General features: G+C 38.5%; 5 protein-coding genes and 1 pseudogene across 5 annotated transcripts; 3 read left to right on the plus strand and 3 right to left on the minus strand.

Moving 5' to 3' along the window:
- The first annotated feature begins 5248 nt into the window (after positions 1-5248).
- Positions 5249-6187, plus strand: LOC100486033 (olfactory receptor 6B1-like). The gene has a single exon (XM_018090970.1). The coding sequence runs from the start codon at positions 5249-5251 to the stop codon at positions 6185-6187; it is 939 nt and encodes a 312-aa protein (XP_017946459.1).
- A 9735-nt stretch (positions 6188-15922) lies between these two features.
- LOC101731579 lies at positions 15923-17324 on the minus strand (annotated as a pseudogene).
- Positions 17325-22496: 5172 nt separating this feature from the next.
- Positions 22497-27224, minus strand: LOC100485882 (olfactory receptor 10C1-like). Its single transcript, XM_002934300.3, has 3 exons — positions 27177-27224; positions 25144-25240; positions 22497-23461 (listed from the first exon to the last, which is right to left on the minus strand). The coding sequence occupies exons 1-3, from the start codon at positions 27222-27224 to the stop codon at positions 22497-22499; spliced, it is 1110 nt and encodes a 369-aa protein (XP_002934346.3).
- Positions 27225-37996: 10772 nt separating this feature from the next.
- LOC100485726 (olfactory receptor 6F1) lies at positions 37997-38999 on the minus strand. Its single transcript, XM_002934299.2, has one exon. It carries the CDS (start codon positions 38997-38999, stop codon positions 38022-38024), a length of 978 nt encoding a protein of 325 aa, XP_002934345.2. The 3' UTR covers positions 37997-38021.
- Positions 39000-54916: 15917 nt separating this feature from the next.
- LOC100485573 (olfactory receptor 5V1-like) lies at positions 54917-55906 on the plus strand. The gene has a single exon (XM_002934298.2). The coding sequence runs from the start codon at positions 54917-54919 to the stop codon at positions 55904-55906; it is 990 nt and encodes a 329-aa protein (XP_002934344.2).
- A 14802-nt stretch (positions 55907-70708) lies between these two features.
- LOC100485431 (olfactory receptor 1019-like) lies at positions 70709-71653 on the plus strand. The gene has a single exon (XM_031906159.1). The coding sequence runs from the start codon at positions 70709-70711 to the stop codon at positions 71651-71653; it is 945 nt and encodes a 314-aa protein (XP_031762019.1).
- Positions 71654-72089: the final 436 nt, after the last annotated feature.

Genomic DNA, 72089 nt, shown 5'->3' on the forward strand with positions numbered 1-72089 from the left:
GAACACAGTCAAGAATTTAAATATAGATTGATGTAATGTTAATGTAACATGACCCACTCGTCTTTCACCAAGGCATTACAGATTTTATTAAACAGTTCAAATTTCACTACAATTGTTAACACTTTCTTAACTGTCAGGAGCACCTTTACTTTGTCTTGATCACTGGACACTGTCTATCTGTTTGCTGCCTTCCCTGTCCATTGCCCTGAGCATTGGACTCTGCTTATCTCAGCACCTCCTTCCCTGACCCATAGTCCATTCACTGGGCCAGTAATTTGTGGTTCAATCCATCACCAGTCCTCATGTTTTTTATTTTTTTTTATCTATTCTAATTACTTAGAAATTACTTGCAATACAGGTATGGCATCTGTTATCCACAAACTCATCCAGGAAGCTTCAAATTACCAAAAGACCATCACTCAAAGAGTCCATATTAATATTAAAATAGTTCAAACTTTATACAGTGGCTTGCAAAAGTATTCAGCACCCTTGAACTTTTCCACATTTTGTCACATTATAGCCACAAACATAAATCAATTTTATTGGAATTCCACGTGAAAGACCAATACAAAGGGGTGTACACGTGAGAAGTGGAACGAAAATCATACATGATTCCAAACATTTTTTACAAATAAATAACTGCAAAGTGGGGTGTGCGTAATTATTCAGCCCCCTGAGTCAATACTTTGTAGAACCACCTTTTGCTGCAATTACAGCTGCCAGGCTTTTAGGGTATGTCTCTACCAGCTTTGCACATCTACAGACTGAAATCCTTGCCCATTCTTCTTTGCAAAACAGCTCCAGCTCAGTCAGATAAGATGGACAGCGTTTGTGAACAGCAGTTTTCAGATCTTGCCACAGATTCTCGATTGGATTTTAATCTTGACTTTGACTGGGCCATTCTAACACATGGATATGTTTTGTGTTAAACCATTCCATTGTTGCCCTGGCTTTATATTTAGGGTCGTTGTCCTGCTGGAAGGTGAACCTCCGCCCCAGTCTCAAGTCTTTTGCAGACTCCAAGAGGTTTTCTTCCAAGATTGCCCTGTATTTGGCTCCATCCATCTTCCCATCAACTCTGACCAGCTTCCCTGTCCCTGCTGAAGAGAAGCACCCCCAGAGCATGATGCTGCCACCACCATATTTGACAGTGGGAATGGTGTGTTCAGTGTGATGTGCAGTGGTAGTTTTCCGCCACACATAGCGTTTTGCATTTTGGCCAAAAAGTTCCATTTTGGTCTCATCTGACCAGAGCACCTTCTCCCACATGTTTGCTGTGTCCCCCACATGGCTTGTGGCAAACTGCAAACGGGACTTCTTATGGTTTTCTGTTAACAATGGCTTTCTTCTTGCCACTCTTCCATAAATGCCAACTTTGTGCAGTGCACGACTAATAGTTGTCCTATGGACAGATTCCCCCACCTGAGCTGTAGATCTCTGCAGCTCGTCCAGAGTCACCATGGGCCTCTTGGCTGCATTTCTGATCAGCGCTCTCCTTGTTTGGCCTGTGAGTTTAGGTGGACGGCCTTGTCTTGGTAGGTTTACAGTTGTGCCATACTCCTTCCATTTTTGAATGATCGCTTGAACAGTGCTCCGTGGGATGTTCAAGGCTTTGGAAATCTTTTTTAGTCTAAGCCTGCTTTAAATTTCTCAATAACTGTTCTTTGGACTTCATGGTGTTGTTGCTCCCAATATTCTCTTAGACAACCATCACAGAGCAGCTGTATTTGTACTGACATTAGATTACACACAGGTGCACTCTATTTAGTCATTAGCACTCATCAGGCAATGTCTATGGGCAACTGACTGCACTCAGACCAAAGGGGGCTGAATAATTACGCACACCCCACTTTGCAGTTATTTATTTGTAAAAAAATTTTTGGAATCATGCTGAATACTTTTGCAAGCCACTGTATATATATTTCCTTTTTATTTGTAATAATAAAACAGTAGCTTGTACTTGATCCAAACTAAGATATAATTTATCCTTAATTAAATGTGTTAAATTAATGTTTAAATGATTTTTCAGTAGACTTAAGGTTCCAAATTACAGAAAGACCCCTCATCCAGAAAACCCCAGGTCCGAGCATTCTGAATAATAGGTCCCATACCTGTACCTTGATACAAATACTTTGCGTGGCATAGGCTAGATAGTATACTACAGTTTCATATATTATAATTATGGTATAACATTTGCTTCTGTAACAATGTACATATGTAAATATTTTGTTTTTTTATGCTTCTTATAATATATATCTTGAATATACTAACATAAAATGGGGCAACAAAAAAAAACGGAAAGTGCATGTTACTTGTATGTGATGATGTAAATGGAAACATTTGGAATATTTCATTTATAGAGTAGCTTCCCATTGCAGAATACATGCATTTATTCTGTAAATAAATGTTTTGTGACATTTATATAGACATTTATATAAATGACACTACTGCTAATATTGTTATAACTGTTAATAACGGGGAGAGTCAGAACATTAGTAGATACAATTTAACATTTGGTACAATTTAACATTTTACCCACAAGGCAATATTCCATCTCAAAATTATGACTTAACTGCATCATGATTCATAGTTTCTGCCACTTTCTGCGGGTTCAGAGATTTGTACTGGCTAGTAAATTGCATATAAATGGGTGCAAATTGCATTGGAAAATGATGGGGCAGCATGTAGGCATGGGTGTACACTTATACATAATTCAGTTCCACTGGCACAGCAACAAGTGCAAATTTCCCCACAGTCATCTGCGTGATAATATTATTCATTAAAGTAGCATGTGTCATAAGGCACTCCTTGCACTTTTGTGTAGCTGCTTTTGGTGCCACACACTCTTTCCTTCCTTCTGTTACAAATCAGGTCTCAGTATAAGATAATTTTAACCATTTGGTCCCTTTTTCAGTTTTTCGTCCTTCTTATGATAACACTTCGGTTTTGTGATTATATTTATTCTGGCTTATTGTGATCTAACTTTCAGTTTCATGGTGGGCAGTGGGTGCTGGTTTCACTGAATAGATAAGGCAGTTGCTGGTCAGATTGTGTAGTGGGTCCAAGCAAGTAGAAATAAAGGTTGTGGGGCTGGGTGCTGGATCAAATTTCAGCAATTGGACCTGCAAAGGACTTAAGGCGCAGCCACATTCCAGTTCTCTAGGCAAAGAGGGGGCAAATCTAACTAAATTTGAGTTTGATAATCTCCCCAGTAGGCTAATAGCGCAAGATGTTTGGTTGCCACTGGAATGTTTACCAATGTCAAGAATCATGTGTGTGTTGTCTAGAAAAGTAAAATATGCACATTTGAGGCTAAATTGAAATCCTTAGGACTAATTAATGTACCATGTAATACACATCTTGGTGCAATTAGGAGCTTTCACTTTCTCAGTGACATGTGCTGCTTTATCTCCAGAGACAATTTCTGCACACCATGCACTAAACAAGCATGCTAAATAAGCATCACAGTATAAATTCCCCGGCTGTATGTATCTGATCTCTCACAGCTGTACAGCTCAGGTACCAGAGAGAAGCAATACCTTCTAAGTCACACATGCAATATAAACCTTTCCTGTGCCTATATAAACTGATGTGGCCAGAAAAGGCAAAGGAAGATCATCTGAAAGGAAACAAGATACCTGACAATGTTAGAGAACATTTCTCAGTAATTATCAGCTTTGTCAGTTTCTGAACTATATTGATGAATGACACAGAAATGAATTCATAGAGCTTAGAGCCCAAGAGTAATCATTCTGCTTGAAGGATCGTAGAGATAAACGTGACAAATAGTTTGAATTATTATTATATTAGTATTATGATAAATCTTTATTATAGGCAGAGGTTTTCTGAAACCATGTTAGTCTGGGGATTTCTTAATATGACAGATTTTTGTTAGCAGTTTGCCCAGCTTTTGTTTAAATATAAAAGGTTGCACTCAATGGACATGTGTCTTTTTTCCATCTTAGTAACTATGTATGCTTGTGATTTCATCACCTTTATAACATTTAATGCGGGTATGGAAACTGTTGTCTGGCAGTTTTGGGAATTGCGTTTTGGATAAGGGATCTTTCATAACTGCTGTGCATCAAGCTTTTAGCCATCACCATGGATTAATGCAGCTTAATTCAAATCATGTAGGAGGTGCTGTCTAATTATCACAGAATATAAGTAATCATCCAAAATTAAAGAATTAATTTTTTTGCATTCGTGAAAAATGGTATTTCCATGCATCAGAGTTTTCAGGATAACAGGGTTGCAGGCAATAAATTCCCTACCTGTGTTGTTGTTTTATTCTTCTTCAATTTTTGCTAAATGCTTTACAAATGATTTTTGGCATAAAAATTGAATATAATATGCAGTACTGCAGAATAAGACATTTTAATGTTTGGAATGTTAAAAGGGCCCTCATTGTGTTTGACTGTTCTCCTGTTAATACAGGTTTAGATACATTCTGTTATCCAGAATGCTCGGGACCGGGGTTTTATGGATAAGGGGTCATTTCCTTAATTTGGATCTCCATACCTTGTCTACTGAAAAATCATTTAAACATTAAATAAACCCTGCAGGATTGTTTTGCCACCAATAAAGATTAACTATATCTTAGTTATGATCAAATACAAAGTATTATTTTAATATTACTAATTCAGAGATTTCTACATAACAGGTTTCTGGATAACAAATTTCATACACATATAAATATTAGGTGCTTTGTGTAAATACTGCAGTACACTTTCAGACTGACTAGTATCTAAAAAAAATGTCTATAGCTAGTTATAAATAAAGTTCAGTCACTGCATCCATTGCATAGGGGAAATCCAGTTTTGGCTATGTTATGTTCTGATGCAATGAAAGCAAAACACAACACTAATTACTGCCATGATGAACAGAAGGTAGTGATCTAGAGTTGCTCACTCTGTGACATACTAAGCAGCACTTGGATTGCTGTACTATACATTACACACTGGAAGCTATAACAAATGACTGAAGGCTGTTTATTAAGACTTTTGCCATTATTACAATCTATATCAGTACAGAAAGCATATGCTGGAGCAGGTGCATTTAGTGCAAAATTATAAATTATACAGTAAATGTAAAAATATCATTTCTTAAATGTATGTTTTAAATTATTGGTCTTACTTGCATTAAGAGACATGTGCTCCTATGCTATGACCAGCTCTGGCTCTAGCTAAACGTTCTGTGCCCCCATTTGCTTAACTGTTATTTTTCTTTCCCAGATTCTGAAGGCTGCATGGAGGATGGCAATGAAACCACAGTTACAGAATTTTTCCTGCGTGGCTTTCCAACTCGTCTGGAAATACAGATTCTTCTGTTTATTGTTTTCCTTATTGCGTATGTCATCACTGTTTCAGAAAACATAATGATTATTACGGTCATACAGCTACATTCCAAACTACATAAACCCATGTTTTTTTTCCTCAGTAACATGTCATTTCTGGAGATCTGTTATATATCAGTTACACTTCCCAATCTGTTGGTAAGTACACTTTCCAAGAATAAGAGCATCTCTTTCTCTGGGTGCATGGCGCAGCTCTACTTCTTCATCTCCTTAATGTGCACAGAGTGTGTTCTTCTGGCGGTTATGGCATTTGATCGGTACGTTGCCGTTTGCCATCCGCTGCATTATGTTACCATCATAAGCAATAAACTCTGCATACAGCTAGCTGCAGCTTCTTGGATAGCTGGATTTACTGTTAGTGTCATCAAAGTTTATTTTATATCCAGATTGTCATTTTGTGGCCCTAACATCATCAATCACTTTTTCTGTGACATTTCCCCTGTGCTTAATCTGGCTTGTGAGGACATGTCTTTGGCAGAGTTTGTGGATTTTGTGTTGGCCTTGGTCATTCTTCTCACACCGCTGTTTGTTACTGTTGCCTCTTACCTCTGTATTATTTTTACTATCTTGAAAATACCAACTAACACAGGAAGGCAAAAAGCTTTTTCAACCTGTGCCTCCCATCTTACTGTGGTCACAATATTCTTCTCTACAACTGTCTTTATGTATGCACGTCCCAAAAAGGCAAAATCTTTGGATTATTTCAAGCTGCTGTCCTTGTTGTATGCGGTGTTCACTCCAATGATGAACCCTTTCATTTATTGCTTCAGGAACAAAGAGATATGGGGCACCCTAAAGAAATATTTCTGCTACAAAATCACTCCTCCTTAAATAAAAATACATTTGGGTATTTTCAAAAGAATTTTTATAACTGCTACGTGTTTCCATATACTGAAAGACTTTGTACACTTGAACTTATATCAAAATGATAAACCCTATCTCCTTGGACTGGTTGGGTGTTTTGAGATCATGTTTCACACTTGCCTATAATTTCAGTGCTTTTACTTTGAGTAAGATGGATAAAATAGTTTATACTATTATTCTCTTGTTACATTGTTATTAAAATCAGAATATATTTTACTTTAAATCAGCCAAAATTTGATGTGATTTGCATACTCGTGCATATATATTGACTTAAAGTTTTTACATTTTATTACTTGAGCAGCAGGAGGGTTAAGTGCTTTCTCACAGCTCAAGGGTCCTTATATATTTTGATCTGAGCATTTTATATACTCTTTATACACTCTCCAAAAACATACAACTGCAATCAGTTTGGAATTTCAGCAGCTATCTGGTTGCTAGGGAAGTAAATAAGAGACTAGAATTAGAAAAAATAAGTTATAACAGTAACAATTAAACTGTAGCCTCACAGAGCAATAGTTTGGCTGCTGGGGTCAGAGACCTGGGAAGAGTCAGAACAGGGAGGCAATAACTATAAAAATTAAGACCAATTGAAAAGGAACTTGGCTTTAGAAAAGCCCATGACATAACATAACCTAAAGGTGAACAACCCTTTTAAAGGACATGTAAACCCTACAAAAAAATGTAATCAGTGAACAGGTTTTTTGAATTCTTTAAACACCTGCCACTCTGGTTGTTAAAAGGTTAATAGTAAGATTGCAGGATACCCCTAATTACATAGGATTCCTTTTCTAACTCACTCACCCCCTCTCTTAGGAATTTTCTTTGGCTGTTGGCTACTGGGCATGCTCAGTTCTTCTCAGCTCAGGTTACCGAACACACCCTCCTGTCATAGCAATCAATGAAAAGTTGGCACTGCTGGTTTCAATAGAAACTCTGCTCTAGCTGTGCGCTTTGCTTTCTCCTAACCTCCTCTCCTGAGCCTAGCATAACTATTGCAGTGCGCAATCCAAGCAAAATGTTTTATCAAAGTAAGTTCTGTCTGTGTTAACCTGCATTCTTCATTGCATGAACAGGGCAGACATGCTGTGTGCAGAAGTAAATGTCATGATGATGTCAGAAAGAAAGAAACCGCCGGGTAGAAGCTGCTATTTGTTTTAGAAAACCTTGATGGTGCTGGCAAAAGAAGGGAATATACCCAATACATGGTAAATGGTAGGTAAAAGTAGGGTTTTACAATTATATCTAAAAATTGCTCTTGGAAAATAAAAATAAATAGTACCAAACGATTCCACCTGCAGGGTGTCCTTTTATTGTATGTAATGATAGACCAAACTCAAAATTGGATTTAACCTCTGTATAGTGTCACAAAAATGTACAAATCAAGCCAAATTAAAAAGGCATTCTTTATTGTACCACTGCCAGCATTTAAGTAGTTAAAAAATACCCATAACACATAAAAACTTAAGCAGCACTATAGAAAAGGAGGGGCCCCCCACATGTATAAATGATTCTCTACAGATGACACATAGGGGCTGATTTACTAAGACACGAATTCGAATCCGAATTTGAAAAATTCCGATTGGAAAACGAACATTTTGCGACTTTTTCGTATTTTTTGCGATTTTTTTCGGCGCGACTTTTTCGTTACCAATACGATTTGCGCGAAAAAACACGAGTTTTTCGTTACCAGTACGATTTGCGCGAAAAAACACGAGTTTTTCGTAGCCATTCCGAAAGTTGCGCAAAATCTGGCGATTTTTTCGTAGCGTTAAAACTTGCGCAAAAAGTCGCGCCTTTTTCGTAGCGTTAAAACTTAAAAGGCGCGATGTTTCGCGCAAGTTTTAACTCTACGAAAAAATCGCGACTTTTCGCGCAAGTTTTAACGCTACGAAAAAATCGCCAGATTTTGCTCAACTTTCGGAATGGCTACGAAAAACTCGCGTTTTTTTGCGCAAATCGTATTGGTAACGAAAAACTCGCGATAATTTCCGAAAAAACACTGATCATTACGAAAAAAACGCAATCGGACGCATTCGGCCCGTTCGTGGGTAAGTAAATGTGCCCCATACTGTATAGCTAGCACAATCAATAGCATAACTAACATATAATGGTATATATTCAATACTGTGCTGGGATTCCCCCACTTTCATAAGAACTTGTTATGCCATGAGGATTATAAAATTCTCAATTGTGAATCCATCCATCCCTAGGAATTGTTATATCATAGAGACAATCACATTTGGAGAATTCTCATTTTCAAGTTAATCGATCAAGCATAATTGTAAAATCTCTATATATGCTTAAAATGAATGATGGCAATATTCCCAATAGCAACACATAGGGGCTGATTTACTAACCCACGACTTTTTCATAACCATTACGACTTGCGCGAATTGTCGCGACTTTTTCGTAGCCATTACGATTTGCTCGTATCTTGTCACGACTTTTTCGTATTGAGCGCTCGTAAACTGCGGGCAAAACTTTCAGACTTAGCATGATTTTGGAAACCTCCCATAGGACTCAATGGCACTCTGCAGCTCCAACCTGGCCCAAGGAAAGTCACCATACTGAAGCTTGAATGAATCCGAAACTTTCGTACTCGGCGCGAAGGCTACGAAAAAGTCGCGACAATTCGCGCAAGTCGTAACGCTACGAAAAAGTCGCAACATTTTGCGAAACAGTCGTAACGGCTACGAAAAAATCACAAAATACCGATCATTACGAAAAAAACACATTCGGACGCCTTCGGACCGTTCGTGGATTAGTAAATCAGCCCCATATTGTAAAGAGCGATGCACAACATTAGTTATTATTCGTTTATTTTTTTCACCCTGGACCTTAAACTCAATCCATGGGCCCAAAAAGCAGAATTAAATTCAATACATTACATAGTCAAGTCAAAAAAATTCACTGCGCAGTTGTATAATACTTAATGTTCCTATTGTGAGGATCCATTAGAACAAAGTGTGCTACCATCTGTTCCCACCTGCAAGGTTATAGACTTGTTTAGTACAGGTAGTTAAAGTCTGCCCTGTCGCTGGGAAGACTTGGGCAACACTGGGCAAATTTGTTGTGGACAGTAACACGTCAATCAGTTAAATTGTTGCATTTTTTGTTCTATGTGCAGGTAAGTAAAAAAAAAGTTGGCAAGAGCAATAGCACCTTGTGACTATTACCCTAGAATTGTGGGGTACACGCTGCACTGTGTACTGCACTTTGTACTGTGTACTGCACTGTGCGTAAAAACGTGGCAGAATTGCACTTTGCACACTTTACAATGTGCTCATTTTGGGTTGAAAATGAGCCCTAGAGACGTTTTAGTATTTGCTTCAGTATAAATAAGAATAAGATAATTCATTTTGATATTATTTTATTTTGTAAAAATTTTGTAATGGTTTTATTATATAGATTTATTTGTTGAAGTAATCCCTTTGTGAGATACTTCTCCTAAAGATTATTCATCCTTGGCTATCATGGTTTTAGCTTGGCTACACAACAAAAAATATTACTTCCATGTCTCTCGGCAATAAAGGCTGGCATTCATGGTCTCCGGATCAAGATTAAGGAGAAGATACTTAGCGGAAAGAGCTCCAAGGTCTATGGGCAATTTAAACATTAGCAGGATGCTAGAGATAAGATGTGTACACCATTAGTTATGGCATCCAACTACTTAGAATGTGCTATTTTATTGTTGCTATAGTACTAGCAGTATACCAATTGTTGCTGTTAAAGGGACTGTTCACCTTTGAGTTCACTATTAGTATGATGTAAAGAGTGACAACTTGCAATTGCTCTTCATTTTTTATTGTTTGTGTTTTTTTAATCATCTCATTATTTGTCCAGCAGCTCTCCAGTTTGGAATTTCAGCAGCTATCTGATTGCTAGGGTCCAAATTACCTTAGCAACCAGGTAATGGTTTCATACAAATGTAAAACAGTTTGTTACCATCAAACCACAGCCTGTACATTTTCTTTTTCCTTAAAGAGAAAGATAATGGCAATTAAACCGTTCTGTACAATTCTTGTATAAATTAAAACACCACTTTTTTTTGGTCAAAGCAATCCAGTAAAAACAAAGACTTTGCCTTTTTAATAATCATGTTCTTTTTTTATATGTATACCCTTTTATTATTTCCCTTTACTTTTAAAAGGTTTCCCTACAGCTAAAGGGTGGGAATTACCAGCATCATCTCTAATGTTTTCCTGTTGACTGATCCTGCTATTGACAAGGGTTACAGAGATATGCTGATTTCCATCCTGACCTGAATTCCAAAAATTCTCAGGCTGGTGCAAAATGGACCAAAGGTAAAAATGCAGCTTTACAGTACATTACATCTTGCATTTGCTTGGTGTTGTTCTAAAAAGCATGTACATCCTTAAAGAAACCAACAACATCAGCTATATGCATTTTGTGCCACCAGGGGAAACTTATTCATAGGCTAATTACTGACAGATACTGTTTCAATGAATGCTGGCCAATCACATTGTAAATACAAACTTCCAATCAGAAGCTTACAATGAGATGGCCATTCAACATATCAGAAACCTTCGGCATGCTTTTTGTGCCCAATTCACCTCTCTTAAACCAGACCTAAGCTCACTAAATATAGAACACATCCTGCACACGCCTGAAGCCCCTAAATTAGTATCACATATCTACTTTTCTCTACCAAGCCCAAACCATTTGAAATGGCTAAAGTCTGATGGCTTTTTGACATCCCTCAACTGACCTCTGAGGACTGGGAGGAAGCTACCAATGTTTTAACCATTTAAAGGACAAGGAAAGGCAAAGTGTTAGGCACCCCCAAGTGACTTTAATCGCTTACCTCGTACCCCGGGCTGGTGCCCCTGTTAGGAGAAAACAGCACCAGCACAGGGTATCTGTAGCGATGCGCTTCCTCCTTCCTGCTTGCGCTGCTGCTGTTTGTCCGGGACAGGCGCATGCGCAGTAGAGTGAAACGCCGACTTCTCTGTTCAAAGTTCGGCTTTTCACTCTACTGCGCATGCGTGCGCAGCGCTACAGGAAGGAGGAAGCGCCACAGGTACCCCGGGCTGGTGCTGTTCTCTCCTAACAGGGGCACCAGCCCGGGGTAAAAGTTATGCTATTGAAGTCACTTGGGGGTGCCTAACATTTTGGCACCCCCAAGTGACTTTGACTTTCCTTCTCCTTTAATATCGACTAGAGACCGTCTTGTACTATACAAGATTATGCACCAATTATATATTACGCCAAATAAATTATACAAAATGGGAAGGAATCCAGATCCCTCCTGTCCCAGATGCAATGTCTCACCAGCTAATTTGTATCATTTGATATGGTCCTGCCCTGATATAGTTATATATTGGCAGAGAATTCTCAAGGTACTTGCTGATAATCTGGACTTCCCTTACATTGTCTCCCCATCCATATGCCTTCTGGGAGTCCTAGAAGACATTATACCAAATAACTACTCCAGAAACAGATACCGAACTCTGCTTTTTTATGCCAGGAAATATATCGCTATGCACTGGATGGGAGCCTCCCCATCATCTGTCAAAGCATAAAAACATTTGGTAAACCAGGCAATCCCTTTAATTAAACTTACTTCAGAAATGAGAGAAACACAAACTAAATTCGACCAGATCTGGACCCAGTGGATTGAGGCAGGACTGGACTGACCCTACAGAACATGGATGTACAGCAAGGGGCTGATTTACTTACCCACGAACGGGTCGAATGGAGTCCGATTGCGTTTTTTTCGTAATGATCGGTATTTTGCGATTTTTTCGTATGTTTTGCGATTTTTTCGGATTCTTTACGAATTTTTCGTTACCAATACGATTTTTGCGTAAAAACGCGAGTTTTCCTATCCATTACGAAAGTTGCGTAAAAAGTTGCGCATTTTTCGTAGCGTTAAAACTTACGCGAAAAGTTGGTAACGAAAAATTCGTACAGAATCCGAAAAAATCGCAAAACATACGAAAAAGTCGCAAAATGTTCGTTTTCAAGTCGGAACTTTTCCAATTCGGGTCGGATTCGTGGGTTAGTAAATCAGCCCCCTAGTGTAATCTACCTGCTCTTTACAGAGACTAACCTAAATATCTGGCTGGGTAGCTAATAGGTGATGTGAAAAAGTACTCTGAAATATGTTTGGCAAACCTGTCTTTTCGTTGTTTAATAGAATACACCTTTAAAAAAAAAAAAACATATCAGAAACCACAATTGTTTTTTGTTATTTCAAACTGTTGGGCTTTTGTTTTTACTGATATTAAGGGATGTTCTTTCTAATCCTTTCTTTTAGTTGGCGACTAGTAGATTTTTAGATTTGCCAAATATTGGGAAGTGAATTACATATCTAGAATTATAATGCATATATTGTTTACATGTCTTTTTAATAACTATGGTTGTGAAGGTTTATGTTATTATTATACAATTATACGGAATGGCCATCTCCCATAGACTCCATTATAAGCAAATAATTCTAATTTTTAAAAATGATTTCTCTGTAATTATAAAACTGTACCTTGTACTTGATCCTAACTAAGATATAATTAATCCTTATTGGAGGCATTATTGGAACAACCTATAGGATTTATTCAATATTTAAATGATTTTTAGCAGACTTAAGTTATGGAGATCCATATTACAGAAAGATCCCTTATCTGGAAAACCCCAGGTCCCGAGCATTCTGGATAACAGGTCCCATACCTGTACTTGGTTTGAATATGACATTGAGATAATTTATTACTGATTCAGTTCTCCTAGTCACACATCTACAGCTTGTGTTCAATATGTTGTTTAAAATAGGGTCAGTTGGCAAAATAACTAAATTATTGTGAAATTCCTATCTTCATTAAATGTGTGTTCATTTCATATGTGAATTTCAGATTAAGTGAGTTGTAATTTGTATGTAATGAATTCTTAATTTGGTCAGTGTGTTCTGAATATATAAGTAATAGATCATCCTGACCTGGAAATCAAACTAGGAGGTGTTGGAATGGGAGGTTCAAGTCAATATAACAGAGGCAAACAGACATTTCTATGGGGAATTACATCCCTTCTATTAAAATCTTTTATTGTAAGTTATACAGTACAATCAATGCGTAGTGTGCACCACATTTTGGGGGCCCCCATCTCCTTCCTTTAGGTACAGATACTAAACTGAACATCCATCAGACTTTAAATCCCATTCTCAATGAGCATGAAAAACACTGTGCATTTGTTAAACCTTATAATGACCAATTCAAATATTTCATTTGATTAAATACATCACCTTTAACAATGTACTTGAACTAGATCATGACAAAGTTGTGAATGCCTTGAAGGGAGAAAAAATTAGTCCATTTGAACAAGTGTAAGTCCTTTAAACAAAATCTGTTTGAAACAATGTTAGTCTATTTAAAACATGCGAGTCTGTTTAAAAAAATTGTAACTAAATCTGAAAAAGCAAATCATTTAAAAACTACAAACATTTAAAGTGATAGAATGGCACTCATGTGATAAAGGAGAACTTTCAACCATTTACCTACCATAAATACAATTATATACAGTATAGCAAAGTATATAACACACAATTAAAAACCCATTTAGAGAAAGCAACATACAGAAATGCATCATTTGACCCTTCTGGCCACCTTGTCTCCAATTTTTTAAATCCTGCTGTTAAATGATCTATGTTAGTTGGTGGCAGGGCCGTTAGTGGATTGTGAATTCATGACTTGCTTTAGAAACATCATGAGCCAAGATGACACTAATGTAGAGTGACCAGATCACTTGAAAATTCAGGGACACATCTAAAAAATCCAGCTAGCAGGGCTGAACTAATTACCGTTGATATTAAATGCAATGAGTGCCCTGCAACATGTATTTATTAGACATATTATTTAGTATCCATGAATTTTCAAGTGATTTGTAAAGACTTCAATCATTTGTCAAAATGGATTCTAATTCTGCATTCATATTGATACATGACACATACTTTGGAATGGACACAATTTAGCATCAGCAAATTCAGTGAATGCTGTCTGACATTTATCAAAAATCTGAAATGGTAAAGCATGTGCGGGAAAAGTCGCAGAAAAGTCAGGAAAACTTTTTCGACTGTCGATTTGACAGTCTCCTGCCTTTAAAATTTAGGCTTGTGCACTGTCAGTTACCTGAGCTTAGGGATCAACTCACAATATACTGTGGGGCACATTTACTAATCCACAAACGTCCGAAAAGCGTCCGGATGCCTTTTTTTCGTAATGATCGGTATTTTGCGATTTTTTCGTAAATTGACGCAATTTTTTTGTAGCCGTCGCGCCGAGAACGAAAGTTTCGGATTCATTCAAGCTTCAGTATCGTGACTTTCCTTGGGCCAGGTTGGAGCTGCAGAGTGCCATTGAGCCCTATGGGAGACTTTCCTTGGGCCAGGTTGGAGCTGCAGAGTGCCATTGAGCCCTATGGGAGACTTCCCTTGGGCCGGGTTGGAGCTGCAGAGTGCCATTGAGCCCTATGGGAGACTTTCCTTGGGCCAGGTTGGAGCTGCAGAATGCCATTGAGCCCTATGAGAGGCTTCCAAAATCATGCAAAGTCTGAAAGTTTTGCCCGCCGTTTATGAGCGCTCAATACGAAAAAGTCGTGACAATATACGAGCAAATCGTAACGGCTACGAAAAAATCACAACAATTCGCGCAAGTCGTAACGGCTACGAAAAAGTCGCAACAATTTAAAATGTTTGTTTCCAATCCGAATTTTTCCCATTCGGATTCGTGGATAATAAATCAGCCCCTGTGTATATAGAATATAAATACACAATATAAGGCTGATTAGTAATTAATTCAGATTCCCATTACATAGCAGCTCACAAACAAGTGCAATTAGCATTAGATTTTAATAATCAGCTTCTATTGCAGACAAACCTCATTGTTTGCTTGATAATTTGAGACAACCCTTCAACAGCTGCCCAAAGCTCACTAAGCATGTGCAGTGTCAGTAACAAAATCCAAGATGGGAAGCTTCCAAGATGGGGAAGATGGGGAGCTCTGCATCATTACTGCTATTGTAATGCTGACCCTTTATGCTGGTGCAATAAGTTCAGCATTTCTAGCCATATTTTTAGGGTTTAATTCTCCTATAATTCTCCTATAAACACATGTGTTACTGTCTAAATAATAGATTTGGCATGATTGTAAATTTAGATCCAGGTAATGAGAGTTCTTTTTTCTTTTGCTGGTTCCTGACAATCAATGAAGATTTTTTTATGAAGATTTTTTTGTTAGAATTAATATTTAGCTTCATTTCACAGATGAATCCCTTCATTTTGTCCATGTAGATATTTTGCCATGGTTCCATCTTGCTGGTTTCTGACAATCAATGAAGATTTTTTTATGAAGATTTTTTTGTTAGAATTAATATTTAGCTTCATTTCACAGATGAATCCCTTCTTTTTGTCCATGTAGATATTTTGCCATGGTTCCATCTTGCAATCAGCCTAAAATCACTGGTCATATGCAAGACTTCTGGTAAAGGGTTATTTATGGTTTCCCATAATAAAACAGATGTTGTGCTCAGGGGTTATTTTTGTTGGAATGGACCATCTTCATAGTGCCACTTCTAGATCAGGGATCCCCAACCCTTTTTACCCATGAGCACATTCAAATGTAAAAAGAGTTGGGGAGCAACACAAGCATAAAAAGTTCCTGGGGTACCAAATAATTTTTGAGACATTAATGATCCATTTCAACCAAAAGTCTTCCTCAAGACCTCTTTTACCTCTCTGTTTCTCAGACAGTATATGACCGGGTTTAACATAGGCGTAAAAATAGAATAAAAAATTGACACTAGTTTATTTTTATCAAAGGTATTGATCCTTTTTGAACATTGTAGTTGTATAAAAAACAGCAACTACAGTGATATGTGAGACACAGGTAGAGAAAGCTTTTTGCTTTCCCAGGTTGCTGGGAATTTTTAGGATTGCCTGTAGAATGAACAAATAACTCACTATTATCATAATTAATGGCACTGTGCTGACCATAATAGCCAGAATGAAATCCACAAGTTCTGGAAGTGACATATCTTTGCAAGCCAGGTTCAGAAGTGGGGAAATATCACAGAAGAAATGATTGATGAAATCACCGCAGAATGTCAGCCTCGAGATAAATCCTACCTTTAGCATTGCAATGGAAAAACCACATGCCCAACACCCAATAACAATATATAAACAGAGAGAGTTATTCATTATAACTGGGTAGCGAAGAGGAATGCATATGGCAACATAACGGTCAAACGCCATGCCTGCCAACAGCATACATTCGGTGCAGGCCAAAGATATGAAAACATATAACTGAGTTATGCAAGCTACAAAGGAAATCTGTTTGTTTTGTGCTACTAAGATGCTCAGAAGTTTGGGCATGGTTACTGTAACATACAGTGGGCCCGATTCACTAAAGTCCGAAATAAGGAGTGCTATTTATAGCATGCGTTAAAAATCTTATCACTTCTTATTTTTCGCTCGATTCACTTAAAGGACACTTGTCATAATTAAGAAGCGATGTTCTTGGCGTTATTTATCTTGCGACAACATATTTTCAAGCAATATATTACGCAGCGCACAACATATTACGCAGCGTGCGATATTTTACGCAGAGCGCAATATATTACCCACGTAACCATTACTTTCTGAAGACTACCGTTCTGAAAATTTTGCGCTCTGCGTAAAATACCGCGTGCTGCGTAATATGTTGTGCGCTGCGTAATATATTGCTTGAAAATATGTCGTCGCAAGATAAATAACGCCAAGAACATCGCTTCTTAATTATGACAAGTGTCCTTTTAGTGAATCGAGCGAAAAATAAGAAGTGATAAGATTTTTAACGCATGCTATAAATAGCACTCCTTATTTCGGACTTTAGTGAATGTCTTTAGTGAATATCTCTAAGAAAGATAAGCTGCTCAAGAGATAATACATTGGCTTGTGGAGCTTGGGGTGATATTTGACAATTCCAATTATTATTATATTTTCTGTAACTGTTAATACATAAATTAATAGAAATACAAGAAACAGAACATGTTGCAGCTGGGGATGTGAAGAAAATCCAGCCAGAATGAATCCGGTTGCATTGTGAACATCTATTATTTTCATGGTGTGGATCTGAAAAACAACAGAATAAACAACCACAATGTAATACATTCTTTAATTTATTCATATGATTTTTATCATAATAACAAATATATTAAAAGTACCAGAAGAAACAAACATGGTTTAAAACTTTAAAAGGTTATTGTGAATATTAACAAATACAATTCTTATGGTCTACCCTGCATACTTAGAGGCCTATTTATTAACATTCTCATTGTTAGATTTTTGAAACCATGAATAAACTCATTTTCTCTAAAACCACGGATGCCAAGTGACTTAATAAAACAGCCATTTAAGGAAAGCAGGAATGAAAGAAATCCAGAAAAAACACATATGAAAACTCCAAAAGCTCCGAAACCATGAAGCAAAGAAAAATTAACCAATGGAAAAAGCACAGCTGCCACTGACTTCTACTTGACCTTAACAGCTGTTAGATGGCGTATTTTTACTGTTGGATTTGTCGCAGTTTTGAAGCATAATAAATGGCAATAAAAATTGCATTTTTTCCTCAAACAATATCGTATTTTTGACAAATTATGAGACAAACCCCGCAATATTTAGTAAATGGGCCCTTTAGTATCACTATATCATTAACAAAATTAATTACCTGATTTTTTCAACCTACCCAGTCATATGTGTAGTTATATGTGATGGTCTTGGATGTTCCACAATGTCTTTTTAGTATATACAATATATGGATGATAGTTGCCCCAACAGGAAAGTATTTATAAAGAGCTGCTTTATACATAACTGCAGTAGTTGCAGCACTATATTTGTCATGCTGAAACAATGGCTGATGTTTTTTACCTTGAGTATAGCAATTGTATGACATAGCAAAGCGCACACTCAGATGAGGAATTCCCAAGAGTTATACACAGCACCATGCACAGCCCAACACCTTTTGTATTGTTCCCAGGAATAACCAGGGGAATTATTGCCCTAAAGGGTTTTCTTTTTAAGGAACTTGAGTTGTGATATACTTGGATGTAAAAAAAAAACGTTATTATCAATTTCATTCAAAAAAAATGAAATGTGAGTATATTGTGGGAAGTTTTTACAAAGAAAAATTTGTAAAAATTCTAAACCAATAAAGAGGTAAATATTATACTGGTTACCTTTTTTCACTACGAAAAAATGCCCATTGACTTTAAAGGAGAAGGAAAATCGCGAAAAAGTCGAGACGGCGACTAAAAAAAATTGCAAAAATACGAAAAAGTCGCAAAATGTTCGTTTCCAATCCGATTTTTTCTGATTCGGATTCGTGGATTAGTAAATGTGCCCCTAAGTATAATAATAACCATAAAGACAACTTTCCTGTTTGCTTTACAAAGGTTAGCTTCCTGTGTAATCTTAAAATTACAATATTTTTTCCTTTTAAGTAATAGTAACAAAAATCATGGGGGCCCCGTACAGCAAAAAAAAACACGCATTGGTGGCCAGGGGCCCTAATGGTCTAATGTTGTCCATTAAAAAGGAAACATATTTCTAATATACATATATGTATATGTAAGTCCATACAGTCCTATTTTTATTTAAGAAACAAAAGCAATATGTTTCTTACAGTTCTTCCCTTCACCCCACTAGCTCTGATTATTGTCTGAGCAAATCTTTAGATGGCACTGGCTGCAATACTTTGAAACCACCATTGCAGGAAAGCAGCTTGCAGGGTTGTCTCTGACCGAGGTTAGCTTTAGTGAGAAGCAAAGGCATGAAACAACCCTGTGTACTGCTTCCCCCCCACCAAAGTACTTGGACCAGTGCTTATTGTTTGATTGAAGTCCAGCCAGTATACGCCTAGGGATTTGTGTAAACGCTAATCATATTTTTTTTTTACAAGATGGAATGGATTTTTTAAATAAAGTTGTATTCGAAATAGTTTTCTTTTTAATGGAGAACCTTGGACCATTAGGGCTCTCGTTTTATTTTTTTTTAAATATACTTCCCCTTTAAATAATGTGCTACATATCTCTCAGAGCAGGCAGTAAGACAGGGCCTAGCTGTGTATTGGGCCTCCTGATTCTCCCTAACCTTCACGTTTAAATAAATGTTATATCAGCTGGAAGCACTGACTGGTTACCTGATCTTGCTCAGTTAAAGTTTTATGAACAAACAGAACTTACTTCAGATCCTCTTTCATTCTAGGCCTTTTAGCTTAAAGGGGTAACGTCACCTTAAGAAATAATTCCAGGTGCCATTTTGTGGACACTGTTATTAGTGTCAGGCCTTAGGACAGACAATAATGAGAGGCTGTGCTCCACATCCTGATGCTGCCTTCTATATTTTTTTCTGCTGCACATGCGTACAGCTCAGTAGCAAGCTTTCCAGAGACTGGAAACAGGATGGTTGCACAGAGCACACTTTAATATGCCAGTGCATTGATCAGCCAAGAGTAGAGTCAGTCTTATAATCACTAGGGGGAGCCACACCTCAGTGATTAAGCCTTTGCTTGTCCTTTAAAGGAACAGTAACACCAAAAAATCAAAGTGTATAAAAGGAACTACAGTATAATGTACTGTTGCCCTGCACTGGTGCAACTGGTGTATTTGCTTTAGAAACATTACTATAGTTTAGTAAATGAAGCTGCTGTGTAGCCATGGGGGCAACCATTTAAAAGAGAAAAGGCACAGGTTACATAGCAGATAACAGATAAGATCTGTACAATACAATGGTGTTTTATCTGTTATCTGCTATGTAACCTGTGCCTTTTCTCCTTTTTCCAGCTTGAATGGCTGTCCCCATGGCTACACAGCAGCTTTTTATATAAACTATAGAAGTGTTTCTGAAGCAAATGTGCAAATTTTACCAGTGCAGGGCAACAGTGCATTGTATGATGATTACTTAAAAACATTTTTATTTTTTGGTGTTACTGTTCCTTTAAAGTATCTGAAACTTGAGCTCCATCTATAAACTAACATTATTCATGCCATGATAGAATATGAATAGGTACGACATACTCTACATATTCACAACAAACGCAGTACCCATAAGTATGCAATCACACATAAGTATGCAATTGAATCAAATGAAATAATCAAAAAAAACCCAGAGAAAGCAGGAATATACTCAAATCAAACAAATAGTAACCAGTATAAACACCTCAGATTACATTATATTAGAAGTCCATAATGTAATTCGTCCAATGCCCCTGAATTCCCCCAGCCCATGTGTGATGTGTGCTTATGGAATGTGCGAATACCCAGGTACTGTGTTTGTTGTGAATATACTGTATATTAAGCAGGACACATTTAATGTGCATCTATATATTTAAAGTCCTATCCCCTGTTTGTACATTTTTAATGGGATTTGTTTACTGGGTCTGCAATTTTTTAGACTTGTTCCTTTATATGAGGCGTTTATCCCCCTATGGGGTTCTTTTTGCATTTTTGGTGTCTTTTAGTCTTGCCTACTTGGGCTGTAATAGTTTAGTAGTCCTTTAAACTGTTGAGGGGTGGTAATTCCACTAATTTGGTGTCTTAAAATGCAATTAACCTATATTTCATGAATTATCAATTCCGTGGTTGTTAAAGCTCATTGCTGCCAATGAACTCGTAACACTCGTACACTCAAAGTAGAAAAACAAATTCTGACAAACTATAACATTCATCGATAATTGTGTAATTTGTTTAAAAAGATGCCAACATAAAAAAATAATTTCTTATCTTAATATTCTATATCATGAGTTTTCTAGGTCATGTTAATGTTAATCATTTTTTATTCAAACCTTTCCTTCCTCATCCGAGGGGACAGCCTATCAGTCACTAGTAAGCAGGACAGTCAGCAGATGCTGAATTTCAAGGGGTTCACGATCAAAGAAAGATTGTGTATTTTAACTGCTATTTGAGTTTTTTAGCTGTATTTTGAAATATCAGGATTGTTTTGTTTGAATTTTCAAAATCAATTCTAAAAGAGACTCACTGATAATTAATCAATCATAGAATGTGATTTCACTGTGTTCCAGTTGTTTTCTCACATTAAGACATCAAGTTATTGAGTTTTGAGTACAAATTTTTCAAATGAAAAAAAAAACCTTCTATAATGAAGAAAAAAAAAAACTGAATTTTGATAAATCTGCCCCTTACTGTAGAACTTATTACTGTAATTCTGGGTTTGATCTTTTCCAAGTCATCCAAGCCACTCTTAAAGGTATTAAAGGAGAAGTAAAGGTAAAAACTAAGAAAGCTTTATCAAAAAGGTCTATGTAAATACAGCCATAAGCACTCGCAGACGTGCTGCACTCAGGTATGGTAAAGTTTTCTGCAGAATAAATATAGTCTAATCTATTGGCAGTAAAATGCCAAAATGCCTTTCCTTCTCCTTTAATTAAATCTGCCATCATGACATCACCCTGACATCACTGCCCTCACTGTGAAGAGGGCCTCTTGTACTTTGTTCTTTGAAGTACCTTTAAATATTAAGAGTTTGTGTACTGGCTATGTACTCATAAATGAAGTCAGTGGAGAATATAAATTGAAAATTAAGGTAAAAAATATAGCTTAAAAATCATGGATCTGTTCAGTTATTATTATTAACATGTATTTATAAAACACCAATGTATTCACAGTGTTGTACAATAAGTGGGTTTATTAATTGAGATACATAATTACATATAAATCAACCAATACTTGATACAAGAGGTAAGGAAGGCCCTGCCCAAAAGAGCTTACAATCTATAAGGAGAAGGAATTGAGACATAAGGTGTGGTTTAAAGGAGAAGGAAAGTCATAGATTTGCCACATTAGTGCTACCTAGAACGCTATATTTATTGTATTGAGCAGAAAGCTTTACTATACCTGAGTAATGACCCCTAGAAGCTCCATCCAATAGCAGCTGCCGATTTAGCTTGGTCTTGGTAGCTTCCTGCTGCAGTTATAGCCGATGGAAGCTCAGATCACACATTCCTAAAGGTGGGGGAATGAGTTCTTATGGATTCTTATGGAAGGGGGGAGCAGGAGAAGGGAGAGGTAGAGAGGAGAGAATTGAGCAGACTCATGCCCCAAACCTGAAGGAGCCCTAAAAGAGAGGAAGTATGATACTGAAGAACATGTTCACAAAAAAGGAGACAAGAAATCATGTGTTTCTTTTGATAGAGAACTGTGCTTATGGTTGTATTTACATAGACCTTTCTGATAAAGCTTACTTAGTTTTTACCTTTCCTTCTCTTTAAAACACGAGCACTTAACATTTTCCCTTTTTTATTAGTCTCTTTAGTGCAGTTTTAAATTCTGTGTTTCTAAAACTGTATATTAAGGGGTTAAGCATGGGAATAAGCACTATGTACAGCAAAGACCACATTTTGGAACTTTTATGGGATCCATTAGTTCTCAAATAAGTTATAGTGGCAGTTCCATAAAACAAGCAGACTGATATAAGGTGAGAGCCACATGTAGAAAAGGCTTTGTTACGTCCATGTGCCGTTGGTATTCTAAACACAGTAGCGACAATATGTATGTATGACACTAAAATAAGAAGAAATGGCAACTGTATAACAAATGAGCTATAGATTAAGATAGTTATCATATTGGCAGATTTATCAGCACAAGCCAATCTCACTACAGGCAGTATGTCGCAGAAGAAATGGTCAATGATATTGGAGTCACAGAAGGGCAAGCTGAAGACAAATGAAATTTGACCCAAGGATAAAAGCATTCCAGCCAACCATGATCCAAGTGAAAGCTTAAGACATTTAGGCTTAGTGATAATAATCATATAATGAAGAGGATTGCATATAGCTACATAACGATCATATGCCATGACTGCAAGAATGAAGCATTCAGTTGTGCCAAGAAAGCAGAAAAAATAGAGCTGAGTAGCACATCCCAGTAATGAAATATCTTTGTCTTTATGCAGAAAGTCTCTAAGCATCCGAGGAACCGTTACTGAAATATAGGAGATCTCTGTGAGAGACAGACTCCTCAAGAAAATATACATGGGGGAGTGAAGTCGAGATTCAAATGTCACAGTCAGTATTATCACTGTGTTACCAACTACTGTGCAAACATAAATTAGCAAGAAAATTGCAAAGAGAAATGGTTGAGGATCAGATGAAAGTCCAAGGAGAGTAAATGTTGTAATTTCTGTGCCATTTCTTTTAGCAGCAAGCATTATGTTAAATATCTCGGTAAATGTAAAAATGGCTATAACTATAACAAGAAATGAGACTTATTAAGATTTATATACAGTTAATTCAAAATTCTTCCAGATTTCAAAGAACTGGAAACATTTTTCTTGTTGCATAATCCTAATTCCATGCATAACTTGATTTGGATTAAGTGAGTCAAAGATATTATCTGCTAAAGAGTAAGGTGTAAACTAAGGATATAAAGCATTCATCTGAAGTTTGTTTCAATGAAACATTTTTTGTTAATAGTCAAAATCTGCAAACTAAAACCAACGGTAATCCTACATCATTTCTAAACAAGAGCCTAAATGTCCAGTCGTGGTCACGTCAAAAAAAGTCGCAGCCACTTTGTGGGCGCACCGAAAAAGCCACGGTCACGTCAAAAAAAGTGTATTGCGTCAATAAAATTGGGCTGTAGCTGCATTTCGCTAATTTCCCTCCCTTTTGAGAATTTTTCAGCAGTTTTGAGACATTTTCAGTGAAGCAAAACAGGACAGATTTGCTCATCACTAGCTGTGAAGTAAAATGTTTCTTTGAAGTGGTTGTTACATATGTGTATATTTTCTTTAATAAGTTTAAAGCATAATTGGTCTAACACTGCTTTACAAAGTATACTTGGGATTTGTTTTTGGTGATTCTCAGGTATTCAAAAACAAACATTAATTCCACATCCAAATGTACAGAATAGTGCTGTTAGGAAAAACCGAGCCTTCTTTTATTGCAAAACTTGTGGTAGTGGGTCTCTGTAGACTGACATCTCTGGGATTTGGCAAGAATTAGATTTATATTTAGGGGCCCATTTACTTACTCACGAACGGGCCGAATGCGTCCGATTGCGTTTTTTTCGTAATGATCGGTATTTTGCGATTTTTCCGGAAAATTATCGCGACTTTTTCGTTACCAATACGATTTTTGCGGAAAAACGCGAGTTTTAAGTTTTAACGCTACGAAAAAAGCGCAACTTTTCGCGCAAGTTTTAACGCTACGAAAAAATCGCAACTTTCGGAATGGCTACGAAAAACTCACGTTTTTTCACGCAAATCGTATTGGTAACGAAAAAGTCGCGATAATTTCCGAAAAGTCGTAAAGGCGCCGAAAAAATCGCAAAAAATACGAAAAAGTCGCAAAATGTTCGTTTTCCAATCGGAATTTTTCCAATTTGGTCGGAATTCGTGTCTTAGTAAATCAGCCCCTTAGTGTACACAAACACTGTTTGCTGTTATACATATATTTAATATTTGTCCTTTAACTGAAAGGGCTTGGCATGGGGGAGTGAAGTTGATTGGCTTGTGCTGATACATCTGCCAGTATGATAACTATCTTAATCTATAGCTCATTTGTTATACAGTTGCCATTTCTTTTACTTTGCATTTTGCAAAATGCGACTCCCACACATCTTTTTTGATGCACATGACTTTTTTTATGCGACCACAACATTTTTATGCCACCATGACTTATTTAAAGCAATTGCGACTTTTTCCTCACTTTTATCAAGCATTTAATACCAGATATAATAAGGTTTAACAATGTATGCTCCTATTTGTATCTGCAGAACAGATAATGAAAAAGAAATAAAGACAAGAAAGATGAGAGTAAAGAAGAAATGGATTCATCTGATGACAGTGAATAAAGATTTGACAAGGGAGATTAAGCATCATTAGATGATGAGTGAGGGGAGGAAGGGGACATTTTTCAGTTTTTTACTGTTAAACAGAATAAGGCCCGGTACATTAAAGAAATAATTTATGATATCAAGGAAAACTTTCTCCTTCTTAGAATTTTTCTTATAAAATACCATAAGCTAAAGATAAACAAATTGAATCAAAGAACAAGATTCAATAAGATGAGAAATAAATATTATCTATTAAGAATATAAAGAAAATTGGATCTTTTTATAAAGGGGAATCATTTAATAAGGAGGAAGAGAATAGGCAGACGTTATTAGATCAGTTAATAGAGTAATTATCTAATGAGTCAAGGTGGCCATACACGGTGCATTCTGATTTTTTTGTCGAGGTGGACAAATGAGCAGATCATCTCACGGCATTGGCTAAACAATCAAATAAAAAGGGCAGGTATATGGGCCATTGGACTAAGGACTGCATCAACTAGCTGATTCAGATCAGATGGAGAATCAAACCTGCCCGATCTGGTCAATTTTAGGCCATGTATCTGTTGGGTTGGCCCATAAGGGGTGCCTATACATGGGCAGGGAAGCTGACGAATTGGTCTAAAGAATCTAAACTTGCAGCTGAAGTCTGCCCATGTATGGCCACCTTAAGAGGCATCATTAGATGATGAGGGAGGGGAAGGATGGGAAAATGCAGAATTTTGCTGTGAATCCATGCCTGGTGAAAAAAATGCAAAAAAAAATCCCTATAGTTTCAACATGGTATAGGAAACAGGTCCAGACTCACCACTAAACAGTTTTAAAGTATGAAATTGTCACTTGTGTGATTCCCCAGGTGACCAATAAGAAGGGCAACATTCTAGAGGGTTGATTCACTAAAGCACGCTAAAAAGAGGTCTATTTATAGCATGCGTTAAAAATTTAATCGCGTCTTAACGCACGATTCACTAAAAGGATACTTGCGTTAATTTAGATGCGATGCTGTTTGCGTTATTTAAGTCGTGAAGACTATTTTTGTGCGGTATTTGATGCAACGCGCACTAATCAATGCAGCACGCTACTTGTCGCGCGCGCTAATTAACGCATGTGCGCTACTTTTCACGCACACGCAATATTAGCCATACACAGCATTACATTCGTAAAACTACTTTTTTGGAAAACGACTATTTCCCTGCAAACTGGAGGCTACATCACTCTAGGGCCAACACAGACTTGAATAAATTCCACTGCAAAGTCCATATTGTGTTGCCAAAAGGTCATTAACTGTACTTTTCTATAATTACCGCCTGCCCCAAGTAGGTGTTAATTTTTGCATAGAGTAATGCAATATTTAGCACGTCTATGTGTTTGTGAATCATGCGTTAGTATTATTTCTGCGCGCTAATTAATGCAATGCGGTAAAATTAACGCATGCGGTTGCGCGCTAATTAACGCACGCAGTATGCGACTTAACGCATGTGATAATACTTTAGTGAATCGCGCATTTGTTTCGCGCCAATTTTAATGGAAAAAAAGCATGCGATAACGCTTATCGCACATTAGTGGATCAACCTTAGGTATGGTGGTTTATCAATTTTATGATCATATATTTGTGATTAAAACTAATTTATTTTAAAAATGTATGCAGATGTATGCACTTACAGAAACAAATTACAGATAGAACACTGGGTTGGCCGATTCACTAAAGGCTGAAAAAACGGGTGTTATTTATAGCATGCGTTAAAAATATTATCACTTCTTATATTTGGAGACTTAATGATCGATTCACAAAAAGGACACTTGTCTGAATTAAGAAGTGATTTAATTGTCTGTATTTATCTGTCGATGACATATTTTTAAGCAGTATTTGAAAGCATGCAATATATTTATGCTTTATTTCGTAGCACGCAATATTAGTGCAAGCTATTGCGCACGTAACCAAGGCAACGTTATAATGTGAGCTGTGACACTCCCCCATATATCCCTCCAACTTTCTGAAAACTTCCTGTGCTGAAAAAATGAAGGGAGCACAGAAGTTTGACAGTGCCAGGAACAGCATGGCTTCTGCCTCTAGAGTTGATCTTTCCCTGAAAACTCGAGGATGCATCACTCTAGGATGATCACATACTTGATCCTCTTCTTCACAACCCAGCAAAAATCCAACTACAAACTCCATCTTGTCTTTACAAACGCTCACGAACCGCAATGTTTTTGGAGTAACGCCTACTCCAAGTAGGTGTTAATATTAGCACTGATTATCGCCATATTTCATGCTTTTAATGCTTCAAATATGTCTGTGAATTATGCAATGCAATGTGATGAACATACCGCTTTGCGATAATTGAGCTTTTTGCGCATGTGATATGAGTAGTAATGTGAAAATACTTTTATGAATCGTTACTTAATTAACAAACACTTCTTAATGCATAAAACTATGCATTAAGTGTTACTTTTTTCACTCAATAAACAGCACTCAAACAATGTAACACTTTGGCTACTAGAGCATAAGGGGTAGCTCTCTCCTTAGACTTTCTGTGCAGCTTCTACAGTATCTCCAGGAATGAAGAGTGCATGATTAGTTTGCACACAGCACATACTGATTTGGGCATACAGTACCTCTGCGGGACTGAGAAACTAACCCTGTGTAGGACACTATACACACCAAGGTATCCTGCGTCTGGGGAGAGTCACACTGATGCAGAGAACATAAAATGGAGGTAAAGAACAAAAGCATGCAAATTGGAGCTTCTCAGAGCACAGAGCACCATTTTTGTTCAGGTCTCAGTAAAACATACTTGAAATTTTATGTAAAGGTGAACCACCCCTTTATAGCCTTCTCCAATCCTGTTTACAACAAGGTCATGTTATACATCAAGCCCAACAGCAGGCCATGTGCACGATACTTAATATATGCAACATGTACTCCTAAAATGTCTTTGGGAGTGAGTATCTGTTGGGCATAATGCACCAATTTGCTCCAATTCTAGCAAAACAGATTAAAAACTCAGTGAAGGCTGAGTCAGCTCAGCTGCTTAAAATCAAACTGTTTTAATATCATGGGTTAGGCTGATGCCACACGTGGCGTTTTTACGCTGCGTATTTTCTAATTCTCTCGGCGGCTGAAAAACGCCTGATATCATCATCCATAGAAATAACTTGAAAAGACGCGAAGCAAACCACACAAAGCGTAAATACGCTAGAAAACGCCTTAGCACGGATTTTTCAAGCGTAGGCTGAAATACGCCAGTACTTGCAAAGCAAGCTATTCCTATGTATACGCAAAGGCAGCTGCCAGACCTAGCAGAAATACGCAGCGTTTTTTGCTATTTCACACTATTAGCACCATGGCAACGGGATTTGCTTACGTCACCAGTTCTAGGCTGAAAAACGCCATGTGTGGCTTGTGTGGTGTTTTTAGGCTGAGAAAAAACGCAGCGTAAAAACGCCACGTGTGGCATCAGCCTTACTAGAATAATTACATTACCCAATAAACTTCTCTCTGTTCTTTCTCAGTATTTTCTTTATCAACTTTTGACACATGCAACTTTTTTGGTTGGGGAGTTAATCCATTTTAAATTGACTTCATAAAAGCAGTGCAAAATGTGCATGTACACGGATCACCTGCTGTGGTACCATTGTAAGGCTGAAGATACTCTGCAGGATTAAAAATACAGTTCAAGGTGCAGAGCACAGGCCATGTGGGTGCAAGGTAGCCTACAGTGCTTATAGAAGGTGTTAAATTCAGTGCTCTCCTGCTTCATGGGGCATCCAGGTACGTACCACCAACCACTGACCCTATTCGTAATCACAGCTACATTCAGAGTAATGCACTACTCTATCCTAAGAGCTGGAGACTGTTGTGCTTTTAGGAGCAACTCATTACACAGAAGCTTCTTGGTGGACTGGTTATTTGCTTTTATTATGCTCATTTAACTAATATTGTAAAGGGGGAATATTGTCCCTTTGAAGCACAGATCTAAGAATTGAAGACCATGCCAGCTTGCATTAATAATTTATTGCTAAGAGTTAATTATGCCCATACATTACTAGTGTAGCTGGCTGGCTTTATACACAATAATGATGTGTTCTAGTTTGCTAATTGGACCATTGGGATAATGGGGCAATAAAGGAACTTTCAAGAGAGGAATCAAAAAGCCGGTCACAGTCATTTCTTAGAGCAGCAGGCAGCAACACGTTGCATGCTGGCTGGGATGTGTGGTGAGTTGGTTTACTTGTTTTGCCCTTCAAGAGTAGACCAAATATGGGTTCAAGTTAAAAAAAAAGAGAGAGAGAGAAATGTTTAGCGGTATTTTGTTACTTATTTATTCACTATAGTTCATTTGGCATATTATTTACCTGTTATATTTTGAAGAGAAGATTGTGTGATTGGCTTCCACAATCCTAACAATTCTGCTTTAGTTATGGTTTAAAGGTTCGTAGATAGCAGTAATCTCAAAGTTACCCTTTAACAGTCCTTTCATTTGCTCCAATCAGCAGGTGTTTTGCATTAACTCAATGCTTGTTAACAAGAAATTACATTAATATTGTAACCTACTGTATATTCTGAATGTCTGCTTGGATGGATAACAAACTTTTCTATGCCTCCAATTAAACAATTAATATCAGTGTATGATAGAGTTCTGGCTTCTGATTTTTTTTCTCTTATTTTGCTCAGACAGGAGATCAGGCATACATCATTAGATTACTGTACAGTGGTAGGTATGTGCTCTAGCTAATCAGTAGGATCACTATGCTGCTTGTTTTGCTTAATTACCTCTGTACTGGGAATAATTAAAATGTTTACCATAGGGGTTAACTTTTTGTTTATACTAGGAGTCCCTTTCCCCCTCTTACTGATGTCCCACAAGAGGCCTAAAATTATACAATTATGTCCATGTTCATGCACATCTACTTTTGTAAAATAGGAGATTAACAAACAATTTAGCATTCCAGCAGATAGATGCAATAATCACATGTTAAGAGGAATAAACAACTCATTGTGACTTATGTTAAGGGGCCAATTACTCAAAGGCATCTATTACATTGCATCTTGCCTAAAGACAGAAATGATTAGAAGATCAGCTGCTACTAGATATCTGTTCCATATTAGCACCTCCTGTAGATTCTACTGAATCCTGTTTAATTAAAACATTGTGCCATTTCGTCACTTATGTATGTGTGTTTTTATGTGTACTTATATATCTAAACCAGTCAGGAAGTGCGGCACAAGAGAGTTGGGAGGGAGGGAAGGGGGAGGAGGGACTGGTCTTGCCCCCTCAAAAGATTTTTCTGCAGAGGGGCATGGAGCGACCAAGTTACGCCCTTGTTCCCAATATTTAGTGGTGTGTTGTCAGTTTCCTCAGTACATTAATGCAAAAAAAACAGGCCACATACATTCAAAATATTTACAAAATTGTTGATGACAATCTAGGATCTGTGTTAATGATGTCAGGCGGCAGCTAAAAGACTAGAACACAGGGAAATTGCTCACTTTGCCAGCAGCAGTCACTTAATTGCTATTTTGCATCAATGCAATTAGAAATATTGAATAAGTAGGCAGTCACAATAAAAAGCTTGTCAGTGTAATAATATATATATATATATATAGCTATATGGTCCCAATGCTTTGAACATATGTAGTGCCAAAGGGTGCTCTTTAGTCCTCAGGTAAACACCACTCAGTTTAAGAGGAGACCCTTGAGCCTGGTACAAATGTTTTGAGCCTTGAACTCTAAATAAAAACCCTCTGATTACACCATGTAGCAGTGAAAGGTATGATTCCCACCCAGTTATATTACAGCTCCATACCATGAAAAGCTTACAGTGTACCTAAAGTGTACCAGCAGCACAAATGATCCATAGAACATATCAGTTGTACAGTGCTGTGGGTATAAAGCACACTGGAGTACAAGGCCGTTTTCAAAATAGTTAGGACACTGTGTTAAATATAATTAAAAAAACAATGGGATGATTGTTTGAAGACATTTTCTCGTTTTCTGAAAAAATATTTTACATTTTATGCTAGCAGCATGTTTAATAAAAGCTGGGACAGAGGCATGTTTTTCTTGCTTAAGCTTCTCTTTTTACAATACTCTGTAACTGTTAAGGAACTGAGGAGCCCAGTTGCTGTGTTTTGAAAGTGAAACCTTGCCCATTCTTGCCTGATACTGGATTTCAGCTGCTCAATAGTTCTGGGTCTCCTTTGTTATATTTTTCATTTCATAATGTGCCAAATGTATTCAGTTGATGACAGGGCTGGGCTACAGGCAGTAGTTTACTACAAGCTGGTGTAATATGTGCAGAATGTGGTTTGGCATTGCCTTGCTGAAATAAGCACAGCCTTCCCAAAAAAAGACACTATCTGGATGGCATCCAAAACTTGTATAAATTGTTCAGTATTAACAGTGCCTTCCTAGATGTGCACACTACCTATGCCATAAGCTATAATGGGTCCCCATACCATCACACATGCTGGCTTTTGAACCATGTGCTGCTAACAAAGCCGGATGGTTCTTCTCCTTTGTAGCCTGGATGACGGTGCTTATGATTTCCACAAGAAGGATGTTTCTTGGAAATCAGACCACGCAATAGTTTTCAATTATGAAATTAAAAGAGCTTGGGCCCAGAGAAGGGAGCAGTGTTTCTGAATCAGGTTTATATATGGTTACTTCTTTGCATAGTAGAATTGCATTTCTGGATGCAGAGATGAACTGTGTTCACAGACTGTAGTTTTTGAAAGTATTCCTGAACCCATGCAGTAAATTCCACTCCAGAACATAGCACTGTACCAATTTCTTTGCAAGAAAGAAATTACTTTTCAGAAAAACAATAACATTTCTCAGTTTCAACATCTGATATGTTCTCTTTGTAATATTTGCAATTAAAGCATCATCCAAGTCTATTTTTAGCTATATTTTAAAGTGTCGCAACTATTTCGAAAATAGCCCTTTAATTTGGAGTAATCTAATCATGGTTAATTATATGGTTTGCAATGCAAAGACCTGCATCCATGGAAGTGCAGGGTGCAAATGTGCAAAGCATATGGTGATTTGTTCTAATTTTTTTGGTTTTGCACTTTGCTCTGCACTTAATGACCCATTATGAGGTTTTTGGTAAATAACATATGTAAGAGACAGAATTATTAATGGGGGATACAAGTATTTAGAAGTGGAAGATTATTGCATGAGGAGAAGTACACTAATGTAAAAGCTGTTTTCTCTGTAATAGAAGAGAGCGTTGAAAAAGAGACAACAATATATGTGTCCTAACATTAAAGGACAATCACAAGAAGCAGAGGAAATATTATTTGCCGTGACTGAAGGGATCTGCACACATCATGTATTAAGCGGGGTAGAGAGAAGAGCAAGTGGCTGGAAAAATACAATAATCCTAGAGCAAGATTCATGACTTATATTTTTTCTTCATTACGAGGCACTGACAGAATGCTTTGATGAGTTTTCCTTTTTTCCCACAGATAACATATGATGAATTCAGGAAATTGCTCAGCTGTTTCTGAATTTCTGATCCTCGGGTTTTACAGTCTACAAAGATTCCGACTTCCACTCTTCCTCCTATTGTTGCTGATTTATATTGTAACTTTCTTAGAAAACCTTCTGATCATTGTCCTGGTTACCATCAGTGCAAACTTGCAGATTCCTATGTACTTTATACTGAAGTGCATATCTTTATGTGAATTATTGTATGTGACAAATTTGGTGCCTAAAATACTGCATGACATTCTATCAGACCAGCCAGCTATCTCTGTCACTGCTTGTATTATACAGCTACATATGTTTGGAACGACAGGCAACACAATGTCTTTCCTATATGCACTGATGTCTTATGACAGATATGTAGCTATAGCAAATCCCCTAAGGTATACTTCTCTTATAAGCAAAACACTTTGCCTCTATACAGTCCTTGGCTTTTGTGTAGTTTCATTTACACTTGCCTGTGTCATTGCTGGATTTCTTTATAAACTTGAATTTTGTAATCAAAATATCATCAATCATATATATTGCGATTTTTCTCCAGTGGTAAATCTTTCTACTTCAGACACGAGACTTCTTCAAATGATCACCTCTTTGTTCAGCATAGTCATAATGCTGTTTCCTCTTGTCTTCACTATATTAGCGTATGTCTTCATTATGCAGGCAATCCTAAGAATGCCGTCAGCTATAGGAAGAAAGAAGGCCTTCTCTACCTGCAGCTCCCACCTCTTTGTAGTTATCATTCATATTGGGATTCTTTTTAGTGTATATGTGATACCAACGAAAGAAAGCAATAACAACAAAGGGTTTTCCTTCTTTTATATAGTGGTTACCCCTTTAATAAATCCTATAATATATACTTTGAGAAATAAAGAGATTCATACATCTTTTGTAAAAGCTATTAAAAAAGTAAAATATTAGCTTTATTAATAAAAAATGTCCATATAAATATGTTGTAATATTATTTGATTTACTGTATAAAGAGCTGACACTGTTTGCAGCATTACACAATGGTACAAAATGTCTGGAGTAAAAGATAATAATTGCTTTATCTACAATACATTACTATCATTATATCACTATCATGTTTTCTAATAAATAAGCACACATTTACATTTGGCAGAATTTCACATTTATTTTCATTAAAAAAAATTCAAATTTTCATAAAAAGGCCTCACCGTGTCCTCTTTAACTTTTATGTTCAATTCTTATTCCACTCCTACTAATTAAATGAGCCCATCTTCCTGTCTACTTACTCTTTGTTCAGTGCCTTGGAAGAAGCTAGTGTAGGATGTGATAGGTTTAACATAGTTATAAAGTCATTGTACCCAGTAATAAGTGTCCCTAGTGATTATTGGCATTGGAATCTTTGGGTATAGTTAAGTTTTCTAGGTAAGGTTTTCTCATAAAATAACTCATCAGATAATTTCAGGTTCTGTAGGTGGGATAGAGTCATAGTAACAGACAAGCAATCTGGCTAGATAAGGCCTGTTTTCCCTTAACCCTTAACTTTTTTACTGCTGTTGGCTCCAAATGAGCATGCATCTGTGTTTGCCCTTTGCACATTGTCCTGCTTCTTGATGTGCATCTCTGTTTATTTCCAGAATTGAGTGAAGAGAGCTGGTATTCATGCAGGTCTACCTTGCACCTGCCAGTTATGTGGATAACTATAGGTTAACATGCCATTTATGTGGATAACCATAGGTTATGCATGCCTGGTGTGTTACTGAAAACATGGTTACACTATAAACTACAAGACCAATTTACAACCACAAGTGTAGTTCCCAGGCTGCAGTCAGTTGCATGTAAAATCACATTTAACAAAAGGTATGTGGGTCCATTTGGTATTTTGGTATTTGGTGACACTGCCTCCTGTTCTTAATTTAGTGCAAGAGTGTCTGTTGATGCAGGGAAGGCCTGGAGCTACTTGGGTTACCGGTGCAGGCTGTGTCAACAGAAGCAGCAGGTTTAAACCAAAAGAACTGACCGCACACAACATTTTTACTGGCTAGAAGTGATGCTAATGGTTGTTAGAAAATGTATTGCACAATTATGCTCAGTTTAAATCAAAGTGCAACTGTGTCAGTGTTGATACATTGGCTGATGATGTATCAGGTGCAACTTCCCCTGGTGACCACAATGATGCTGGAATTATGGGGGGAAATGTTGTGTTTTGTATATAAAGCATGATAATTAAGTCCGTAATTGCATTTTGCCTGCATTTTGCACTCGTTGCCCTAAATGACCCCTTATGCCCTTTCTGCTTTAATCTATACTGCTATTCTAGTTATCTATTCCCTGGGTTGATCATATGGGAGGATGTCCACACATGATGTTCCTTTTTAAAACTCAGTTATATACCAATGTGGAAAAAAATGTAAAATGAACATCTCTTCAATTGGTATGTGGCAAGAAAACATGTCATTTTAATTGAAAGAATTATGTAGAGATGTGGTAAATATGGGACCTGTTATCCAGAATGCTCGAGACTTGGTGTTTCCTGGATAAGGGATCTTTCCATAATTTGGATCTCCATACTTTAAGTCTGCTAAAAATGATTTATACATTAAATAAATCCAATAGGATTGTTTTGCCTCCAGTAAAGATTAATTATATGTTAGTTTGGATCAAGTACAAGGTTCTGTTTTATTATTACAAAGAAAAAGGAAATCATTTTTAAAATTTTGATTTATTTCATTAAAATGGAGTCTTTGGGAAATTACCTTCCCGTAATTGGGAGCTTTCTGGATAATGGGTTCTCAGATAACAGAACTCACACCTGTACAATATGATTTGGTTAGCTGGGCAAGACTACCCCACCAGACAATTTTGTACAAAGTTCCCACACATGGCTAGAAGTAAGACATAGGACCTGATTTCCTGCTTAGCCCGACCTACTGAGCTGTTTTCCTTCCTTTTTATGTTCATCACCTCACAACATTTTTTTCTCTTAACTAATTAAAGTGAATTAAAATGATGTACTATACAAAGATAAAGCTTTGTAACTTCTGGATAAGGGATAAAGGAAAGGGAAATGAAGCAGAGAGTGTGGTTACCATTTAATCCTATATCTTGCAGATCACTTGACTATATTGTACCAAAGTAGGCTGATCACTTATACAATTAGTTACTTCTTTCCACTGTTTAATAATGCAGGTATGGGACTAGTTATCCAGAATGCTTAGGGCCAGGGGTTTTCCGCATAAGGAGTCTTTCTATAATTTTGACAGACTCCTGTATGTTGGATTTACAGACACTCAGTCTCTCAGTCAAAGCTCTCCTGTAGACTTACTAGCCAGGCTTTCAGACTTCTTGATTAACCAGCTAGTCTAATCAGTCCCACCTGGTCAGTCTGTAGCACTTACACTGCTATAGCCAGTCCCTGTATTCTTAAGGCTAATGCCACACGTAGCGCATGTAGTATATCCTTGGCAAGCCGAAAACTACTTGCCAAGGATATGCCCTTTATGCTTAAAAATCCTCCTACCTGTGCCTGCACACGAAAGCACTGAATACGCTCGGGTGCAGGCACATGTAGCCAATATCCGCCATAAATGCAGTGTCACGTTTTTTGGCATATATCGGCTACATGTGCCTGCACCCGAGCATATTCAATGTTTTTGGGTGCAGGCACAGGTAGAATGATTTTTAAGTGTAGGGGTGTATTCTCGACAAGCTTTTTTCGGCTTGCCGAGATAACGCTACGTGTGGCATTAGCCTAAGAAATGGCTATATATTCTGCTATCAATTAGCTTGCAAACATGTAAAAAGTGACTACAATTCTATTGCACAAATATTAGCACAAGTTATTCAAAAGGAAAATTGTAGTTTTAGGCTAATGTCAGACCAAGCGTATGGCATATATTTTCGGAAAGCTAAAAAAGGCTTGCTGAAAATACCGCCATACGCCTCCTACCTGTGCCTGCACCTGAATGAATGGAATACGCTTGGGTGCAGGCACATGTAACCGTTATCCGCATAAAAACGCGAGCATCACCTGCAGCTCACTTGGTATGTATGTTTCACATTGCTAAGACTTTGTGCTAAATAACTTGATTGCTGTTGTTCAAAAAAGCAAGTTATATGTGTGTCTGCTTTAATGTTTTTCCCATAACTTTCTAGGTGTTTGTTAGTGACTCAGTTGAGTGAGATGGAAAGTATCAATGTAAGGGGAAATTGGGTTGAATTTTAAGTCTTTTCCAGGTTTTCTATAGAATAGGAAAGATAGGCAGGTAGGAGTTGAACTTTAGATGTCAGTCAAGAATGGCTGGACCCCTTCCACTCCTCTCTGCTCAGAACACATGAGGGCCGATTCACTAAAGTGCGTTAAAACGTACGCTATTTATAGCATGCGCTAAAAATTTTATCGCGTCTAATTTTTCGCATCTTAACGCATGATTCACTAAAAGGATTCTTGCATTAATTTAGACGCGATGTTGCTTGCGTTATTTAAGTCGCAAAGACTATTTTCGTGCGGTATTTGATGGAACACGCGCTAATCAACGCATTGCGCACAAATAGTCGCTGTGTGTGAAAAACCGCCATATTAGCAATTCACGCCATAAAACTACTTTTATGAAAATGACAATTACCCTGCAAACTGGCGGCTGCATCACTCTAGGGCCAACACAGTAAATCACACTGCAAAGTCCATATTGTGTTGCCAAAAGCTCATGAACTGTACTTTTCTATAATTCCTGCCTGCCTCAAGTAGGTGTTATTTTTCCCACAGACAAATGCGATATTTAGTGCGTCTAAGTGTTTGTGAACCATGCTTTAGTATTATTTCTGCACGCAAGTTAACGCAAAGTGTTAAAATTAACGCATGCGGTAGCGCGAAATTTAATGCATGTGATATGCAACTTAACACACGTGATAATACTATAGCAAATCACGCATTTTTTTTTCGCGTCAATTTTAACGCTAAAAGCATACAATATCACACTTTAGTGAATCAACCCTATGCTGCCTGTCAGAACTGAGTCAAGTTGAGCTGGTTCCCATTCATGATAGTTCCCCTTTAAAATTTCCAGGCAGATCCAGTTTTTTCAGTTTATTACCAAGAAAATGTAAATCTCCAATGCCTGTTGTATAGAATTAGACTGACAATCTCAGTCAGGGAAAGTGTTTGACAGCCACCAGTAAATTATATGGTTCTGTTAGTTCTATGGCTTCTGAAGACCATTTAAATGGCTGAAATGAAGTGTAGATCTTCCATCATATAGTAGTTTTACAGCAGCTATACAATAAAATATGAGCCCATGATTTGCAAAGTTAAGTGAGTTTTTATTGAATTTACAACAAAGTTTTTGGAATCATCTTGGTCCCTTGACTGCCTTTTTATTAGATATCCTTATATTTTTATATTTTTGCTTTAACAGACATATTGTCTTCTGTTCTGTATTGTATGCGAATTGACCATTCAGATGTATAGAAAATCCAGCACTTTTCTCATGCATATTTTATTCATTGCCTTTAGCCCTTCACTCTGTATAAAATCTAGAGAAGGAATTGTAAATCTTCCCTTGCATCTTCTTCAAAGCCTGTCTGAACTGTCGGTTTCTGAGACTGTATATGAGAGGATTTAGAAGTGGGGTTATTACTGAATAAAATAGAGAAATCACTTTGTCTTTGTCAGAAAAGTAAGAGGCTCTTGGCCGGACATACATAAAGATGACTGTTCCGTAGAATATTAAGACAATGGTTAAATGAGCAGCACAAGTGGAAAAGGCTTTTTGTCGACCTACAACCGATGGAATCCTAAGAACAGTCTTAATTATATAAGAGTAAGAAACAGTGGTAAAACCCAGAGAGCAAAGTACAACAACCCAAGCAAATGAAAAGAAAACAGTCTCACTGGTAGAGGTGTTCGAACAGGACAATTTTACCAGAGGAATATAATCACAAAAGAAATGGTTAATGAGATTGGGACCACAAAATTTCAGCATTGCAGTGGGAATAGTTAGTGTCCAGCCAGTAAAGAAACCACTCATCCAAGAACCAATGGCTAAATGCAGACAATTCTTATTGCTCATCATTGTTGCATAGCGTAGAGGTTGGCAGATTGCAAGATATCTATCGTAAGCCATGACAGTGAGCAAAAAAAACTCAGTAGGTCCAACAGAGTGTACAAAACAGAGTTGTGCAAGGCACTCTGCATGGGATATCACTTTGTCTTGTGTTATTAGGTAATGCATAGTTTTGGGAACCACAGCCGTTGAGCACCAAGTGTCCAAAATAGCAAAGTTGCTGAGAAAGAAATACATTGGAATATGTAGACGAGAATCCATCCATACCATTGTAATTATGAGCATGTTGGACACAACTGTCAATATGTAAATTACTAAGAATAAAGAAAAGTAAACTACCTGCATTTCTTGGCCACCTGGAAAGCCCAAGAGAATAAAGAAGGTAACATCAGTGTGATTAGCAACTAAAATATTGCTTTCAGAAGAATTCATTTCTGTAGAGTAAAATGAAGTAGTCTGTCCTTATATCAGGAATATTGCCTAAAATGTGAAATGGCCGAGAGAAAATGCATGTCAGCAAGATATTGATTCAATTGAGGAGACACCTGGCAGCAAGTACCCACACGTCTAACAGAGCCTGAGACAGCTACATGGAAAGCAGTGTTAGCTGTGCAATGAGAAACTAAAGGTTATTTGCAAAGAATATCTAATACAGGTATGGGACCTGTTATCCAGAATGCTCCGGACCTGGGGTATTCCGGACAAGGGATCTTTACGTAATTTGGATCGCTATACTTTAAGTCTACTAAAAAATTATTTAATCCATAGGATTGTTTTGCCTCCAATAAGGTTTAATCATAACTTCGTTTGGATCAAATACAAGGTACTGTTTTATTATTACAGAGAAAAAAGAAATCAGTTTTTTAAAAATTGATTTATTTGATTAAAATGGAGTCTATGGGAGATGGCCTTACCTTTCCACAAACAATTTAAGCAGCAGAATCTTTACATAACTCATTGAGATTGGCTAGATTATGAAAGAGAGCTTTGGAAAAAAATGATCAGGTAGTTGGAAACAGCATCTTTGTAATAATAATAATAATAATATTCAAACACTTATCGACCTGAACACTGTTTATTTTGAATGTTACCTTTTCTGACAGTTTCATGATTGAAGCGCTTCTTGATGAGCCAGTTATTCACACAAGTGCTGTGTAGTGTCTGTGCTGCATCATTGTTGGTCCAAGGCCAATGATATTTTGGCTCTAAACAGACATTTGTTGAGAAACCACTTTTGCTCTTAAAGGGATGGCACAGCTGAAGGTTCATTTTTATACCCTCGCTTCACTAGGGTAAAATCCCTTGTGCTTTAATAATCGCAGGTACAGTATTTAAATAAACCTTATAAAAAGTTAATTTAGAAAACAATAAAATTCTCTTGAGGCTGTTGTGATTACCCGTAGGACAAGTGCAGTCCCTGATGTTTGCCTTTAGCTCAGGGCAAATTAGCTGATCTCTTTTTATTCTAGTTCTATTTTTTAGAAATTCTATATTGCCTTAGTCTAATTATAACAATAAATAATAATTTTGTTGGAAAATAACCTAAAAATTAAAAGATATGTTAAAAATGAAGCAAATTAATTATCACACAGAAACATAAAGTATGTATTTATTAAAACAATAAGCAATAACTTTGGCACACTTAACAGGATACTTGTAACATAATAGTGCCAAAAAAAGACATTGGTATGAAATTAAGTGGCACAAAAATAATTTCAGTAAAATTAGCAAAAGTTAAAAACTAATTTAAGCAGTGTCTTATGAAAGGCCACCAAAAGATATAGCTGACAGATCTGCAGAATCATCACCATAAGCAAAACAACAGGATTTGCACGTCAGTACAGCTTTAAAAAAATGGTTTTGCTACACATACACAGGCCCACGTGCAAGATTTGCACTCAGCGCCCCCCAGCCAACCAGCTCCCCTCCCCCTGCACTGGCACTTGTGCCGCCATCCTCCAAACTCTGTAGCCTACAAAGATTGTGCTGGTGACACCCATGAATAAGGTAATAAGGTTAGGCCCCAATGCAGTCACACACCCTGCCCCCCTATGGCTAGCTTATTTTCAAGTTAAGATTACTAGTTCAGGACCAGTTCTAGTAGAAACAGCTTTAAGTCCCATGCAATCAGTATAGCCCTTCTAGCTGACATAAGTACAGCTAAGTACTAGCTGTATCAGTAAGAAATAGGTACTGTCTCGGGTTTTCTCATAATGTAGCTATCTATCACCTATAATGGAATGGAATAGGAGCCATTTAGGACCCCAGGGGGTACAAGTGGACTCTAAGGGACACCTACTTGCCTCTCCTCACCTGTCACTTTATAATTGAGCGTGGTCTAATGCAGGCTGCATTTGATTCTAAGGGCAGGCCGCAGATCTCTGGCTCCATAAGGCCTGGTGCAATTTGCACAATGTCCCACGCTTAGCAAGGTATGATTGTGTGGTTGTCACATTAGGATGATTAGGTGATAATAGGTTATTCACAAATATGAAAAAAAGAAAACCACATGGATAGATGAAACAGAATGTTTCTACAGGTGAGCACATCAAGGCACTGATTATACTACAGAATCATCCAAGTACATCTGGTGTTTACATTTTGTTGGATTATAGCCACTGTGCTTTTTAGGTTTTTTCGAAACAACTGGAACTTGCAACCTGTGGTGCACAAAGTAAGGTAAAGTACTGTAGATGTGGTAAACTTGGAAGTAGAGCACTTAGGGATCAGTGAGCTGATCACACTGACTTCAATTTAGGTGAAAACCAAAGAATAAACTGTGTGACTTTCATGTTGAGCATGGATGTTGGAAAAACTGGATATAAAGTAAAGTGTCCATAATACTTTTATGTGATAGGCAGCCAGTCAGCATTTACAGACATAAAGGTTTTTGACCCTAACATCTGAAGCAAATGAAGGAAAAATCTTACACGAAAAAAAAATGAAGTCCAGGTTGAAAGTGACAAGACACAGAAACAAGATATACTTTCTATAATTAGAGACTGTAATGCCAAGGTGAAAAAGAACATGCAGTCAGACAACATGGTGTTGGAAAAAGAAATGAAGCCTGGGGAAAACTATTAAGCTTCTGTGAATGAATACATGTTTCTCGCAAAGAAGCTTCTTTATGACTGGAGATAAAATCAAGACCCCACCAAAATCAGATCTACATTCTCGCTGCCAAGCAATGGAAGAACCTGAAAAAATATATCTATTACCATCAAGCAAGTCATCAAAAATTGTTTCAGATACTAGCTCTAGTTGATATAAAACCAGAGAAATGGAATTCAATTAAGTCATGAATCATGAATCTGTTCCAAGATATCTGTATGGAACAGAACCGTGCATACCAGAAGGCTTCCAGGAAAGACCAAGGTGCAGGATTACACATTCAAAGACAATGAAGATAAAAACAAGCATGCTAGAATTATTCTCCAGTAGATCTTTGCCTAATATACAAAGGCCAACATAAGAATATAAGAAAATTTAAGATGAAGACAAAAAATTAAGCAGTGAACTGCACACAAAATAGCAGTAAGTGACACTCATATTGAATATTGATTGTAAAAATAAAAAAATAGTTTATGTAAGGTGTTCCTCATATCTAATCACTTAGATAAACTTGCCTAAAGGAAAAAGAGCTCAGCATGCCACATAGCAATAATAAGAGGAGTCACAATGTTGTAATATTGCCTACAATACTATGAGATGCCACACTTATAAATCAGCACCTTGTCAAACAGTCTTTATAAAAAGAAGCATAAACTTTAAGATAAGTTCAGATATCAAATAATGTGTCTTCATAAAACTATTTACTGTGTAATCAGTTTAAAAAAAAATAAAACCTCTTCTTTTTATACAGCTCACTTTGCAAATTAGAGAACTACACAACCGCCCATCCTTGTTTACCCAGACATTTTGGGTCCACAAAAGCATTGTATAGTGTAAATTCAGCCCCGTGGATTTAGACCTTAACCAGGGTTCAGAAAGTGAACAAATGTTGACATGCTGTGGTTTAAAAAGATGGCCATAAATTTTGGTCTACAATTATGCCACATTCTAATTATGGATCTACAGTATATAATAAACAATGGGTCCTGAGACACACATTATATTACCATGCAAGTGTCTGGTATGTTATTCATTTTCCATTTTTCAGTTATAGTTTCAAGAAACATATACTGTATACAAAAAATTTACATGGAAAGTTATTGTCTCTGAAGAACAATTAGACAACGGAGATTTATTTTCAAAATATAAAAAAGAATCTTATCTTGACCAGCAGAATATGATCTGTTTTTCCATAAGATCAAACATCAGTCCAACAATTTCTTTTGCAAGGATTTGCCCTCTCTAAAAAACATCAGATCCTTATGGTCCAGGCAAATTTGTCTGTATCTTCACTCTGTTGGGCAACATATTATTTTTATCACTGGTGTGCATAACTCCCCAAAACCCTATATATACATTTCTAAGTAATTTCTCATTCACCGACATACAGTATGTTATACGTCTTTGATCATTCCCCAGATACTTACACTGTTACAGAGAGGAAAAACATTTCTTATATTGTCTGCTGGCATATGATGGCATATGATCGATATCTGGCAATATGTCATCCTCTGCAGTACTCCATCTATATGAGAAGGTCCATTTGCACCACTCTTAATTTGTTATCCTGGGCAGCAGGAATGCTGGGTTCATTGTTGCCAGAATTTGTGACATTTAAGTTGGTATTCTGCAAATCCAACTAAATCAATCATTTTTTTCTGTGAATCTGTTGAAGTTTTCAACTTGTCCTGCACAGACATATTCAATGGCAAATTGTCTGTGTTTTTCTATTTCACTGTAGATGTACTACCTTGAAATTAATGATCACATCATATGCTGCCATTTTATGTACCATATTAAGGATACTTTTGACAAAGGGAAAATTAAAAGCTTTTTCTACCTGTGCATCCCACCTTATGGTGGTCTCACTCTTTTATGGAACACTTATCTTTAAGTATGTGGCATCACCAGAAAGGATGATAGCATGATATGATAGTATAATGTATCAGACATTATGTGGAAATAAAGTAAGATCAGTTCATAGTGTCCCTGATATACATATATTGCTGGGCAAACATATGGTTACCCAACAAACATTCTTAGAGAGATACTGACACATAAGATAAAACTTTATTTACATCTATTATAACATTGTTATTCATGATATTTATATTTATAATTTTGCCGTAAAGGTATTTGGCCAATGCTTACATTACCTATTTGATCCCCTCATGTTCCTCTATGGAGGGGCTGCCATATTTGTATAAAAATATAAATAACCACTCTCTAGATGGCAATAATAATCTCTTGAGTTCTTATTTTCAATACATGTGGCTTACTCCAGCCATACCTAATATACTAATTGGCAAATTCCAATGAATTAATAAATGAATAACTACACCCTTATAATTCATAAATAGGTGAATCACTGAATACCTGGATGGGCTAATCAAGGTCTCAATTTCACACGTTTTGCCAAATACACCTTACTAATGGCTTAGCAACTTTAGAAATGAAATGTATAAGTAAATACCCCTTATTAATAAATGCATTATTACACAACCAGTACATATGTATACATAATAGCAACTATAATGTGCACAATATTAACTCTCACCAACTGGCCAATAGGGTATAGAAAGAAATGTTCTTTCAGTAATACAAGATACCTTATAGGAGATTCTATATTCACTGCCAATAAGAGTATGGGGGTGACTGAACATTTCGAATTTCTGCCACAATTCAAATATTTTTGCTCTAAAACTCCCAAAATTCAAATTATGGTCCTTAAACTTGAATGTCCGATATTTATTAGGTGCAAAAAAAATCAAAAACTTTAACGTAAAAGTTGTAAGTTTATGTAGAATTCAGTGGGAGTTGCCCTAAGCAAATTCCAGCCATTTTTTTCATTGCAAGATTTTTGAGTTTTTCGGGTTGTTTTGAGCTTATAAACTCACAAATCTGAGGTATTTGAGTTTGTTTCCGCAATATATTTTTTATATTCAGATAAATAAGCAAAACATTCAAGTTTTTTTTTTTTTTTTTAAATCTTTAGTTTATTCAAAGTAAAAAAATCTAATTGATAAATAAGTCCATAAGAGTCATCCCATCAGCCTCTCTGTCTAGGAGGATAATTAAGGGTGGAAATAATAGCACTTCCTTTCATCAGATAGATTCAAGCTCAACAAAGTTAATCCAATTTACCAACAAGAAAGACAAATGCAGTACAGTTCTACAAGAATATATTTGATCACATTGCCCCTGTCGATATTTTTATTGTGGTGCTTCCTAGGGAAATGCCATCTCATCAAAAATGTATCATTTTTAACATACAGTAGTTTAGCTCAGTGTAACATACATTTTTAATAAAAACTTGCATTCCCTGATCTCTCACATATGTCAGCAGTTACAGATATCAGTCTAAGATATCAGTATAAATGAGATCATAAATAACCAACTGCTCTAAGCCATTAATAAGTCTACTGGGAGAAATCTGTGTATGGTGTATAATAAGGATCTGGGCATATATAAGCAATGCATGTACTGTACATGCTAAAACAAGAGAAACAAATACATAATTGTTCCACAGATCTGTTGGATCACAGGCCTTTTGGTAAGATCAATTTCCTTGCTTAGCAAAAAGTCAAATATTTAATTATAGGTGACATTAGCTACATTTACAGTACTACTCACCAATATAATAGCATTGTTTATAATCGACGTCATAATACACTCCATAGTGCATATAAAGCATGCACAAGAGCCTTAGAATATTGTGTCAAATTACAAAAAAAAATCCTACTTATTATACAATTTTTAATAGCACTATCACTCTTAAAGCAAAGTTTACAAATGATACTGGTTCCTAGCACCAGATGAGACTTGTGAGTGGTGGGCTGTCAGGGGAAGAAAGGTGAAATAATAGTATTCTACAAGGAATTACTGATGCTGGCTTCATTAGACAAAACAATTTAATATTGCATTTGAGATTGCATGCTTCCTGAATCAAGACATTTTTGATGCACTGTGTCAAGGTCGTAATAGCATCAGTTGATTGAGATTTTATTCAGAAAGCCAGACATGCAATATATTTAGAACACTGACCCAGATGATTCATTACAGAGCAGGGATTTGATTCTGAATAGACAAATTATGACATTTCTACAATGCACATATGGGATTTCTCATTAAATGTAGAGGACTATTTCTAACACTGTGTAAAAACAGTACTGTAATATACCAGATATCGCCATATTAATCCCATGGTACTGTGTGTCAGGAGGGGGCCAAGCCAACTGGGCACCCTAGGCAACCCTATCATCCACCTCGCCCCTGCATCCCCCCCCCCCCAGTGTGCATTATCACAGGGGTGGGAAGTGAGCCGCACAATGACAAGCAGCAGGGGCAGGAGAGTGTGGGCTGGGGGTATACGTTCCCCTGATCAGGTGCCTCTTCTGCCTACCCCTGGTTCTGGCCCTGGTGTGTGTAAATTCTTGCTTATTTCTGAAGCTGTGTAATGATATTAATTGTACATATAGATCTGCACCAACTGTAAAATTCTGCTGTAAAATGTGGTGTTAAGATGAACTGTCACTTCTTACACATTATTCTATGCTACTTTTAATTCCAGAATTTTCAACCCCCCTACAGGTCCAAGGCAGCATAAAAAATACCAGTGTAAATGACAGAATTAGTGCATTGTATAAAAAATCACATATTCACGAAATAGTTCTCTATAATCTCATGTGTAAGAACAATACAGACCCTTTATGAACATTCAGTTTTTTATATATCACTTTCATACCATTCTTTGGCATAAATCAGTTTAACAGCTTTGTACCCATCGTGTTAGTATTTAAAGTCGCATTCTTCCTAAATGGTGCATAAAAGGTAACTCTCTACTACCAAGTATTTTACATAGTATACATAAATTTAGACTGCTAACACAAGAGTCTAACCCCACTAGGTGTCTCTATGATACTAATAATAATGACCCCCAGTCTGCTAAATATATTTTTGAGAATACTGCATTATAAAAGGATTCATTTTTAGTGTCATGCTATTTTTATATGCCACCTTTATGTTTGGGGATATTTATGTTTGAGCATACTGTATTTAGCAGTCATTCTGTACTAACTTTTATTGATTGACAAAATGACACATCTTGGAAAGAATCTCACAGTAAAGAATTGGTGCTACCAGGATCTGCTGCTAAGCTGAGGGTGATAGTGTAAAGGTGAACTATATGCACAGATATTAACATACAAAACAAGGGTTCATACAATATTCGGTGCGTGTTTGGTGGGAGACAAGGTGACCTATATGGGCAAAAGTCTTGGATGTCGGTCGCTTTGCCAATCGGACAAGATGGACATTTTTTATCAGCTGCCTTTAAAGGCCTCTGAACATCAGTGAAACATTAATGCTGAATCATTAGATAGAGGTATTTTGTTTTGTTATGGATACCAAAAGTCTCTTGAAGTAATAAGGTAAGGATTATTTGACACGTTTGTGGGTTCTGAGCAAAGTCAAGGGTCAGAGCAAAGACAACAGGGGGTATTTACAGACTTTGTTACACAGGAGCATACAACATAAGACCATATGAGTATGAGTGTTACTAGTAAGAGAGCATAGAAAACTAAGAACTGTTCTTACAGCCCAACATGTGGCTCTGTCTTCAAGGCTAGGGTAGTAGTAACCAGGAATCCATGACTGAATAAATATTTTGAATATAAGACCAAAACACTGTACCAATAAACCAGAAATGCCCCTGGTATAACCAATCTTTTTTGCTTTATTGTTACAGGCAATGCAGCAGAACAATTATACAGCTGTCTATGAATTCCTAATCCTTGGATTCAACAGACTGCATGGCTTCAGAATTATACTTTTCCTTCTTTTCCTTCTGATCTACATTGTAATCTGTTTAGAGAACCTTCTGATAATTGTGTTAGTAACCATCAGCGCACGCCTACAGACCCCTATGTACTTCATTCTCAAGTGCATGTCCGTCTGTGAATTATGTTTCGCTACAAGTGTGGTTCCTAAGATGCTGCATGACATTTTGGCAGAAAGAGCAACTATCTCAGTGATGGGATGCATCATTCAGTTAAATATATGGGGCACAATGGGAATGTTAATATATTTGCTCTATGCGCTAATGTCTTATGATAGATATTTAGCAATCTCCAATCCACTGCGATATTCAGTGCTTATAGACAACAAACTATGTCTTCGTCTTGTTATTGGATTTTGCATTATTTTCTTTTTGGTCGCTGTACTAATATCAGTTCTGCTGAGTAGGCTGGAATTTTGTAATCGGATCATACCCGTTATTGATCACTTTTACTGTGACTTTGCACCACTGATGGCACTTTCCTGCTCAGACACAAAACTTGTTCAAGGGGTTGCAGCCTTAAGTAGTGGCATAATAATGCTATTATCTTTAGTTTTCATACTTTTTTCCTATGTCTTTATTATTTTCAAAATTCTAGCAATTCCATCGGCAACTGGAAGGAAGAAATCGTTCTCCACATGCAGTTCGCACCTGTTTGTGGTTATTATTAATTACGGCATTCTAATTAATGTATATGTCTCACCAGACACAGTAAACTCACCACAGATCAACAAAGGCTTGTCTTTTATGTACATTCTGGTGACTCCCTTGGTAAATCCAGTTATATACACCTTGAAAAACCAAGAGTTTAATATTGCTCTTCAAGCAAAAGTACGTGAAATAAAAATGCACTTTTTCCTGTAAAACGATTGCTTTGTAGAATTTATAGCTGCAGAGCTGCTTGAGAGGGAAGTAGAAATATGTGGAAGAAAAGTGTAGCATGGACAAAATGTATTCCACATTTTATTCATTTTAGTAATAATTGATCTGAAGACGGACATCTAACTAATGGCTTTTAAACCCAGTTTTGGGCCATCTAATGGGTTCAGAGAGCAAGGAAACAACTGTCTTTAAAAATCTTCATAAACAGCTTAGATTTATGTTTTGCACATATTAAATATAACACACAGTTTCAGTAATTTATGGCTCCTCTTGAGTGGCATGAAAACATTTTAAAAGAAATGGCTTCACCAAAAACAGATATCTTTCCAGCTGCCACATCTGTGCATTTGCACTATAGGGGCACTGTAGCTAAGGCTTTCTTGGAAAGGCTTAAGGGTCACTTTGGAACAGCAAATTTGCCATTTTGCCAAACATGTTTTATGCTGTTCAAAACACATGTAATTGTGCATATGTGCAATGCGGGCAACAGGCCTAAGGGTTGTGTAAATAACATTTTTACGCTGGGAGCACACAGTATCCACGGCTGCACAACATAGGTTTGGGGTGCAAATTGCTCACAGCGGATGATGAACCTGTTACTTCAGGTGACCACAGTCATTAGTATGATGTAGAGAGTAATATTCTGAGACAATTTGCAATTGGTCTTCATTTTTTATTATTTGTAGTTTTTGTTCAGCAGCTCTACAGTTTGGATTTTCAGTGGCTATTTGGTTGCTAGCATCCACATTACTTTAGTAACCAGGGTGTGGTTTGACTGAAAGAATGATGTATGAATAGGAGGGGACCTGAATAGAAAAATAAGTATTTAAATAATAGCTTGAGGTGCCTTTAGTTGACTTCAGGAGTCAATATAACTATATTTTGTTATGTGATACTTGGGAGCAAATATATAAAAACAAAATGTGACTGCCGTTTGGTGCAAATTGCACTAAAATATTGTTGTGACTTTGTGGCAAACTGAGGAAAGTCAAAATTCATTTTATCCTGTGATTTGAAAAATATCTCACCTAAAACTGGTTGATGTCATAGAAGTCAGTGGGAAATATGTATGCAGCATTCAAGCATGGTAAAAAGCACTTACTTTTTTTCAGGATTGTTTTTTTTTTTTTTTTAGCATTTTTTTCAGGTATTATGTTGCTTTGCAATGCATGGTAAAAATGTGATTTTGTCATTTTCCACATTTTTTGCTGTAACTATGCATGATGTACCCAGTTGTGATTTTTTTTATTTCCAATATGTGCAAAATCAAGGTAATATGTTTTCATTGCTGGAAAAGCCTTGGTCACAATTGGTCACATTTACCACTATTTTTGATGAATGTGCCCTTAAATTTTCCCACTTAGAAGAGAAGAAAAGGCATAAGTTGGTGGTGCCAAATGTTATACTGCCCCCAGTGGTTATAATTGCTTACTTTTTTTGAGGGGCACCCAGACCCAGTGCTCCCTTTTTGCTGAAAACTGTTCGAGGATCACTACATCGCAATACTTTTCCTGCTCGTGCATATTTGTTGTAGCCCTTGGACATTTGCCCATTCACAATAGAGTGAAAAGGTGACTCCTAGGTTCAGTTTTTCATTCTACTACATGTGCACATCCATACTGTGCTGTAGAGAGGATCTAGGAAGAAGATAGCGATGTGGTGCTCCTGCTGTAGTATTCTGGGCCACAGTACGGGAGCACAGGCCTGGGGTCTCAGGTAAATAATAATCACTGGGGGGGAGGTGCATAACATTTAATGCCCCCCCCCCCAGTGCCTTTACTTCTCCTTTACTTATTTACATGCTCTTGTTTGTTTGTATCTTTTTATTTCTGTTTGTTTCCTATATGTACTCCATGTACCACTGTTAACATTATAGGGCAGATATAAGCTTCAGTATATTACACAACACTATACAATGCATGTTGGAGAATAAAAATACCATAACAGACAGGAACAAAATTGTTAATTTCTAGAAACAAACAAGAACTGAGATATACTCTCAGGGGCACAAGATATCATACATTCCAACCATACCTTTTAAAACAGGAAGCCGTTAGAATGCGATGCACAGTATGCTAAAATCTCTAGAGCCCCAAATCAGAGATTCCAACCCACTATGCATAGATCCTTTGTTAAAGGTGTTGTGTGTTATGGTTAGTGGCAAGAGGTGGTATATTTGTTTATTATTTATAGGTTTTCTTGATCTGCCTCTTTCCAAATTGGAGTCAATGACCCCAGCAGGCATAAAATTGTTGCAATGTGAGGCCACAATTTTATTGTTACATTTTATTATTTAACTTCCTATTCGGTACCTCACCTATTCATATTCCAGTGTCTCATTAAAACCACTGCCTGGTTGCTAGGGTAAAAAGACCATAGCAACCACATAGTTGCTTAAAAAACATGGCGAGATTCTGGACAGAGAGCTAAATAACTGAAAACCCACCAAGAATGAACAATGAAGACCAAATGTAAACTGTCTCAGAATATCAATGTCTACATCACACTAAAAGATAATTTAAAGGTTAACAACACCTGTAAGGTAATTTGAATGCAATATTTTTTCAGAGAAGATCATAGTGATTAATCATTAATCAATTAGTGTCCTTAATCATTACAATTTTGGCAGGTATGGCACCATGCCCTGTTTATTAATTAAAAAAAAACTGCAATACTGGAATACAGGAATACAGGAAACATGTTTTTTCTAAACGCATCAGTTAATAGAGTTTCTCCACCAGAATTCTGCCCTAAAATCCATTTCTCAAAAGCACAAACAATTTTTTTAATATTTAATTTTGATATTGCATATGGGGCTAGTCATATTCTTCATTTCCCAGGGTGCCACAGCCATATGCTCTGACAATCTTCAGTCACACTTTACTGCTGAGCTGCAAGTTGGAGTGATATCTCCTCCCTCCCAGCAGCCGATCAGCAGAACAATAGGCAGATAACGAGACAGCAGCTCCCTGACAGCTCTTCTAAGGATTCAGCTGCCTGAACTGATAGTGCCTCCATGGGCTAGTAGCACTGCTGGTACTGTCCTAAATAGTGATGAGCAAATCTGTCTCGCTTTGCTTTGCTGAAAAATATGCAAAATGACAAAAAATTTATGAAATGCGGCTACCACACTTTTTTGGCATGTGTGACATTTTTGACTTACTCATTTGACGTAACATTTCTGCTGCAACTTTTTCGACGTGATCAAGAATTTTTGACGCAACATTGTCTCAAATTCGCCAATTGCAAAGTGCAGAATTTCGTAGCCAATCCATACCTGCCAAAAAATTCTCTCATCTCTAGTCCTGAATTTTAGCAAGTGGGCAAAACTGCTTATACTCCATCTCAGTAATTTAAAGTGGCTTTAGGCATGTTTGTGCCAGCTAAATACACTGTAAATAAAACTGCCCCATGTGCTAATAGCTTAAATTATCTTGTACAGTAAAGGATATATAGATATAAACACAGTATGCACTTGTAAATAATGGTACATTGACTTCTATAAACAATAATTCCAGATCCTAAATACATAATACAGTGGGGGCAAAAGTAGTGGCACCCAGAATACATTAAATGCAGTGAGAGATGGATGGCAGCTGCACCCAAAATACATTAAATGCAGTGAAAACCAGATGCCAGTTGCACCCAAAATTCATTAAATACAGTGAGTAACAGTAGGAACTTTAGCCCCAAATACATTGAATACAATGAAGGACAGTAAATTCTGACAACCCAGACCCCCTTTTCCCCTTATCCTACCCAAAAGCAGGTTTCCTGTGAGCTGGAGAGGATTTTAGCATTGTAGAGTTCAGAAATTCACAAAATGTTTGCATTGCTAAATGTGCCCCATTTAGTTGTAAACATGAGAATAGCACCCAAGTGGGAGAAACCCTGTTTAGCTATTTTGCAACTTGGGTCATATTGAAAGTACATTGAGCAGCAGAAACAATAGGTTATCTGAAAGTAGTTCTGCCCTGTAGCGCTGGCTCCTTCTGAAAGCTCAGGCACAAAGCACTGAGATGGCTGCCTACACACCAGTATTACAACTAAAAAAATACATTTGTTGGTTCAACTATAAAAAATTCAATTGTAGCTTGAATCATTTGCAATGTAAATGTTGTAATTCTCAGACCCACTCTGGATTGTCGCTGTAAATTATTTCAGTATATTGCAATCTATATTTTGTTCTACCTTCAAAAAGATGTGCACTTAAATATAAACTGATCATTTATGACATCCTTTACCACTGCAAAGGTCTATACAAGGAACAAGGTCCTTGGCACAAGCCTCCTGTTACTGCTGTTGATCCAACTACTTGCAGATAACCGCCACTGGCAAAAAGAGAGAATTTTCCCATCATTCTTATGAGATGGTCACTTTGTCTGGAGCGGGTCAGTGTGACAGTACAGGTTGTTTACCAAAATATTATATTACATTTTAATGCCAAGTTCTCCATGCACCCTTGAGTCAATATGAAAGTGATAGGGTCAAGTAAAAATAGTGAAAAGAACAGCTTGGATATAAAAGGAAAGAATGGATAAAACCAACAATAAATTACTGTAGTTGCCTTCTAAAGATTCTAGAGAAACAATTAATTTAAGACGTTTGTTGTTCCATATTACTAATTTGTAAATGAATGGAAATAAACTCTAACAAAGTTGTACTATCATTGCGCTTGTACTTTTATAACATATAGGTGTTGGGATGTATTCTAGAGTTTATGGTGTAATTTGGCAGACTAAAGTATGCTTAAATGTATTTTATTAAGAAATCAGCAACCTCTGTAAAAAGTTACATATTTGTTAATAGCATGTTTAGTGGGTATATGTCTTTCAAACTCAATTACATATATTAAACAATGTTTACATTACATTTCTAAATATGCTATGCTATAAAAGTGTTTTTTTATATACAATCCTAGTTAGATATTTGTTCCGAAAATATTTTCCCAAATAAAGTAAAAGTTGCTCCCCTTCCAGGAAATCTTCAAAATGTTCTTGGAAAAAAGTGAGGTGGCAACTGGAGTAGGGAGTTGGCAGTTTATTAGTGTAGAAAGTGTGATTTATACAAGTTATTTTTCTTTCTTTTGAATGACTAAACCGTTAATGTTCTTAACTTTCTGTTTGTCCCTTAGGTTTCCTGACATGTGTCCCTATAGCACAACAGAAAATACTGCAGGGACGCAGTTCTCTTATAAATGCAGCAGTCGTTGGCCATGATAAACAATGATGCACCTGCAAAACACCTCTGTTTGTACAACTCCTGATATTTTTCACCACTGTATTAGGCATAGTAACAGGTATGACTTTTAGGTAAATAAAATGTTTCAAAATGTGTCTTTATAAACTAAATATAATGTCTTTATGAACATAAAATGGTAATTTAAAGAAAACCAGAAGGTCAAAAGTCTGGTTCATTTTTGTGCTTCGTGTTTTCCTATTACAAAATATAACCAATACTTATACATTTGTAGTTTATTTTGCCTTACTAATGCTGTTAAGAGTTCAAAATCCTGCAATGAAGAGTGATTTTAGATCTCGGACAAGGATAAGGAACTGATAAGGAACATAGGTAGATTCTCAGCCAAAAGCTATGGCATATTAAGCGTTTGCCCAGGGAGGACCACTGAGGTCAAAACTTTTTTCACCTCTGCAAAAATGTTCGTTTGCACTTGAAAAACTGTAGTGGATACTGGTGGTATCAGGCATGAATCACTTTTATATAATGTTATAAGTAAAAAAAGAGACATGATAACACTGTTTATAATTGTTAGGTACAGTTTTGTTTCTATTTAAATCAAAGATCTCTGAGCTAAGACCCCAAAGTGTGGAGTTAAACTTCTCTTGCCCCAATGATAGCAGAAAATTGGATGAATGTCCTTGGATAACTTTTACTAATCTGAAGCTCCAGAGTTCCTGTATCACCAGAAACTGTATCACCAGAAACTATATATTTTCTAACTCTTCTCCTGAAGTTTACGGTGAATAGGATTCCTTGTAATGTTTCTTTAGACTTTTGGAGACACATTTTATTTGCAATAGACTATTTGTCTCTCTCAATTGGATACAAGGCAATATATTACACCTACCCACTTCCCAACAGAATCCGATTAAACGGATTAGAAATTCAAGTTGTGACAATTTGATTCCATACACACTGACAGTCTGAACGGTCTGTAAAGTCTACCATAAAAATCTATATGCATGCCACACACTGTAAGCCATTCTATAGGTCATAAAGCTACTTTATTAAAGCCTTTTTATCAATGCTCATGCATACAAATCCAGCACCTTCAACAAATGTAGGACATAAATATATTGTATGGACACAATTCTGGATTGGCTTGAAACGACCTGCGCACACTTTTTAAATTTAGTGACTACAAAGGATAAATTCATTCACGGACAAAAACAAATGCACTATAATTTATAACTGAAATTAGAGTTTACATAATAACGTTTAATTTCTATGATGAATAACAACAATCTAATTTACTACACAGGAGGCATATACTTGTAAAATGCCCTGGATAAATTGGACAAATGAGGTGGATTTTACTCTGTTTGGCCTGTCTAGTGATCTAAGTGTTCAGTATTTTCAGTTTGGGATATTTCTGCTGCTTTACCTCATGTCGCTTCTGGGTAATCTCACCATCACCATAGCAATATGGGTAGACCAAAAGCTTCACACACCTATGTATTTCTTTCTGGGAAATCTCTCATTCCTTGACATTTGCTACTCTTCAGTTACTGTTCCCAAGATGTTGGTGGCTTTAATTGGGGGGAACAACAAGATTTCATACAGAGGTTGCATGTCTCAACTGTATTTCTATGTCTCTTGCTGCAGTACAGAATGTTTGCTTCTGTCAGTCATGGCCTTTGACCGCTATGTTGCTATCTGTAATCCCATGCATTACACAGTTATTATGAGCAAAAAAACTTGCTTCCAACTGGCTGCAGGTCTTTGGTTAATTGGATTCACCAGCTCAATTGTACACACAGTCTTCACAGCGCGTCTGCCCTACTGTGGCTCACATAGCATTTCCCATTTCTTTTGTGATATCCCTCCAATGCTCCAGCTTTCATGTGCGGATACTTTCATGAATAATGTACTAATTCTCACAGCAGGTGGATTTCTAGGACTGAGCTCCTTTGTACTTACTCTCATTTCCTACATAAAAATTATCTCTACCATCCTAAATATCCAGACAAAAGTAGGAAGAGGAAGGGCATTTTCAACATGTGCCTCTCACCTAACAGTAGTCACCATCTTCTTTGGCAGCATCAGTTTCATGTACATGAGGCCAACCTCCAGCTACTCATTTGAAACTGACAAATTAATTTCTCTTCTTTATGCAGTTTTAACACCAGCTTTAAACCCCATCATATATTCACTTAGGAATAAGGAGTTTAAAGCTTCACTGAAGAAGACACTAATAAAACATATTTTTTCAAAAGTCATTGTAAAATGGACACCTGCTGGCCCTATCTCATCCCATGACTTATTTTAAAATTAAGCTGGTCATACACAGGTCAATGCTGTCTTTGAATAATAGGTTTTTTTTAGCCATTCTGGCTGATATTCGTGGGAGAGGCCAGTCATGGCCTCATACATGGGCCAATTGACTACTGGCTAGATTAACATTGGGTTAGCAGCCAATATCCACCTAATTATTGCAGGCAGTCAATAAAGTGCTGTAATGAGAATGACTAGTATACCAACAGGTTTGCATGATTTAATCACTGACCTGGAGTCTCCTGTAAGCTTGATTTCATACTCTGCTTGGGTGGACCCACTCATTTTGTGTCCTTGTCTTATTGTGTCAGCTGTAATGGCCTAACATACCTAAAGTTATACTTGGATCACTAAAATCCATTCTAACATACATTTTTACTTTCAAAGTATGAAGTACCTAGGTATATAAGCCCCTTGCATAATTACTGTGATGCCTATGCTTACATATTCTTTCCCATGTGCTGCATTATTGAATATTCTTTGGGTGGATACTACAATATATTTTTGCAGTTTCTTGGCAATGGCATTGCAAACCACCCAATTATTTGATCCTCCTCAAATGAAAACTTCATATATAAGCACATTCATAGTACAGGTATGGGATCCATTATCCGGAAACCCATTATTCAGAAAGTTCCAAATTATGGAAAGACCATCTCCCATAGACTCCATTATAAGCAAATAACTCTAATTTTATAATTGATTTCCTTTTTCTCTATAATAATAAAACAGAATGTTGTACTTCATCCCAGCTAAGATATAATCAATCTTTATTGGAGGCAAAACAATCCTATTTGGTTTATTCAATATGTAAATAATTTTTAGCAGACTTAAGTTATGGAGATCCAAATTACGGAAAGATCCCTTATCCGAAAAACCCCCAGGTCCCGAGCATTCTGGATAACAGGTCCCATACCTGTACAGGATATTAGAATGCTGGATATTATTACAGATATCCTTTCCTAAAAGAAAACGATTCTGTTTGCTGAGTAAATTCGAGTAAATTGACTTCATTCAAGTCATGTCATAGCTTGAGCATAAATCTAAGATATTTGGCACTGAGCAACCTTTCTTAGGCACCCCCAACTTTTAAAAGACTATTCGCCAAAATAACGGTAATACTATTAACTTACTATTAACTCCAAAACAATTATTTCTCTCTTAGTATCTTATTATTTAGTACTGCTCAGGTAGTTTGAAGTATGTGAACTTTGTTATATTATTATCACATATACAGTAAATATATGAGTAATGTATTTTGATTACTTCATCTAATTGATTTTCACAGGACTAAACATTAAATATCATTAAAGAAATCTCCATGTACAACCTACAGTAGCAAAACAGACATGTCTTCATGAATAGTCCTCTGAATGATCAAACAAATTCTATACTGGTTGCTAAGAGATACTGAACTGGTGTAGTTTTATACATAAAAGGGCTTATTAACAAATACTGTATGTATATGGATATGTTATTTGACAGGACCCTTAAAGCCTCGGTCTTAAATTGCCTTTTCCTTAGTTTAACTGTTTTTCTACTAACTGCAGATAAACTGTGTACTTAGAAGAAAACTCCAGACTGTTGTGTATAGTGTATGAAATATGGATTCCACTATCACAGCCAGTAAAATCAAGACAACCACAGTTCTTTTCCAGAGGTGAAGCACAGATCTTCAGGCCCAGGTCTTTCAGAATGTGCCCACAGGTTTATTGTATAGAGAACAGCCTTTCCTAACATTCAAACTCAAGTCTCACTTGAGACTCACATATGCATGTGCCCCATTCATAATAATACACAGACTGTGTGCATTTAGAATACAGTTAAATAGCATTCCAGCTAAGACAATGAGATTGATGATGTTCATTTATAAAGGGTAAAAGTTTGCAACCGTTTTAATCACCTGCAACAACCAATCAACAGGTAAAATGCACCGGTCACCCATTTAAAAACTTTGTTGCTAGAGGTTACCACCCCTGTGTATATGTAATGACTAATTGTAACATTCCCCTATAAGGCTGCTATGCCTTCAGTGTAAAACCTTAATCTGAAAAGGCAATTCATACCCAGAGCGGTGGTAGCAAATAGATTAATTCTTCTTCTTATCCAAAGGCATGTGGCCATTAGCATCAGTCATTGTGTGTCTGGTTGAGGGATGAGGTATTTTAAAATAATAAAACAGCTGTTGGAACCTAGGAACTCCAACCCTTCTTAAGAGTTGGGTTTGGTTGTTAAAGGAGAAGGAAAGGTACAATCACTTGGCGTGCCAAAATGTTAGGCACCCCCCAGTGATTGTAATTGCTTACCTTATGCCCCGGGCTGGTGATCCTGTTAGAAAACTGCACCAGGGTAGCTGAGAGTGATCCCCTTCCGCCTGTCAGCGTTCTTCCAAATCCCAGGGCCGGCACATGCACAATAGGGTGAACATGTGTAAAGTTCAGCTTATCACTCTACTGCGCAAGTGGTGCAAAGACAGAAAAAGGAAGAGGATCACTCTCTCGCATCTACCCCGGGCTGGGGTAACAGGAGCACCAGCCCTGGGTATAAGGTAAGCAATTACAATCATTGGGGGTGCTTAACATTTTGGCACCCCCCCCAGTGATTGTACCTTTCTTTCTCCTTTAAGAACCGCACCCAATTCTTAAGAAGGGATGGTGTTTCTGTAACAATACCTGGTGGTCTAGTGGGGCGACGGGGACGCCCGCCGCCTCCTCCGGTGCGGGGACGCCCGCCGATTCCTTCTAGGCGCGCGCGCGCGCCTCGCTTTGCTGTTTATGCGCATGCGCGCTCCTGATGCGCGCGCATGCGCACTGGCGTCCGTCGCCGGCGCGCGCATGACGTCATTTCGGCGCCAAAATTCAAATATTTAAAGCGCTCACTGAATGGAAATCATTGCCCAACGTAGGTTTACCTCTGGTTACTTCCTGGGTGCGATTATCCTGCTGTTTTGCTGTTCTTGACCTTGCCTGTTCCTGACCTCTCTTGCCTGCTGCCTGTATTGACCTTTTTGCCTGTTTTTGACCCCCCCTTGCCTGCTGCCTGAACCGACCTCTGCCTGTCTGACTATTCTCTTGGATTCTGTTTTTGTACTGCGCTGCTTGATCGTTGCTGACTCCGGCCTCCCCTGACCACTCTGAAGTGTTCCCCATCTACCTGTCATACGATTGGTTCCCGTGCTTGCTCAGAACTCTCTCCTTGGGTCTCTCACAATAAGACCTGGCGGCATCCGAGTAGCGAAGGGCTCCTCCCGACGTGAAAGGCGGCGGTTATAGGCAGAAGCGTGAGCCGAGACCGGACCCTAGGGGCCTGTTCTGAGTTTTGGGATACTGACCGTGACATTACGTTGGGCCCTTTTAAGACATGGATGCTGAAGGAGCTGCTGCGTCTCCTCCCTCCGCTGAGGCTATCCGGGCGAATCTTCTCCAGCGTCTAGGGGAACAAGAAGCCCAGCAAGATCAGATCATCCAATGGCTCCAGAGACTATCGGTAAGATTGGATGCGCTCCAACAGCCTGCCGCTCCTACTCCTGTTTCTCCTCCAGGAGGCAGTCACACTGCTCCGGGAATGTATGTAGTGGAGCCTAAGGTTCCGTTCCCTGAAAAGTTTTCGGGAGAACGCAGTAAATTTTTTGCTTTTCAGGAAGCTTGTAAATTGTATTTTAGTTTCCTCCCTCGTTCTTTTCCTACCGAGGACCTAAAGGTTAATTTTGTTATGACCCTTCTTCTAGGGGATCCTCAGTTGTGGGCATTTTCTTTACTTCCCTCTGACCCAGCCCGCTCATCTCTTGATTCCTTTTTTAGGGCTATGGCAATAATCTATGATGACCCTGATCGTTCTGCCTCTGCTGACTCTGCGATTCGTAACCTCAGACAGGGTAAACGACGGGTCGAGGATTATTGTACCGAATTCCGCCGTTGGGCGGTAGAAACAGGGTGGAATGATACTGCCCTACGAAGTCAGTTTAGAGTCGGGCTATCTGACGCTGTAAAAGACAGCCTGGTCAATTTTCCCACATCTCTCTCACTAGACTCCCTGATGCACTTAGCCATACAGATTGATAGGAGGCACAGAGAGAGACGCCAGGAGAGACTTCCTGCAGCGGCCCCACAAACCTTTTCTCCTGAGTATGTATTCAAACCCGAGCAGACTTCTGCTAGGGCCTCAGAGGAACCCATGCAGTTGGGTTCTACCCGCTTATCTGCTGAGGAAAAGGGTCGTAGACGGGCTAATGGCTTGTGTTTGTATTGTGGGGAAAGAGGTCATTTTCGTAGCACTTGTCCCAAAAGGCCGGAAAACGACAGAGCCTAAGCAGATCTGGGGAGTTCTGCTTAGGTAATGTTATTCCAACTCCCCAACAAAGTGCTTCTAAAGTTATGATTCCGGTCCTTTTGGGGTGGGATACGAACACTCTGGAGAGTTTGGCTTTCATTGATTCGGGGGCGGAAGGGAACTTCTTAGATGTTAACTTTGCCCATAAGCATGCTATACCCACACTTCCTCTAGTCCCTTCTGTTAAGTTAATCGCTATAGATGGTACTTCCCTAGGTCGCGGGCTTATTTCTTTAAAGTCTGTAAGTTGCACCCTGTCTATAAGTTCTCTCCATGTGGAACACATTTCTTTTTTATCATTGATTGCCCGCATACTCCGGTGATCTTGGGTCTCCCTTGGCTGCGGAAGCACAGTCCCCAAATTGATTGGGTAAATAACAGGATACTTCACTGGGGTACTGACTGTCAAAGCTTATGCAAGAAACCTGTCCAAGTTGTGGCCGCCACCTCTTTACAGGGACTACCATCTCCTTATTCCCCGTTTGCAGACGTCTTTTCTAAAAAGGCAGCTGAAGCACTTCCCCCACACAGACCTTACGACTGTGCCATAGAGTTAATCCCCGGTTCTTCTCCTCCTAGAGGTAGGACTTATCCCTTATCTCTCCCAGAGACCCAGGCTATGGAAGAATATATTAAGGAAAATCTGGAGAGAGGTTTTATTAGGCCTTCTACCTCTCCAGCGGGAGCTGGTTTCTTCTTTGTGGAGAAGAAAGATGGGGGTCTCCGGCCGTGTATTGACTACAGGGGTTTAAACAAAATCACGGTCAAAAACCGTTATCCCCTTCCCCTGATCTCCGAGCTCTTTGATAGAGTTAAGGGAGCTACTATTTTCTCCAAGCTAGACCTAAGAGGCGCGTATAATTTAATACGAATCCGGGAAGGGGATGAGTGGAAAACAGCCTTTAATACCCGCGATGGGCATTATGAGTATCTGGTGATGCCCTTCGGGCTATGTAATGCTCCTGCTGTTTTCCAAGAGTTGGTAAATGATATATTTCGTGATCTTTTAGGTCGCTCTGTAGTAGTTTACCTTGACGATATTTTGATTTATTCTAATAGTCTGTCTGATCACCGTGTTCATGTTCAGGAGGTCTTACTTAGATTAAGGCAAAATCATTTGTATGCTAAACTGGAGAAGTGCATCTTTGAAGTCTCCTCGGTTCATTTCCTTGGGTTTATTATTTCCCACAAGGGTCTGGAAATGGACCCGGCCAAGGTTCAGGCTATCCTAAAGTGGGTACAACCCTTGTCTCTGCGGGCCATACAAAGGTTTTTGGGTTTCGCCAATTATTACAGACAATTTATTAATGGCTATTCTACGTTAGTGGCTCCAATTACTGCCCTCACTAAAAAGGGAGTTGACCCAAGTATTTGGTCAATAGAGGCCCTTACTGCCTTCAAAAAGCTAAAAGAAGCTTTTATTTCTGCCTCTGTACTCTTGCACCCTGATTCGGCTCTCCCTTTTCTAGTGGAAGTGGATGCTTCTGAGGTTGGGGCTGGGGCGATCCTGTCCCAACGTCACCCTGTAACCAATAAACTTCACCCATGTGGTTTCTTTTCCAAAAAATTTTCTCCCACCGAGATGAATTATGATATTGGTAACAGGGAATTACTGGCCATAAAACTAGCATTCACAGAGTGGAGACACCTTTTGGAAGGAGCAAAACATGTAGTTACTGTAATCACAGACCACAAGAACCTCTTATATATTGAATCCGCTAAGCGGTTAAATCCTAGACAAGCTAGGTGGGCATTATTCTTTTCCCGTTTTAATTTTATTATAACCTACAGACCTGGCGAAAAGAATGTTAAAGCTGATGCCTTGTCTAGAAGTTTTGATTCCAATCCACAGGAGAAGTGTCAACCTGATTCTATTGTTCCTAAAGAGTTAATTGTAGCAGCCCTAAGTCCAAATTTAATGTCTTCTTTGTCTAAGGTCCAGGACAACTCTCCGCCCAACCTACCCCCGGGGAAGTTGTTTGTTCCAGAAAATCTCCGTGAGGCGGTTTTCTTAGAAGCCCACGATTCTAAGTTGGCTGGGCATCCTGGGCGCTATAAAACTTGTTCTCTTTTGTCCCGCACCCTTTGGTGGCCAACTTTAAGAAAAGATGTTAATAATTATGTTGATACCTGTCCAATTTGTCAACGCTCTAAACCCTCCAGGTCTTTGCCCCAGGGTCTGCTACAATCTCTGCCAATTCCCGAAAGGCCGTGGACTCACATTTCCATGGACTTCATTGTAGACTTGCCTCCTTCCAAGGGGAATTCTGTCATATGGGTGGTTGTGGACCGCTTTAGTAAAATGTCTCATTTTATTCCCCTCCCCGCCCTCCCATCTGCAAAATCTCTTGCAGAACGTTTTCTGACTGATATTTTTAGGCTCCATGGTGCCCCTCTGAACATTGTCTCTGATAGAGGAGTTCAATTTGTTTCAAAATTTTGGCGGGCCTTCTGTTCTCTGATGGGTACAGATTTGTCCTTCTCTTCTGCTTATCATCCACAGACCAATGGACAGACGGAAAGGACAAATCAGTCTCTGGAGCAGTACCTCAGGTGTTATATCTCCAGTAACCAATCTCTTTGGGCTGAGTTTCTTCCTTGGGCGGAGTTCGCATTCAATAATTCTACTCACTCATCCACTGGAGAGTCTCCATTTTTTGTGGTCTTTGGGTATCATCCCAGAGTGTTCTCTTTCTCTACCACATCTTCTGATGTGCCTGCGGTGGATTCCTTGGTCAATCAGTTCTCCAGCATTTGGCAAAGAGTCCAAGAGTCATTATCCACCGCAGTAGCCATTCAAAAGAAAGCCTTCGATAAACATCATAAAGCATCGCCAGAATATCAGGTTGGTGATAAAGTTTGGCTTTCTTCCAGAAATGTCCCTCTGAAGGTTTCTTCTTCTAAATTCGCACCCAAATATATTGGTCCCTTTTCTGTGTCTGAAGTTATTAACCCCAATACGGTCCGATTAGAGCTCCCTCTTGAACTCAAAATTTCTAATTCCTTCCATGTCTCTTTATTAAAACCTGCTAGAGTGGTTCGGCAGAGGTCTCCTCCTCCTCCCGTTTCTGTTGAGGGACAGGCCGAGTATGCGATACAAAGGTTAGTGGACTCCCGCCTCTCTAGGGGTAGGCTACAATACCTGGTACATTGGAAAGGTTATGGCCCCGAAGAGAGGTCGTGGGTTCCAGCCTCTGATGTTCGAGCAGATCGTCTTGTTCGACAATTCCACGTCAGATTCCCTGATAAGCCTAGGGGTCCGGTGGCCCCCTCTGGAGGGGGGGGTAATGTAACAATACCTGGTGGTCTAGTGGGGCGACGGGGACGCCCGCCGCCTCCTCCGGTGCGGGGACGCCCGCCGATTCCTTCTAGGCGCGCGCGCGCGCCTCGCTTTGCTGTTTATGCGCATGCGCGCTCCTGATGCGCGCGCATGCGCACTGGCGTCCGTCGCCGGCGCGCGCATGACGTCATTTCGGCGCCAAAATTCAAATATTTAAAGCGCTCACTGAATGGAAATCATTGCCCAACGTAGGTTTACCTCTGGTTACTTCCTGGGTGCGATTATCCTGCTGTTTTGCTGTTCTTGACCTTGCCTGTTCCTGACCTCTCTTGCCTGCTGCCTGTATTGACCTTTTTGCCTGTTTTTGACCCCCCCTTGCCTGCTGCCTGAACCGACCTCTGCCTGTCTGACTATTCTCTTGGATTCTGTTTTTGTACTGCGCTGCTTGATCGTTGCTGACTCCGGCCTCCCCTGACCACTCTGAAGTGTTCCCCATCTACCTGTCATACGATTGGTTCCCGTGCTTGCTCAGAACTCTCTCCTTGGGTCTCTCACAATAAGACCTGGCGGCATCCGAGTAGCGAAGGGCTCCTCCCGACGTGAAAGGCGGCGGTTATAGGCAGAAGCGTGAGCCGAGACCGGACCCTAGGGGCCTGTTCTGAGTTTTGGGATACTGACCGTGACAGTTTCTAAGTCTCAAGGAATAAGCCTTCTCTACCTGCCACTGATTTTGGTAAGACCTATACTTCCTAGCTGTTAGAATGAGGGTTCACAGTGCCATAAAGCAGTCATTTGCCCCCAAATAGTTATTTTTTATTAATAGTAAGGAGATTAGGGCCAAGAATTTTTGTTTAATTGTTTTTAGTTTATCCTTTAGACAGACTGAACAGATATTTATTGAATAAATAAGGACAAACATGTAAAAGACGTGGATAACCAAACTTGAGGTGAACCCACACAGAGCTACTTAGTAGCAACTACTTCTGACGGTTACTAAACTCCAGAAAATACCCTGCCATAGACAATACTGAGAATTGCCTCTGTTAAAACACATGTAGAGACAATTATCAGTAAAACATCAGTATTGACTTTTTCTGTAGCTGTGACAAGTAGTTTCTACTAGTAGCTCCGTGTGTCTTCACCCTTACAGAAATGGAGAAGACTAAGGGCTGTGGCACATGGGGAGATTAGTCGCCCGCGACAAATCTCCCGTGTCGTGGGCAACTAATCTCCATGAAATGCCATCCCACCAACGAGAATGTATATCGCCAGTGGGATGGCATACGCGGCGCTGTGATTTCCCTTAAATCATGGAAGCTGCCTTGAGAGGAAACTTCCGCGGTGCCTCGTATGCCATCCAACCGGCGATTTACATTTTCGCTGGTGGGATGGCATTTTGGGGAGATTAGTCGCCCGCGTCACGGGCAACTAATCTCCCCATGTGCCACAGCCCTAAGAGTCAAGCACAGGTAATAAATCATGTAAGTTTCCTATTGTTCTCTGCTATGTAAGAAAGAAAAGTGAGCTCATTTATAGTTACACTAGCATCAACCATTTGCAACATTAATTTAAGCTCACTCCTTTTTTTATATCAGCTTTGCAGACCCGCAAAAATTGGAAAATACAGGTATGGGATCAGTTATCCTGAAACCCGTTATATAGAAAGCGCCAAATTACAGGAAGGCCCTCTTCCACAGAGACCTTATATGTGACCCTAACTAAGATATAATTAATTCCTACTGAAGGCAAAACAATTCTACTGGCTTTATTTAATGTTTAAATTATATTTTTAGTAGTAGTAATTTATTAGAGCATTATGGACAACAGGTCCCATACCTGTAACAAAATATGTGGAAAAACAAAATGGAAAAAGGCACTGATACTTTGTCATGGAACTGAACAATTACTAATATAGCGAGGATCTCTAGAGTGAATACAGTATACATATTAACTTATTATTGTAAAAAACACATGTCTACCAACACCCTCGGTAGGTTAAATCTTCTGGGATAACATGCAGCTTCACTAGAGGGTATATATTTGTAAAACTGCAACATATTTGACTTCACTATAAAACATTTGCCAGGATTACAGACTAGGACAACTTTACAGAAGAAAAAAAAATATTAGGCATCTGTCCAGTGTAAGTAATTTTTCAAGAACACAGCCATTTCTGCATACATGGTAAATTTGTTATAAATAATCTGTATAGTAGATGACCTATGGCTAGTAGAAAGGTGGATTACCCTACAAAATATGTTGTGCTCCACAGAATAGAATGCCTTAGTCATAAAGGAGTAGCTTGCATTTTCAAATTTTCATTTTTTTCATAAGGTTGGGGCAAGATGGGTGTCACTGGGGTGACACTAATATTTCATTCTTCATTCCTGGGGGGGTCAGTCCAGAGGGATAGAGTGAGCAGTAGATGGCACACACAGATATAGGGTAGTATGTGTAGTGTTTTGCACAGATATGAACTTGTGACATACCAGGGCCTTGCCTCCTGACACATTGTCAGCCAGCCTTCAGCCCCTGTTTTGGTACCAAATTCTACTCCAGTGGGGGTAACAAAGCGCATTAAAGGATTATGCCAGTTGATTAAGTTGTCTGAATTGCCCTGACCTTAAGTACATATATGTACTAAGCAAAATTTGTAAAAAGTAAAAATGTTCCTAATTAGAAATTACACATGAAAAAGAGGCTCCTTAGTTTCATAAATGCTAAATTGAATTTGTTTAGAAATAATCCCCACCAATTCTTGTATATATTTTCCACATTGCCTTGTGTTGTACATGTAGTACCTATATTACGCAGTAAGCTGGACTTCTAGGAAACCCAGTAAAGTAGTCCCCTTATTGGAATCAAGACACTTGTTCCCAATAGATCCCATTTGATATATTATTATTATTAACATTTATTTGTAAAGAGCCAACATATTCCGCAGCGCTGTACAATAAGTAGGTTTCATACATTGGACATACAGAGTAACATATAAAGCAATCAATAACCGATACACGAGGTGAAGAGGGCCCTGCCCAAAAGAGCTTACAATCTACAAGGAGAAAGGGTTGAGACACAAGGTGTGGGAATGGGCATGACAGAGTTGTGAGAGGTGTGGCACAGGGTATTGCTAAACTAGATTAGGGTAGGCTTCTCTAAATAAATGTTTTTAGAGATCTCTTGAAGGCAGAGAGATTGGAAGAAAGTTTGATAAATTGTGGGAGCGAATTCCAGAGAAGGGGGGCTGCCCTTGCAAAGTCTTGAATACGAGCGAGGAGGGAATGAGAGAGGAGTTGAGGAGCAGGTCAGTAGAGGAGTGTAACAAGCAGGTTGGATGGTACCTAGAGATGAGTTCAGAGATGTAGGGTGGGGCAGAGTTATGAACTGCTTTAAATGTGAGAGTCATTAGTTTGAATTTTATCCTGGATGGTAGGGGAAGCCAGTGCAGGGATTGGCAGAGTGGCACGGCAGAGGAGGAGCGGTTGGAGAGGTGTATGAGCCTGGCAGCAGTATTCATTATGGACTGGAGTGGGGACAGTCTTTGGAGGGGAAGGCCAATTAATAGGGAGTTACAGTAGTCCAGGCGAGATATTATAAGAGAGTGAATAAGAATTTTGGCAGCATCTTGGGTGATAAATGATCGTATTTTGGAAATATTTCTTAGGTGAAAGTGACATGATTTGATAAGTGATTGGATATGAGGAGTGAAGGACAGTGCAGAATCAAGGATAACCCCAAGGCACCGGGCCTGGGAAGATGGGGTGATGGTAGAATTGTTACCCTTTATAGATACCTCGGGAACAATGTGGGCATTGGATGGGGGAAAGAGAACCAATTCAGTTTTAGAGAGGTTTAACTTAAGGTAACGTTGGGACATCCATGTGGAGATAGCAGACAGGCAGGAAGAGACGCGAGTTAGAAGCTCTGGGTTGAGATCAGGAGAGGAAAGATAGATCAGAGTATCATCAGCATAGAGGTGGTACTGAAAGCCAAAAGAATTGATTAATTTGCCAAGTGAGGAGGTATAGAGAGAAAATAGTAAGGGGCCCAGGACAGAGCCTTGAGGAACCCCGACAGAAAGAGGCAGGGGAGAAGATGATTCCCCATTGTAAGAGACACTGAAGGATCGATCTGAGAGATAAGATGAAAACCAGGATAAGGCAGTGTCACGAAGGCCAAGAGAGCGGAGAGTCTGGAGGAGAAGAGGGTGATCCACAGTGTCAAAAGCAGCAGAGAGATCGAGAAGTATTAGTAGCGAGTAGTGTTTTTTGGCTTTAGCCGATAGGAGGTCATTTGTTAGTCGGGTTAGAGCAGTTTCGGTGGAGTGTTGTTGTCTAAACCCAGATTGTAGGGGATCCAGGAGGTTATTGTCATATATATAAAACATGTTCTAATAATGGAACTTTCAGTATAAACCCAACAATAATGTAAGAAATATTATACGGTAAATATATATTTACTGTATATATATATATATATACAGGGCCGCCATCAGGGGGGCACAGGGGGGACAATCGTCCCGGGCCCGGACGTTTTTAGCTTTAAAGGGGGCCCGGCCGCGCTAAAGTTTTCTAAGCTCGGGCCCCCTTTAATCAAGTCCGGGCCCTCGCTTCCTCCGGCTCCGGCGGCGTCCTCTGCTTTGTGCCGCTACTTCTCCGCTTTTATAAGGTTGCGCCCGTGCGTGCTGACGTCACACGCACGGGGCGCAACCATATAAAAGCGCAGAAGTAGCTGGGAGCCGCGGCACACAGCGGAGGACACAGAGGCAGCAGGCAGGCAACTCTTGTGATGTTAGACTTGTGGGTGACTGTCCATAAAACACCATACCTCTTGTGCTGACACAAGTCCCGATACGTATCTGTCAGGATAGTTTTGGCCTTCTATAAAAGAGCCAGTGATGATACAGTCTATAGACTTTTGCCTGATCTCTCCTGGTCAGTGGAACATGAATGCTTTGTGGGGGGGCCCTGTGGGAAGCTGGAGAATGCTTTGGGGGGGGTCCTGTTGGAAGCTGGAAAATGCTTTGGGGGGGGCCTGGGGGAAGCTGGAGAATGCTTTGGGATGGGGGCCTGTGGGAAGCTGGAGAATGCTTTGGGGGGGGCCCTGTTGGAAGCTGGAAAATGCTTTGGGGGGGGCCCTGGGGGAAGCTGGAGGATGCTTTGGTGGGGGGCCTGGGGGAAGCTGGAGAATGCTTTGGGGTGGGGGCCTGGGGGAAGCTGGAGAATGCTTTGGGGGGGGCCCTGTTGGAAGCTGGAAAATGCTTTGGGGGGGCCCTGGGGGAAGCTGGAGGATGCTTTGGTGGGGGCCCTGGGGGAAGCTGGAGGATGTTTGGTGGGGGGGCCCTGGGGGAAGCTGGAGGATGCTTTGGGGGGGGCCTGTGGGAAGCTGGAGAATGCTTTGGGGGGGGCCCTGTTGGAAGCTGGAAAATGCTTTGGGGGGGGGGCCCTGGGGGAAGCTGGAGGGTGCTTTGGTGGGGGGCCTGGGGGAAGCTGGAGAATGCTTTGGGGTGGGGGCCTGGGGGAAGCTGGAGAATGCTTTGGGGGGGGCCCTGTTGGAAGCTGGAAAATGCTTTGGGGGGGCCCTGGGGGAAGCTGGAGGATGCTTTGGTGGGGGCCCTGGGGGAAGCTGGAGGATGTTTGGTGGGGGGGCCCTGGGGGAAGCTGGAGGATGCTTTGGGGGGGGCCCTGGGGCAAGCTGGAGGATGCTTTGGGGGGGGCCCTGGGGGAAGCTGGAGGATGCTTTGGGGGGGCCTGGGAAAAGCTGGAGGATGCTTTGGGGGGGCCTGCTTAGGGGGGCCCTGGCTACCTAAGTTTTAGGGGGTCCTGGGCTGGCTAGCAATGATTTAGGGGGTACCTGCCCTGGCACCAATGCAAAATGTAACTCCTGGACACTAATGTTTTAGGGGGCCCTGGCTACCAAAGTTTTATGTCCTTTGTATTAATAGGAGGGGTCGCTGGGGGAGGGGCCATTGGGGGTGTGGGAGGAGGGGGGGCCCAGAAAACTTTATTGTGAGGGGCCCCGTGATTTCTGATGGCGGCCTTGTATATATATATTGAAAAGAACCGCAAAAAAATAAAAACTATTGGAGGTCACCAATACAAAATAAGCAAAACCAATACATATCACATCTTCAATTCCTTTCTAAATATATATTTATTTATTTTTTTTCAAATGAGGTCTGCACACAGTACTCTTGTCAGCTGAGGGTGCCCGGTCAAAGTTTTAATTTATAAAAGATAAAGGACCAACACTCCATGTATCATAAACAATAATCGTGCTTTTATTCTACCATTGTGCTGAAAATTCCAATGTTTCGATTTAGGTCCTTGATAAAGGTCCCCCCGTGGGCTACCTCGTAGCCTAAACTATTTCTGGAACTTTCTTACTTGACTTCAGATGAGTTAATGAAGAGTAACTGACTGAGACAACTATACAAACACCGACCCTGAGCAGTTTCCTGTACAGTTCCAGACTGGCTTTGACTGATGATTTGCATATCTTTGCTTGTTACATTTGACAAACAGGAATATAGATACCTGCAAAGCTAAATAAAGATATATAAATAAGTATGGGATCCCTTTATCTGGAAACCCATTATCCAGAAAGCTCTAAATTAAAGTCCATCTCCCATTTTTAAATGATTTCTTTTTTCTCTATAATAATACAACTATACCTTGTACTTGATGGTAACTAAGCTACAAATCCATATTGGTGGCAATTACAATCATATTGGGTTCATTTAATAACAAAATTATTTTTGCCAGACTTGAGCCAATTACCCCAATTACAGAAAAACCTATTATCCAGAAAACCCTGGTCCTAAACATTCCAAATAACAATACCTGGATAATATAATAACTATTAATGAGGATTTAGGGCGAAGATACACGGGGCAATTAGTTGGCGAAACTTTTTAAAAAGTTGCAGCAACTAATCAGAACACCGCAAACTTCACAGGGATGGTCGTAGCGTCTCATATGGCAGCTAAATTGCCATGATTATTCACCTTCACCGCGACTAATCACCTTGTGTGTCTTTGCCCTTAACGAATGACCCTTCCTTTACAGAATAGTGTATACAGTTGTAATTCGGTAAAACAATTAAGGATGCATAACAGTTTTGAAGATTGTAGCCCTGTCTTTAAGTATCTAAAACAATTCCCTCTCTAATCTTGTAATCAGATTTGAAATGGATGTTGCCAATCAGACTATTGTGTCTGAGCTGGTTCTTCTGGGTCTCACCAATTGTAAGCAACTGCAGATGCCTCTCTTTGCACTGTTCTTTCTTGTGTACCTTCTAACAGTACTTGGCAATGTTGGCATGGCGCTTATAATCTGGATATCTCCTCAACTTCACAGTTCAATGTACTTCTTTCTTTTCAATCTTTCTTTCGTGGATGCCTGCTTTTCTACCACCATTAGCCCTAGAATGCTGTTCAACTTCTTCCTGGAGACTGCAAGAATTTCTGTAATAGAATGTGCCTTTCAGATGTATTTTGCGGTCTCTTTTGGTAGCACCGAATGCTTTCTTCTTGCTTTCATGGCATATGACAGATACATTGCCATCTGCAGTCCATTGTACTACTCTGTCATTATGACAAAGTACCATTGTCTTCAACTAATGGCAATATCATATGTCTGTGGCTTCCTTCACTCCATTATTCATACTGCTGCAACTTTTAAGCATTCTCTGTGCTGGACAGATATTCACCATTTTTTCTGTGACATTCAGCCCCTATTGAAACTTTCTTGCCAGAAAACCATCACTAATGAGATTCTTCTTGTGATCTTCAGTGGTTCAATAACAATGTTATGCCTTCTTGGAACTGTTCTATCTTATTTTTGGATCTTGAATGCCATCTATAAAATGTATTCTTCGGGTGTAAGGTACAAAACCTTCTCAACATGCTCTTCCCATCTGGTGTCTGTCTTCTTGTTTTTTGGCAGTGTTCTTTTTATGTATTTAAGACCAAATTCCAGTTATAAAGATGAGGATCTGTCAGCTTCTGTGTTTTATTCTCTTGTAATACCCATGTTAAATCCAATGATTTATAGTCTAAGAAATAGAGACGTTAGACTGGTCCTTTGGAAAATATTCTCAATGAATGAACATATTAATCTGGGGCTGCATTAAATAGATTTCTATTACACACTTTTTGGTACTTAAATGATTTTTATGTACAAGGTGCATTACAAAGAATGTGTACTCCTATTCTTGTCCTGGGAAATACCCAAAGTGTTGTTCTATGCAAACTGTACCTACTGAATACCACACATACATATTTTATTAAGGCTGTAAACATAGTAAGTAATAATAAAAAGCTACCTTATGAGATTCATGAGATTAATATCTTGACTATGTTAACAACAGATTATATAAACAATTTCCTTCTTTATTCCCTTCTTTTACAGCCAGTTAACTTTATATCCTAGACATGAACATTCTTTAAGTATATGGCACCCTAGTGCCTTGTATCCTTGGTCCTGCATTTCTTTTATGCAGTGAAAAGAGCTACTATCTTTGCTGAATTCTAGGAGCATAAAGAGTTATACCTCTGGGCTATAAGAGC

Source organism: Xenopus tropicalis, chromosome 1 (genome assembly GCF_000004195.4).
Source record: "Xenopus tropicalis strain Nigerian chromosome 1, UCB_Xtro_10.0, whole genome shotgun sequence".
Classification (NCBI taxonomy): Eukaryota; Metazoa; Chordata; class Amphibia; order Anura; family Pipidae; genus Xenopus; species Xenopus tropicalis.

What these genes read in the sequence shown, in the direction of transcription:
- LOC100486033 (XM_018090970.1), top strand. Translation starts at nt 5,249, where the DNA reads ATGGAGGATGGCAATGAAACCACAGTTACAGAATTTTTCCTGCGTGGC.
- LOC100485882 (XM_002934300.3), bottom strand. Translation starts at nt 27,224, where the DNA reads ATGGAGTTTGTAGTTGGATTTTTGCTGGGTTGTGAAGAAGAGGATCAA. An exon ending in GTTGTGAAGAAGAGGATCAA is followed by an intron (nt 25,241 to 27,176) that starts GTATGTGATCAT and finishes GTTTATCTTTAG; the next exon opens with CTTATGGTATTTTATAAGAA. An exon ending in GGGCCTTATTCTGTTTAACA is followed by an intron (nt 23,462 to 25,143) that starts GTAAAAAACTGA and finishes TTCTTGTTATAG; the next exon opens with TTATAGCCATTTTTACATTT.
- LOC100485726 (XM_002934299.2), bottom strand. Translation starts at nt 38,999, where the DNA reads ATGAATTCTTCTGAAAGCAATATTTTAGTTGCTAATCACACTGATGTT.
- LOC100485573 (XM_002934298.2), top strand. Translation starts at nt 54,917, where the DNA reads ATGCCCTGGATAAATTGGACAAATGAGGTGGATTTTACTCTGTTTGGC.
- LOC100485431 (XM_031906159.1), top strand. Translation starts at nt 70,709, where the DNA reads ATGGATGTTGCCAATCAGACTATTGTGTCTGAGCTGGTTCTTCTGGGT.